The sequence below is a fragment of the Lactuca virosa genome, chromosome 4, assembly GCF_052849685.1.
Source record: "Lactuca virosa cultivar CGN04683 chromosome 4, Lactuca_virosa_CGN04683_v6, whole genome shotgun sequence".
Classification (NCBI taxonomy): Eukaryota; Viridiplantae; Streptophyta; class Magnoliopsida; order Asterales; family Asteraceae; genus Lactuca; species Lactuca virosa.
Window position 1 is genome coordinate 77,227,783 of NC_136429.1, and position 72,089 is coordinate 77,299,871.

Genomic DNA, 72,089 nt, shown 5'->3' on the forward strand with positions numbered 1-72,089 from the left:
CATCTTTCATCTACCCATCTTTAACCATCATAATTATAGGTATAAAATACGTATACAGTTTAAATCAAGTAAAACCTGTATATTTTGTTCAAACAACATAGATATCAAGAACACAGATAATATGCAAACATAGCACGTAATTTATATTAAATACTTCATATCTATGTGTAATATGAAAGTAACTATGCACTCACTTGTTAAAGTGATGACTCCAAACTCGGGCAACGCTTCGCTTCTAACAATCGTCTTTTCCTTCGACGAAACCTAGCATTATTATTGCTAAGTTTTAGTCTAATATTTATTGCGACTAATTAACTCAAGGTCTACGAGAGATATTGTTTTTATAAGTGTTAAACAATACTTTTCAACTACTATGTACTAACAGGGGCCAGACATGAAACACCGGAGGGCATGACCATTTTGGCATTTAAGCTATTCTGAAATCCAACAACCCTATGCGACCCTTCAAACCACATTCCCCGTACCGTGAGCAGTTAAAAGGTATTATAGTAACATGTTAGGAATAAATCCGAGATGACGAATGCGGAATATCAAGAACAATCAAGAATCAATCACCAACATATGCAAGTAATCTGATAAAGGTTTTTCTTGTATTGATTATGAGATGAACGTACAGAGAAAACCCTAATCTAGTAAAAAGCTTACACCAAAAGTAAACCTAATGATTATTTATAGGGAACAATAAATATATGCCATAAATATAAAATCTATGCCTAATATAAAACCAATTCCTTAGAACAGCTCGATTAAGAACTTCTACTATAAAGGCATCGTAGGGAATCATAAAATGATTAACCCTAAAAAGGCTTCCCTAAATAACCAAATATGCCAAATCAGTTTCAATATCTCAAATACTCAACAATCTCCACCTAGATGTTGAAACTGATGAAGATCACGATTTCCGATCTTCTTGGCATTTCTCCCCCTAAATTGTGATACTCATCAGCACATGGGGTCTTCAAAGCGAGAGAAATAAAAATAATCTTCCAAATACAAACTCCCCCTTGAATCTTCAACAAATACCATGGAGAGAATCCAGAAAGTTAAGAAGAATCACCAGCAAACTTCAAAACCCGTCAGATTTGATGAAATAAATCCATTTAGAATAAACTCAATCTTCAAAAATTAAAACCGGAAAATAACAAAAAATAATTTTGTATTTTTCGATTTTCAAAAATATAGACAAAAGAATAGAATAAGAAGCAATTATTTTAGAAGGGTTTAAAAGGAATAAGACCAAAGAAAAAGGGTAAGAAGTGAAAATCTTTTGGAAAGAAGGGATAAAAATGGTAAAAATCCAAAAATATTTAAAAGAAATTGGATATTTGATGATAGGAAGATGACCAGACTGTGGTTCACGACTGCAGTGAGAGACACTGCGGTCTGAGGGCAGAGATGGAAAGTCCATTGAGACTTCGGGACCTTCTATGACAATTTCCTCATCAACAATTGATGAAGTCTGAGAATTGGAATAGATTGTGCCACAGATGGGAATTTGATCACTTGAGTGACCCGAAAATTCAGGCATAATTTCCTCTATGACACAATTGTTACTCAGATTATAGAGTCGACTAAATACCACTTGTTGGGATTGAAACCCTAATTGTGATTTGATGAACAAGATGCGGAAAATAAGAACAAACACAATAAAGAAGATATCTCGAATGATCACTCGATTTATTCAAAACATGAGGAATAAATTACACTTTCAGAATAGACTAAATAATCTGTCACAACTAGCATTCTAGCTAGGAAAATTTTGTACTCTTGTAAACATTATCTACTATAAACTCGTAACCCTAATTCATGTTATGCTTGAAGTTCAACCTATGGAAACAAATTCAAACCTAGATTCATCAAGTAAATTTGAAAACCCTAAAAATCCCGGTTTAAGCTCATTATGGACTAGAATTTTCCTATTGGGCCTTATGGGCCAATAAGCCTCCAACTTGACTTTGTTGGGCTTAGAACCTTCAAATGGGCCATAATTGGACCCACATTCATGAAACCTAACCTGTTGGGCCATCATGGGCCTAAAATGGAATGGTGTACCTCTTTTGGGCCTTATTGGACCATAACTAATCAAATTAGCCCTAATGAGCCATAAATCCATCCCCTTAATTTCACATTGGGCCGTGAACATTCACAAGGACCCAATGGGCCGAGAAATACTCTTTGGGCCTTAGAACTTCGAAATGAGGCAAATAATGGCCCAAACTAAGAAACTCTTTTCTTATAACCCATGTTTTCGGCCCAAGCATAAAAAAAAAAAAGAAAGGATGAAATGAGGGTTGACATTAGTGGTGTCACCTCATAAATGTACATAGGATATCAATGCACCATTCTCATATCTCCATGCAAGTCAACTCACCTCTCTCTCCCCTCTCCTTTCTATCCTCGGCCGAGACCACAAACCCCCACCACCCTCTTCAATCTTCTCCCCAAACTCTCTCAAATCTTACAAGAAAATTTCCTCACTTTCATCACATTTTCGAGATTTACTTAGGTTTCAAGAGGATCTTCACAAGATAATCATCATTCTTGGTAAGCCTTTACACATTCAAGTTTCATAACTCCATCTTCATGATAGATCACTCTTTTAAACAAAGTGTTTGGTGATCATACTCCTAGAAATCTTCTTGAGTTCGAGATCTACTCAAGGGAGTTGCTAGGGCCGAAAATCACTTCATCTTTCCACATCTTCTTCAAAAACCGAATCCACAAACTCAAGGTGAGTTCACACCCCTCTATTTTCGGTTTTCATATGATTTATGGGGGAGAATACAAGTAAAATGTGAAGATATATGTGTATTTGTATGTTATGTGTGATTTCTTGTGTTTATGTGGTAAATATGTGCTAAAAATGAAAGATATTTCGAGATCTATAGTTCAAGAAGGAAAAATATATGATCTAGGATATATTTCACTTAACATGTCAAGATAAACTACCATACAAAGTATATAATAAACATACTACAACATAAAATTTGTTATTGGACTATTTTTGATAAATAAACAAAAGATGGGGAAAAAGATGTCATTCACGGTTTCTACAAGGATCAAAAGGTCAAAACAGCTAAGATAAGAGTTTTTATAAATATTAGGCTTTTTAAAGGACTAAAAATGTAAATTTTAGCCTAATGGGCTAAAATTTGGGCTTTTCGGCTATTTAGGCCCAAAAATGCGAAAAATCAAATTTAAGGGGGCTGAATTGGAAAATTTTCTCAAAACAGGGGCTATAAACGTAAATAAACCTATTTCAGGGGTTAAAATGGCCTTGTTTATCAAAAGGGACTAAAAATGCAAAGATTTTGGATTTTGGGTAAAAATTGTAAAAATTGCGAAAAGTGTGGATTTAAATGCAAATCTTTTAACTAAGGGGTTGAAACTGTCCAAAATAAAATTTTGGGCTTAAAACATTATTTAATTAAGTGTTTAGGCCAAAAATGTCAAGAAAAATAGTTCAAGGACCTAATATGTCATTTTTCATAAAAAGGGCTAAAAATTGTAAACTTTACCAAAATAAGGGGCTGAATAGGTCAAACTAATATTTTTGGTCAATTATGTTAATAATAAAATAATTGGGTCAAAATATACAAAACTTTATAACTTATGGGTTTAAATAGAAAAATATCTATTTTTATAAATCTATGAATTGTTATAAAACAATTTGGTGATTATTACGACATATCGATTAAACAACTTCGCAACACTAATACTATACAAAACAAGTAAACATTCTAACTGTTGGGCTTGAAAGATTCTAATCATGCTTATTGGGCCTTCATGACCCATTAACATGACTTTTGGGCCTAACATAAATAATACATGTTATTGGGCCTCCTGTGACCCGATTACATGCTTAAGGGACCCTCAATGGCTTTTACATGCTATTGGGCCTCGGTGACCCATTAGCATTGCTAGTAAGGTCCAAATAAATCATATGCGAAATGGGCCAACGCGTCTTTCGTATACTCGACAGCCTTAAATAACATACGTAATTAGTAGGGCCTAGTAGTCCTCTTCTCCTCGTCTGTTAGGCTTACCTTCTATTCAAGTAAACAAAATCAGGTCGTTAATCAAGGTTAATCAAATTCATTTGGATTAAGTGAGTAATAACGGGCGACACTAATAAGTGTCGGTCGTAGTCTGTAGTTATAATCAAAGTCTCCTGGAGGGAGAGCGAGAGTTTGTGTATAGATCTGTACGGGGGTGACTCCCCCACACCTAAGTTGTTCGCTATAGTTAGACTCGGCCAGTCTAGGGTGACAAAATCTTAAGATCAATTCGGCGTTCACTAGAATGCCAAGACAGACGAACTAGTCATTATCATGCATGGTTATAACGACTCACATAGAGATCCAATACCATCTAAGTAATCATGGGAAATCATATTCATTCGTTGTGACGATACAATAATACAAAACAATCATACTATTTTATCGAAGAACATCGGGTTTTCCGGGGAAACCAATCTTATTCACTTGTATTTTCAATAACTATAATGCAAAACTTCTCGTTTATACACGTTTTGAAATCATTCACGCATATACTTACAGGATCATCACAACATTTTCGCGAATAGTCTTATTACAGAAAATATCGGATTTTCTGGGTTTTACAAACGACATAAACTATTTTACATCAAACATACTTATGAACTCACCAACATTATATATGTTGACCGTTTTCAAAATAACTTTTATTCTCAGGTAACCGTTAGAACGAGGAAGCATCCAGTGTGTTGAAAGTTTCTTTTGTAGTTGCTAATCATCAAACACTTTATATTTTGGGATCATGCAATGTAAACCATGTACTTGATGTAAACAATGTCAGTTGTACTATGTAATGTTTGGTGATGAATGTGTTATGTTTCATGTATATTCATTGTGATGATATTTCAATTTAAGTCACGCGAGCCCTCGGACGTTTCCGCTGTCTGGTTCGGGGGTGTGACAGGTGGGTATCAGAGCTCTGTTTATAGTGAACTGGCATATCTAACCACACATTGATATGCAACTATAAACCCAGCAAGGGACTAAATAACTCTGAACAAAACAAATAAAATGTGCTAATAAACACTCTTACTTGTGCGACTTAGAAAAATGAACATAATAACAAATCAAATAAGATGATTGGGAGAACCTGACATCCTGGTTAAGTCAGGACTGTTCACAGTTGTATTAGGGATGAATGTAGCCTGATCAACTACATTTCTTCGTAATACAACTATCACATGCCCTGGAACGATCGCAATGGTCAGTAAACCTAAGGCATACCCTATTGTTAAACAAGGAGAACGCATCAACCCAATTTTTTTATATATAAATAACAAATCTTAGGAGTAATAATAGTTTATTTAAATACCCTCTCGCAGACAGTATGGATGGCTTCCATCATCCTGGAGATCCGTATTTCCCTAACCAGGGAAATAACAGATGGATGGAAGAGGAACCTGAAGAAGACCCCGAGGAGGAGTCTGAAGAGGAACTTGAAGCGGAAGTCGAGGGCGGGCCTGCTGAGCCAGTGGTAGACTTGGAGGCCAAAGAAGACCCCGAAGGGGAATCCGAGGAAGAACCCGGTGATGACGGCAATGGCGATTCGGATGCGGAGTCCGAAGTCATCAACCCACCTTACCCGATTAGGGTGCCCGCTCATCGGATGGGCCCAAATGGCCCCACGCCTCCATGGGGCGTGGATATTTGGAGATGGAGCAGGCAGCAGGGGTAGTGACCCCCATATGGGATGGCCAGGGAATTTTATGATCTGAGAGACGGAGGGCCAGCCGACCGGGCACTTCCTGTCATGGTGAGGCGGTTACGGAACACGGGCGACCTAGCCCAGGACACGGCCGAGCAACTGAATCAGATGCGCGCCGCAGTGGCAAGAGCGGAACGAGAAACTCAAGAAGTAATCCATAACTTTCAGGTATGTCAAGCAATTTGGGAGGATCGACTACGAGCCACAGAGCGGCACGTGGCACGTCTTCAGTGCGCATCCACATCATCAGCCCCACTACCCGACGCATCTCAGAGCACTTCGGACCAGTAGACCTCTCTACGAGTGCTAGGTTTCTTTTGTACGCACTATATTATATACTACCGACTCCATGTTTAAGTGATTACACTACTCATAGAGTCGTTAGGCTGTCGAACTTTGTACCTCTATGTATGCTCTTTCGAGCAAATTTTCATGTATCAAAGTGCGGATAATATTAGTGGAAAATATTATGTGTTTATTTGTGATGTTGTTATCTGTTATGTGTTTTATGTTCTTATTGCTTACTGTAAATTATGGAAACACTTATATGCGCAAACCGATTCACGAAATTCCCAACTTAAAAACAATACATACTCAACATCTTTCTGTTCCGTAATAGCAAGATGCCGTAGAGACCAAACCGCGGAAATAACCAACCACCGACACCACCGGAAGTCGACTCAGCTGCGTTTCAAGCAGCTGTATCTGCTGCAGTCACAGCAGCCATGGCTCAAATCCACCAAGGGAACAATGGCGGAGGAAACGGGCAGGGGGCTGGAAGTTCAAACAACGGAATAAATCAAGGACCTACCAAGACATGCTCTTACAAAGACTTTACCAACGCCAAGCCACGAACCTTTAATGGAACGGGAAGTGTCATAGCCCTAAAGAGGTGGATTGAGAAAATTGAATCCGTCTTTGAAATTTGCGGGTGTCCAGATGGGTGCAAGGTCACGTTCGCAGCATGTACCTTTGTTGATCAAGCTCTTTCATGGTGGAACGGTCACATCGAAGCCATGACCCTTCCAGTGGCAAACGCGATGCCCTGGGAAGAACTGAAGGAAATGATGTTGGCAGAGTACTGCCCTAGAGGTGAGATACAAAAGATGGAACAAGAATTGTGGAACTTGACAGTTCAGAACTCCAATATCGACGCATACATATCCAGGTTTAGCGAGCTATCCCTTCTGTGTCCGGGTATGATCACCTCAAAAGGTAAAAAGATTGAGAGGTTCATCTGGGGATTGACTGCACCTATCCAAGGGAATGTCATTTCGGCAAACCCTGAGACGTTTGATAGCGCCAAAAGATTGGCCAAGAAACTGTATGATCATGGCAGCAAGAAGAGTGTAAAGATTATGGAAGCGGATGTTAAGAAGGAAGAAGAGAATAAGAAAGGGAAGAACAACAAGAGAAGAGGAAAACAGAACTCTAAATCATCTAAGAAACAACAGACAGTGACTGTCCATGCAGCAACTCAAGCTACCACAGCACCACATGCTTCAGCCTCATCCACACCGAATGCTCCGAAACAGTACACAGGGAATCTTCCCAAGTGTAACAAATGTAACTACCATCACCACGGAGAATGCAGAGAGATGATGTGCACAAGATGCAACCGGAAGGGCCATACAGCAAAGTATTGTAGGACCCAGCTTCCACAAAACCAGATGCCCAAAAACAACAACAACAACACCACAAAGGATGGAGCCATTTATACCTGTTATGGGTGTGGGAAGACCGGACATTTCAGGCGAAATTGTCCCAATGCAAACAACCAGGCGACAGGAGCAGCAGGAAGAGTGCTGACTATGGGTCAAGGAGAAGCGGTTCAGGATCCCACTGCTGTCACCGGTACGTTTCTCCTTAACCACTCATATGCATGCATCCTGTTTGATACCGGGGCAAAGCGAAGCTTTGTGAGTAATAAATTCAAACACTTGCTAAAACAACAACCCCAAAAGCTTAATGAAACCTTTACGGTGGAAATGGTTAATGGGAAAACAGAATCAGCTGGGGAAATCTATGTAGGATGTACCCTAACTTTAAATCATCAAGCCTTTCAAATAAACTTGATGCCTGTAACTATTAGGAGTTTTGATGTGATTGTCGGCATGGACTGGTTGAGCCCCCATCATGCCGAAATTATGTGTTGCGAGAAGGCCGTTCACCTTCATCTCCCTAACCACGAAACCCTAATTATATACAGGGACAAACCCAGTACGAACCTTCGTCTTATCTCGTGCATTAAGGCACAAAAGTATCTACAAAAGAAGGACTTGGCGTTTCTGGCTCACATAGTGGATAAGTCCAAGGAAGAGGTCAATATTCGAGATATCCCAGTGGCTTGCGACTTCCCGGATGTCTTTCCTGAAGATCTTCCGGGGATACCCCCAGAAAGACAAGTCGATTTTCGAATTGACCTGGTGCCGGGAGCTACGCCCATTGCCAAATCACCCTATAGGTTGGCTCCTACGGAGATGCAAGAACTGTCAAGCCAACTTAGCGAACTCTTGAGCAAAGGATTCATCCGACCTAGCTTCTCACCCTGGGGAGCTCCGGTCCTCTTTGTTAAGAAAAAGGACGGATCCTTTAGGATGTGTATTGATTACAGAGAACTAAATAAGCTCACTATCAAAAATCACTACCCACTTCCGCGAATCGACGATCTATTCGACCAGCTCCAAGGAGCAAGTTACTTCTCTAAGATAGATCTACGATCCGGATACCACCAACTCAAAGTCCGGGAAGAGGATATCCCCAAAACCGCTTTCCGAACTCACTATGGACATTATGAATTTGTTGTAATGCCCTTCGGTCTAACGAATGCCCTGCCGCATTCATGGACCTGATGAATCGAATCTGCCGACCATTCCTCGACAATTTTGTCATTGTTTTCATCGACGATATCCTAGTCTATTCTCGAAGCGAAGAGGAGCATGGCCGACATCTCCGGCAAATATTGGAAACCCTATGAACCGAAAAGTTATACGCAAAACTCTCTAAGTGTGAGTTCTGGCTCCGTAGTCTGAACTTTTTGGGTCACGTTGTCAGTCAAGAAGGGATACATGTGGACCCTTCTAAGGTCAAAGCCATAGAAGGATGGACGGTCCCAACGACACCCACAGAAATTCATCAATTTTTAGGTCTCGCAGGCTATTACAGGAGATTCATTCAGAACTACTCCAAAACAGCCAAGCCACTTACCATGCTTACACAAAAGGGCATGCCATTTGAATGGACAGAAAAGCAGGAGGTTGCTTTCCGAACTCTGAAGCAAGCTCTCTGTAGTGCACCAGTACTATCACTACCAGAGGGAACAAAGGACTTCGTAGTTTACTGCGATGCTTCGAATCAGGGTTTAGGCTGTGTACTCATGCAACGTGGAAAGGTAATAGCTTATGCATCCCGACAACTAAAGACACATGAGGTGAATTATACCACCCATGATCTCGAATTGGGAGCTGTGGTCTTCGCCTTGAAAATTTGGAGGCACTACCTTTATGGTACCAAGTGCAGCATTTTCACCGACCACAAGAGTCTCCAACACATTTTAAATCAAAAGGAGTTAAACATGAGGCAGCGAAGATCGGTTGAGCTGCTAAACGATTATGAGTGCGAAATCAAGTACCACCCAGGCAAGGCTAACGTGGTAGCTGATGCCTTGAGTCGAAAAGAGTACTCGAATCGTCGTGTGAGGACTCTTTCAATAACCATTCAATCGCATCTCTCCTCGCAAATCAAAGCAGCCCAGTTTGATGCCATGAAGATAGAAAATAGAACAAGCGAAGTGTTACGTGGAATGGAAAAGAACTTTGAAGTCAAGGAGGACGGAGCATATTATTTCATGAACCGAATTTGGATCCCTAAACTTGGGGGATTCAGAGAAGTAGTCATGAATGAAGCCCTTAAGACACGATACTCCATCCATCCGGGTTCAGATAAAATGTACTTGGATATCAAGCAGCAGTATTGGTGGCCTAACATGAAGGCAGAAATTGCCACTTACGTTAGCAAGTGCCTCACTTGTGCTAAAGTGAAGGTAGAATATCAGAAACCCTCGGGACTATTACAACAGCCGGTAATACCTGAGTGGAAATGGGAGAGGATTACCATGGATTTCGTGACCAAATTACCAAAGATAGCGGACGGATTGGATGCCATATGGGTAATAGTCGACAGATTGACAAAATCTGCTCATTTACTGCCAATAAAGGAGTCATACAAGATGGAACGATTGACGAGAATATACATCAAGGAAATTGTGAGACTCCATGGAGTACCAATATCTATCATCTCAGATCGAGATAGTAGATTTACTTCACGCTTTTGGCAATCGATTCAGAAAGTTATGGGAACACAACTCGACATGAGCACTGCCTGCCACCCACAAACCGATGGTCAAAGTGAGCGAACCATTCAAACGCTTGAAGATATGCTTCGCGTATGCGTGATAGACTTTGGAAGGTCGTGGGATACCCACTTGCCTTTAATTGAGTTTTCGTACAACAACAGTTATCACTCAAGCATCAAAGTTGCTCCTTTTGAAGCCTTATATGGACGTAAATGTAGATCACCGTTGTGTTGGGCTGAGGTAGGTGACATTCAGCTAGCAAGAGAACAGACACCAAGCAACGCATTAACAGGACCAGAAATCATACGCGAAACGACAGAGAAGATAGTTCAAATCAAAGCTCGACTTCAAGCATCACGAGACCGACAGAAGAGCTACGCTGATAAACGGCGAAGGCCCTTGGAATTCCGAGTCGGGGATCGGGTGTTGTTAAAAGTCTCTCCCTGGAAAGGGGTGATTCGTTTTGGGAAACCGGGAAAACTAAACCCACGATACATTGGACCATTCGAGATTCTTGCCCGAATCGGTCCAGTGGCTTATAGACTGCAGCTACCTACCGAGCTTAGCAGTGTACACCCCGTGTTCCATGTTTCAAATTTGAAAAAGTGCTTATCCGACGAGACTCTCGTCATCCCATTGGAAGAAATCGAAATCAACGAGAATCTCCTGTTCGTGGAAGAACCCGTCGAGATCATGGACAGGGAGGTGAAGCGTACTAAGCAAAGTCGCATTCCAATAGTGAAGGTTCGATGGAACGCAAAGCGTGGACCGGAATTCACTTGGGAACGCGAAGACCAGATGAAACAGAAGTACCCTCACTTATTCTCGCATTCTTAAACTCTAGCTTCAAAAAGAATTTCGGGACAAAATTCCCTCTAACGGGGGAATGATGTCACAACTAGCATTCTAGCTAGGAAAATTTTGTACTCTTGCAAACATTATCTACTGTAAACTCGTAACCCTAATTCTTATTATACTTGAAGTTCAACCTATGGAAACAAATTCAAACCTAGATTCATCAAGTAAAGTTGAAAACCCTAAAAATCCCGGTTTAAGCTCATTATGGACTAGAATTTTCTTATTGGGCCTAATGGACCAATAAGCCTCCAACTTGACTTTGTTGGGCTTAGAACCTTCAAATGGGCCATAATTGGACCCACATTCATGAAACCTAACCTGTTGGGCCATCATGGGCCTAAAATGGAATGGTGTACCTCTTTTGGGCCTTATTGGACCATAACTAATCAAATTAGCCCTAATGAGCCATAAATCCATCCCCTTAATATCACATTGGGCCGTGAACATTCACAAGGACCCAATGGGCCGAGAAATACTCTTTGGGCCTTAGAATTTCGAAATGAGGCAAATAATGGCCCAAACTAAGCAACTCTTTTCTTCTAGCCCATGTTTTCGGCCCAAGCATAAAAAAAAGGATGAAATGAGGGTTGACATTAGTGGTGCCACCTCATAAATGTACATACAATATCAATGCACCATTCTCATATCTCCATGCAAGTCAACTCACATCTCTCTCCCCTCTCCTTTCTATCCTCGGCCGAGACCACAAACCCCCACCACCCTCTTCAATCTTCTCCCAAACTCTCTCAAATCTTACAAGAACATTTCCTCATTTTCATCACATTTTCGAGATTTACTTAGGTTTCAAGAGGATCTTCACAAGATAATCATCATTCTTGGTAAGCCTTTACACATTCAAGTTTCATAACTCCATCTTCATGATAGATCACTCTTTTAAACAAAGTTTTTGGTGATCATACTCCTTGAAATCTTCTTGAGTTCAAGATCTACTCAAGGGAGTTGCTAGGGCCGAAAATCACTTCATCTTTCCACATCTTCTTCAAAAACCGAATCCACAAACTCAAGGTGAGTTCATACCCCTCTATTTTCGGTTTTCATATGATTTATGGGGGAGAATACAAGTAAAATGTGAAGATCTATGTGTATTTGTATGTTATGTGTGATTTCTTGTGTTTATGTGGTAAATATGTGCTAAAAATGAAAGATATTTCGAGATCTATAGTTCAAGAAGGAAAAATATGTGATCTAGGATATATTTCACTTAACATGTCAAGATAAACTACCATACAAAGTATATAATAAACATACTACAACATAAAATTTGTTATTGGACTATTTTTGATAAATAAACAAAAGATGGGGAAAAAGATGTCATTCACGGTTTCTACAAGGATCAAAAGGTCAAAACAGCTAAGATAAGAGTTTTTATAAATATTAGGCTTTTTAAAGGACTAAAAATGTAAATTTTAGCCTAACGGGCTAAAATTTGGGCTTTTCGGCTATTTAGGCCCAAAAATGCGAAAAATCAAATTTAAGGGGGCTGAATTGGAAAATTTTCTCAAAACAGGGGCTATAAACGTAAATAAACCTATTTCAGGGGTTAAAATGGCCTTGTTTATCAAAAGGGACTAAAAATGCAAAGATTTTGGATTTTGGGTAAAAATTGTAAAAATTGCGAAAAGTAATGCAAATCTTTTAACTAAGGGGCTGAAACTGTCCAAAATAAAATTTTGGGCTTAAAACATTATTTAATTAAGTGTTTAGGCCAAAAATGTCAAGAAGAATAGTTCAAGGACCTAATATGTCATTTTTGATAAAAAGGGCTAAAAATTGCCAACTTTACCAAAATAAGGGGCTGAATAGGTCAAAATAATATTTTTGGTCAATTATGTTAATAATAAAATAATTGGGTCAAAATATACAAAACTTTATAACTTATGGGTTTAAATAGAAAAATATCTATTTTTATAAATCTATGAATCGTTATAAAACAATTTGGTGATTATTACGACATATCGATTAAACAACTTCGCAACACTAATACTATACAAAACAAGTAAACATTCTAACTGTTGGGCTTGAAAGATTCTAATCATGCTTATTGGGCCTTCATGACCCATTAACATGACTTTTGGGCCTAACATAAATAATACATGTTATTGGGCCTTCTGTGACCCGATTACATGCTTAAGGGACCCTCAATGGCTTTTACATGCTATTGGGCCTCGGTGACCCATTAGCATTGCTAGTAAGGTCCAAATAAATCATATGCGAAATGGGCCAACGCGTCTTTCGTATACTCGACAACCTTAAATAACATACGTAATTAGTAGGGCCTAGTAGTCCTCTTCTCCTCGTCTGTTAGGCTTACCTTCTATTCAAGTAAACAAAATCAGGTCGTTAATCAAGGTTAATCAAATTCATTTGGATTAAGTGAGTAATAACGGGCGACACTAATAAGTGTCGGTCGTAGTCTGTAGTTATAATCAAAGTCTCCTTGAGGGAGAGCGAGAGTTTGTGTATAGATCTATACGGGGGTGACTCCCCCACACCTAAGTTGTTCGCTATAGTTAGACTCGGCCAGTCTAGGGTGACAAACTCTTAAGATCAATTTCGGCGTTCACTAGAATGCCAAGACAGACGAACTAGTCATTATCATGCATGGTTATAACGCTCACATAGAGATCCAATACCATCTAAGTAATCATGGGAAATCATATTCATTCGCTGTGACGATACAATAATACAAAACAATCATACTATTTTATCGGAGAACATCGGGTTTTCCGGGGAAACCAATCTTATTCACTTGTATTTTCAATAACTATAATGCAAAACTTCTCGTTTATACACATTTTGAAATCATTCACGCATATACTTACAGGATCATCACAACATTTTCGTGAAAAGTTTTATTACAGAAAATATCGGATTTTCTGGGTTTTACAAACGACATAAACTATTTTACATCAAACATACTTATGAACTCACCAACATTATATATGTTGACCGTTTTCAAAATAACTTGTATTCTCAGGTAACCGTTAGAACGAGGAAGCATCCAGTGTGTTGAAAGTTTCTTTTGTAGTTGCTAATCATCAAACACTTTATATTTTGGGATCATGCAGTGTAAACCATGTACTTGATGTAAACAATGCCAGTTGTACTATGTAATGTTTGGTGATGAATGTGTTATGTTTCATGTATATTCATTGTGATGATATTTCAATTTAAGTCACGCGAGCCCTCGGACGTTTCCGCCGTCTGGTTCAGGGGTGTGACATAATCTAACTCTACATAAGAAACCTCAATGTTTGGTGGCTACATTTTGCCTCACTCTTAACCCTAATAATGAATAATACATGACTATTTATAGGGAAAAGACAAGTCGTGGGATTTTAACCTACACTTTATCAAGGGGGCCCATTGCCATCATCCATGGAGTACTTTGAAACCCTACAATCTCCCCTCAAAGTATGGAATGGATGACAATGCTTTAACTTCCAAAACAAGCATCTAGCAAATAAGAAAAGATCTTGCAACGAGGAATATTTGAAGCAATCCACGAATCTTGATTCTTCAATAGTCTTCAACCACGGGTTCTAGGATATATATAAAAACAAGCAGTGGAGTAATGTTTTTAAACTTCATTTTCTGATGTAATCCCAAAGATCTTCAATAAATCCAAACCCACCATAAAAACCCGTTTCAGAACAAAAAAACCAAATCACTTCTTGTCTTTGAAGAGCTCCCCCTCCAAGTCACAATGATCTTCAAATAAGCTAATGATATAAGCCACCAAAAATTATCATGTAACAACCCAAATTTTAAGATTCGTAACACCACTTGATCGAGAAAATACTAGAAGTCATAGATATAACAAGTCCTTAGAAGAGCTCGATGAAGAACTGCTACTGTAAAGGATACTTCTCTGCAAAAGCTTTAGAAGAGCTCGATGAAGAACTGCTACTGTAAAAGCTACATTCATAATTCTACCACAAGCTTTATCAAAAATCTTGAAATTTGAAAAGTCACAAATCCAATTTCGAATGGCCATACCAAATTCTCCCCCGGTTTATAATAAAAAACGTGATTATAAAGCTTTCAAATGGTCATGAGAATGATCTTGAATGGATAAAAAATTACTGTGCTCCCCCGCGACAAAATGATATACACAATGAAGTATAAAATCCTAGAAAGTCGAAAAAGTTTGACTTTATTGCGAAAAATGACTTTCCGAACCGCCAAGACTTGATGGAATCCTTAATTTTCTGTTCACGAAAAAGAATATGTGCGTTAAGAAATCCAAAACTGTTCACCAGCCCTTAAATTTATAAACTTTTCGAAAAATGGGATGAAATTGTCACTTTGCCGAAATTCAGGGGACTAATTAATAATTCAGCATCATACTCCCCTTCATTTGTAACAAATTCTGGAAATGGACCAAAACTGCCAAGTCACGAAAAATAAAGGCACCAGAATTGTCAAAACGCTAAAGTTACAGGGACCAAAAATGTAACTTGAATATCTTCTTCCCCAATTTAATGTCTAATTAAATGAATTGAACGGCGACTGGAATAGCGACTCATACGAGTGTTCACAAACGAAACCATAAATACGATTCCAATCAATTCCTGTTTACTTTCATTCCAAGCGCAAATATGCGAATCCAAGCACAGGTTCTTGAGACGAATTCGAGTCCAGTCCCACCTTTCGTTCCGATTCAGACGATTACACACCCAAAGCGAACGTTCGCAGGTGAACCAATTTTGACTTTTCATTAGTCAACCCATTCGTTCCGAATCAATTTCACAGATGTTCGTTGTGAACCAATTTCAAACACGAATCCAAAGTATCAAACTCCGAACGATCGTGGCTGAAAGCGAGTGCGAACCCAGATTTCTTAACCTTTCGCTCCAAATCAGTCGTTCACAACCCCGATGCGAATCACAGTCAAATTTTGACTTTTCATTTTTGACCATTGTTCAACCCAGTTGAGATTTGATTCATTCGCAGGTAAGGACATTCAAACCTATCTCGTCTGTTCGCAGTGAGATCATTCGTATCATGAGATACATAATTTTAATTTTGACCTTTTGCTTGACTTGACAATGCGAACATATCCTCAACACATACCAATTTGATTTCATTCATTCCGATTGAAGTCACGATTCTGATTTTGACTTTTTCGTTTGACCCATCGAGTTTGAATCGGAAGCCAGCCATCAATTTCACCACAATCAATAAACAACTGAACCATTATTCCAATCGATATTTCAGATTAAACACACCGATTCAACGATGATTTTCCAGTTCTTCATCCGTACATCATAAGTTCTTCAACGTTACCAGATACTCAAGAACATCAAAAATTATCTTCTCCATATTAATCATCAGATCAAACACCCATTGTTCATCGTCTGTTCATCACCGATTCTCAAAAGAAATATTGATTTGTCAAGAATAAGATTCAATAACATCAAAGAACAATTTTGGATCCAAAACACAATCAATGATAACAGGAAACAATCATCAATCGTCAAAGGACAAATCTCAAACGGATTCAATCACCAAATCGATTAGTAAATTAAACTATAAGAAGTGTCGATGGTGTGATACAGAACAAGCGATTTTAAGAACGACATATGGGTGTAATCTAATGAACAGAGATTAATCAAAGTGGGATCAAAACGCAGTAGATGGAAGAAACTGGGCTCAAGAATAGTTCAAGAAACAAATCAATGGACTAAATCAAGGGAACAGAACTGCCGGTAACAAACTAATGACAAGATCTAATAAAAAATATCAACAGAAAAACAAATCGGATTGACAAAAATACCAGATGAACAGTAACATAAAACATAAATCTCCATGAACAGTTGCTTGAACAGAATTTTGATTCCAAGATGCCAAAACACCAATAATCTTCAATAACTTGTGCAGAAAATCATCAAATCAGGAACCGATACTTCAAAAATCAATAGATCTTCAAAGACCTGCTCTGATACCAATTGATGAGATTATTGCGCTATTAGATCGATAGATTCAAAACAGACAAACAAGAATGAAACAATCAAAGAACACAAGAATGGATCAAAATATGTCGAATGATGAGATTATTGCGCTATTAGATCGATAGATTCAAAACAGACAAACAAGAATGAAACAATCAAAGAACACAAGAATGGATCAAAAGATGTCGAATGATTAATATCTCACACCTCAGAAGAGCTCGATGAAGAACTTCGACTGTAGAGGTGTGTTTAGGGTTACAATGCAAAAGCTATTAATTAGAACGTTAACCTGAAAGCTATACATGCATGCATAATATATACGCTAACCCTAATGATAATCCACGGTTGGACAGGCCCAAACCGGGTAAACAAAATGGACTATTAAATGATCCCAAAGACGCAACACTTAAACCCAACAATCTCCCCCTTTGCGTCAATAGAGGCGAGAGATTAATTCGGTTGAGCAAGTGTAGACTTCTTCACTGTCTTGAATACATTCGGTATAATGGCCAAAAGAGTGTGACGAAATGCTATATACCACCGAAGCACGTCAGAGAAGTTCTTCTTATCCGAATCACTGTTATGTTTACACCTGTGAGTTATATCAAGTACGTGCTCCAAACAAGTTGTGGAGAACAAGTGTTTGTCAACAAGAGCGAAAAGAAAATTTTCACCTTCGCTTCTAGTGAACATAACAGTGTGATGACCCGGATCTATCTTGCCCATTTTCATCTTATTTAGATCACTTGCCTTCCCGATAGTCTTCACAATCGGCTTCTTTCTCATAACATTTGCAACCTCCTGATCCATCTTAGCAACTTCATGGATGTAGGAAGCCAACATTCTTTTAATGTGATCGAGGATCGGCTCATACTGTTATTGATTGGTAAGCAGAATGTTGAACAGCAGAATCCAATCGTGTGGGTTCAGGTTTGGAAGATCAGCTAATGAAATCATATGAACCGAGTTATCAGAACCTCGGGTCACCCTGAACTTAACGTTGATAAATTTTCCAGCAACAGTAGGTTTCAATACCTTGACAGAGGTTATTTTCTGAGCACTCCATGTCAAGTATTGGGGTTGGGCAAATTCAAGATAATAATCGATTAGATCTTGATCAACATGTGGGTGAAGAGAAGGGACTTCAACCGTTGAATCAAAACAATGGAACACGAATGCCCTACAGGTGATGGGCATGTCAAATTGAGAATCCCTCGTGTTTTCACGATCAAACGAGGCAACAGGTTCCAGCCAGTGAGTGCTAGGAGACTCAATCGCTTCTTTGATTAATCTTTCCCGGGTCCAAGTGGGAAAGAGAGCCTGTGTAACGCCTAGGTTTCGGGGCTAAGCATTTTAGACGATGTAATAGTCTAGGTCAACTATTGTAACTCTTTTGATGTAATAAAGATGAAATATTTGAGTATTTTGTGAATTATGTGAATTTATATGCTTATTGTTTAATTATAAATGTATAATTCATAAAGAATAAAAATAAGCGTCAAAATTAAAGTATGAGATAAGCCCGATATCTTTACATAAAGTTGTAGTGGTCGAAACAAGGATTCCGGAGATATAAAGAACGCCGAAATCCGAGTTATAACGAAGAAGTTATGACCCGTCGAAGTTTCGTGATGGAACCCGCACGATACCGGGAAGCGTAAATAGTGAATTTACGATAAAGCGAGTTTTAGCCTTAGTGATCTAAACGAAATTCGTAGAGAACGTTAAACCGAGAGCGTCCATAAAAAGAACGCCCAAATCTGACTTCGTATGAGGAAGTTATGATTTTTCGAAGTTTCGGCTTAGCAGTAGTGTCCATCCCGATGATGATCCTTAGGCTAGGTCCCTTATGATAGGTGTTTAGGGACGTAAAGTGAGGATAACGGGAACGGGTAATCGGGTTATTGTTGGTTGATGAAATTAATAAACTTATTTATTGTGGGTTGAAAACCTTATGTGCTGACCAGGCTCCCAAGCCTGACCCACTCAGTTTCATGTATTACAGGTAGTGGCGCTCGAGCATAGATGTGATGTTTTGGATGAGAGATTACGGATATAGGCCTATAGATATGAAATAATGTAGTAAGGCTTATATTGTACTGTTTATGCTTTTGATCTGTATCGAACATGACATCCCGAGTCTTTTAATGAAATACATTTCCTTGGAAATGCTTTTGATAAATCTTTATCATATTTTGTTTTGGGACAAATTCCGCAACACTTTTATTTAACATGTTACTCTGATTTTCAAACAAGCATAAACAAAAATCGGTCTTTTCTGGCCGTGAAAATGGGGATGTCACAGCCTGCTTGCAAATCAGTACGTCTTGAGCTTCTTTCTGCTTTCGCTCTTTCTCTTCTTCCTCTCTGGCTATTCTCAGATTTTCATTGATCTCTTTATCCCTTTTCTTCCTCTTTAAAGCCTCAGCAATCGTTTCTTCTTCTTCGTCATCACTATTTTCCACAACACCCTTCAATTTTTCCTGTCCACCAGAACCCGAAGCTACATTAACCTTCGGTTCGGTTTCGATAATGACTTTGGGTGGAATTGGAGGATTTTGATAAGCTTCTCCCCCTTGTTGCGGAGTGACCACGGGCTCCGTAACACCCTGAATATGACTCAATATCTGAATAGCAGGAAGAAGTCTAGCAGTCAAGTGATTCCAGATAGTAAGGGTGAGAACAGGATCATGAGCATTAACAATATTACTGAGAATCGAGAGAACATCCTCAACACAACTTTTAAGAACTGCCCGCTCAGTCTTGAGTGATGCAATTTCCTTCTGGGCTTGAGCAAGGTGAGCAGACTGGACTTCAACTTGGGTAGTCTTTCGAGCAAGTTCGTCCATATTCTTGTTTTCCATGGCCAGGTCAGCCTGAAGCTTATCAAGGCGAGAATTGACCGAAGCAAGAAGAGAAATGTGATCAGCTTGGAACTCAGTTCGAACATAATCAAATTTTGCTTTCTCTTCTTGAAGTGACTTTGAGAGAGAATCAACAGAAGCATTGACCTTTGCAGCATTGGAATCGGCATGGGCTTTGAGTGATTCAAAAAATATCTTTGAATCACGAACAAGATCTGCGACTTCTGTTGTTGCTTTCTTGCAGGTAGATGTGGAGGCATCCACAGCCTTTGTAGATTCGTCGATTGAGGTTGTATATTGCTGAAGAGCAGTGTCAAGAAAAGCTTTTAAAACAACGTCTGAATAAGTTGCTGAGGTACCAAGCAATTTGTCAAGCTTATCATGAAGATCTTGTAAATGGAGCTTTGTCACCGTAGCATCATCATCATTTTCACTTGGAAGTCGATAAGGACTATAATAAGTGGAGTCAAAATCAAAGTCTGCACCTCCCAGAATAGGCTCAGAGTCTGTTGAAGGTGATAGTGATAGAGTTTTGGTGGGTACAGGGGTGTTAATGCCAACGATATGTGCCCCCGTATCAGATACGTTGACACTCACCAAAGGTCCACTGGTTGTGGTTGTTGTAGCTTGAGAAAATATTGGTGGTGGTAGTGGAGCAGTAGTAGTAGGTTGAGAAGTGACAGGTGGTGGAACGGGAGCAACCGAGATTGGTATTGTAGTTTGTTTTGGAAAAGAAGGAGTAGGAGCGGGAATCTGTACCTCAGGAGTTGGAGATCGGGGATGAGTATTTCCCCTTGGTAAGCCTTCGTGTTGAACTTCCTCTTCTTCATTGTCTGGTTGGTCCTCTTCATTGGAAACAGAAGGCATCGGTGCCTTTGGTCGGTTAGCCATCTTCTTGACCTTTTTCTTTCTGGAAGCCGAGGGTGCAACTTTATCAGCCTTACGCTTTTTAGGAGATGAGGGACCTTCGGTCTCGGCTTTCTTAGACTCCTGTTTCTTCCCCCTCTTGGCAGGTTTGTCAGCTACCTCCAAAGCACACTGCATCTCAGGAGTGAGTTGGCGTGGACCCGAAGGAGGCAATTTCCTGTAATCAGCCATAACTCTACTTTCACTCGAGACACATCGGCTCATTGATTCAGGAATAGAACCGATGTATAGGAACTTTGTAGGGTCAGTCATAATAATTTTGACCGTGTGAAAAGTAGCAATAGAAGACAACAAAGCATCCGCCACGACAGGAATCTGAAAAGTCTCAATGGCTCTGCGAGTGACCAATGTCCAGAAACGACCGCATGAAATCTCAGAATGTTTGGAGGAGGAGTTGAGACTCTGCACCAGTTGTGACCAGATTAGTGAACCATAATCCAAATTGATTCCATTCTAGAGACCATAAAGAATGGTCATGAAACCTTTACTCGCCTCATCTGACCCCGCAACCCTTTCTGCTAACCCCTTGTAGAGAATAGTAAGCAGACCGTTCCATTGAGGAGGTAAACATGACTTCTTGAATTTCGTCACCGTAGTTAGAACGTCCGTGTATCCCATGTCATATAACATCGAAAACAACTGAGTTATTGTTATAAAATCCAGTGAGATGACAGAAGCAGCTGCAGCAAGCCCTAGCAGTGAACAAAAGCGTGCTTTGGATACAGATGTCTTGTGATCAGAGATATCGAAGAAGATCCGTTCCTTGCGTTTGTCGTAGGAAGCAGTGAAGTAGACCTGCGATAGAAGGGACATGGGAACTGATTCGACTTGTGTAAGAGCAATCACAAATGGAGAATACTTGAGACACTCTACAACGTGAAGCATGTACGAATCATAAAGGAAAGGGTCCAGTTGAATGATAAGATTCTGATTGGGTTTTATCGTAAGCAAAGATGATGAATCTGTTTGATCTTGAAGAGTGGATGATTCCACCACGGTTGTAGTGAAGAAGAAGATGAACAGTTGTATATCGCCTGTAGTTTTCAAGAGAGAGGTTGAAGAAGGTAAGGAGGTACAGTAGGTGTGAGAACCCCATTTTATACTGTTGCCAGGAGAGAGAAAATATCCGATGTGATGATGATACGATCTTTGAAACGTCGCCTGAAAAAGCGTGATTTGACAGCTTGGTTTCCCTAGATATATGTCAGCAGGCGTGGGTGTAGGAACCGTTTCAAATTCACGCGCCCAATCCAAATTCTTATCCAATTACCGTCTCTTCAATTTTGAAAATGCTTCAAAGTCAAGTACAAGCAGCTACAAACGAGACTCATTCGTTCGTTTCATGTGAAGTAACCTTCGCTCCTCCATAAGAAAGGGAACCACCATATCTGTTATAACCGAAAGCACAAATCTGAAAAGTGCCATTAGTACGAGAAACAATAGTTTGGAAAATCATAAAGATCTTCGTGCAAGAGTGTGCCAAAGAAAAAGAAATAATGCAAGATGTGTATGGGATATAAGTGATGTCTTTGAAGACATGAAACGAATGATCCTGGGCACGAATCTCTTCCTTCAAAGTCAAGAGAGACTGAGAAGTGTATGTGTGGTTTCCCGTGAAATACGATCAAATCTTTGTTAAGAAACATTGAAAGGCATCTTTTCATGTATAGGCTTTAGTGGGTGGTTTAGCTTCAACCGAACTTCGATACTTAACATAAGACCGAAAGAAGGATGAAGTACTTGTGAGACCGATGTGGTCTGTTGAACAAGTAGGGTGGAGAATTTATTTGGTGACTTGATAATAAGAAGAAATCTCAAAAACAAATCTGAAACTGGATCTTATGGGAAGACACGTCTTGGTGATAGACAATATCATAAAGATCATGCAAAAATTAATAAGGAGATTTTTTGAGGTACAAGTTATAGCTTGAACATTTTAGCGTTCACCGTCAATTCATTCAAGGTGTTGGATTTTGTGTCTCACTTAGCACGTGGGTAACGAAACTAAGATCATCAACACAAAGATTGTGTAACCATAAACCTCAGTGGTAATAGCTGAGAGTCTCAAGGGTTACTTTTGTGGAGCGAAACGTGATGGAGAAAAATGAGGTGGTTAAAGAGTCGAAAGTACCTCTGCGAATTAAGAATGACAAAGCAGAAAACTCGTAACTCACTATGAGAAGAGTAAGGTAGCTCGTGACTTGAGTGATTTTAGCAGCCTGATTGGGAAGAAACAATTGGTGTTTATCGAATCATTAAGGCTTCACTCAAAGTCATGGAGGCTTCGGTCTACATGCAGCAGCAGGCTTCTAGGGACACTTAACTAGTACATAGATAAGAATGTTAAACCTGCCCCAAAGTCATTGTGTTTCGCATCTGTGAACTTGAATCAAGTTTGAGAATTGAGATATAAAACTTTAAAAAAACACATAGAAATATTTTTGTAGTTTTTGAATTTTGCTGAAAAATAATGAAAACAGAAAAGAAAATATTTTTGGATTTTTGGAATTTCTGAAAAATAATAAAAACAGAAAAGAAAATAAATTCTGAATATGAACACGCGAAAAAATAAGAAAGCTTTACAAAAAAAATACAACCGAGACCATACCTTAGAAAAGATGAAGCGAAATGGGCCGAGCGATCGGTTCATTTCGGTTCCCGAAAAATTCTAGAGCGGAAATAGATCGAGCGTTCGGTTCATTTTGGTTCCCGAAAAATTTAAAGCCGAAATAGACCGAGCGTTCGGTTCATTTTGGTTCTCGAAAAATTCTAGAGCCGAAATAGACCGAGCGTTCGGTTCATTTCGGTTCCCGAAAAATTCTGGAGCCGAAATAGACCGAGCGTTCGGTTCATTTCGGTTCCCGAAAAATTCTGGAACCGAAATAGACCGAGCGTTCGCTCTATTTCGCTTGTTCAGTTTTAGTGAGAAGAAAGGGGTTTCGGTACTGACTCAGCTTCCATCATTCCCAAGCCTTGGAGTATTTTATTAAAGCTTGCTTCTGGTAAGGCCTTAGTAAAGATGTCAGCCAGTTGATCTGAGGACCGAATGAAGTGTACTTCAACATTACCATCTTCAACATGGTCCTTGATGAAGTGGTATCTTAGTGCAATATGTTTAGTCTTCGAGTGTTGCACCGGATTGTGACATATTCGAATCGCACTTTATTAGTCACAGTAGAGAGGAATCTTCTTCATGCTTAAGCCATAATCTCTTAGTTGGCTTTGTATCCGTATGACTTGTGATGTACAGGATGCTGCAGCGATGTACTCAGCTTCGGCTGTGGAAAGAGACACGCAAGTTTGTTTCTTTGACTGCCAGCTGACGAGTTTGCCATCAAGGAACTGGCACCCGCCGGTTGTGCTCTTTCGGTCCAATCCACATCCACCAAGATCAGCGTCAGAGAAAACTTGAACAAAGAAGCCGGATTTTGCAGGATACCAACGACCAAGAGACGAGGTTCACTTCAAATACCGGAAGATATTTTTCACTGCAATCATATGAGGTTCTCTTGGATTTGCTTGAAACCTGGCACAATAACAGACAGAAAACATTATGTCCGGTCTACTAGCCGTCAGATACATTAGTGATCCTATCATTTGACGATAGAGAGTCACATCAACAGCCGGTTTCTCAAGAGATGGAGTCAGCTTCGTGCCAAATGCCATTGGAACCTTTACTTTGGAATCTCCCGTCATGCCGAACTTCGCCAACAGAGTCTTCGTGTATGCTTCCTGATTAATGAAGATGCTTTCTGGTCCCTGTCTTATATTCAATCCAAGAAAAAAGTTAATCGGACCCATTGCGCTCATTTCAAACTTAGTCTCCATCAACTTCCTGAATTCAGCTGTTAAGCTAGGATTCGTGGAGCCGAAGATGATGTCATCGACGTAAATTTGAACAATCATTAAGTGTTCGCCTTCTTTCTTGCGAAAGAAGGTTGGGTCGACCGAACCTTGTTTGAATTTTGACATTTTGAGAAAACGTGTTAGAGTTTCATACCAGGCTCTCGGGGCTTGCTTCAAACCATAGAATGCTTTATCCAGTATGTAGCAGTTATCAGGATACTTCTCGTTTACAAATCCGGGTGGTTGTTCAACATATACCGTTTCTTCTAGTTCTCCATTCAAGAAAGCGCATTTTACATCCATTTGGAAAACTTCGAAGTTCTTATGTGCAGCATATGCCAGAAAGATTCTCACTGATTCCAACCTTGCTACTGGAGCGAAGATCACTTCATAGTCTATTCCTTCTTCCTGACAATATCCTTTCACCACCATCCTCGCTTTGTTGCGAATGACGTTACCCTCTTTATCTAACTTATTTCAAAAAACCCATTTTAAACCGACTACAGATGCATCCTTTGGTGTGGGAATCAGCCTCCAAACACGATTTCGTTCAAACTCATGGAGTTCGTCTTGCATAGCTTGCACCCAATCAGAGTGATCAAGAGCAGCATTTACCGTCTTCGGTTCAACTTTAGAGACAAACGAATTAAACATGCAGAATTCTACTTGGGAGAATAAAGCAGTTTGCTTCGCCTTCATTTGAGAGCGTGTGAGAACACCCACGGATGATTCACCAATTATTTGAGTTTTAGGATGATCCTTTGTCCATTTTATTAGAGGAGGGTAATTTGGATCATAGGTAGGATCCAGCTCAGCATTGACTTCTTCTTCCAGTTCTGATAGATCGCCTTCGTCATTTGCATTTTCATTCTCCCCCTCAAATGGCGAACCGAATCCCATGTCAGGTTCAGTATTCTCCCCCTCAAATGGCGAACCGAATCCCATGTCAGGTTCAGTATTCTCCCCCTCAAATGGCGAACCGAATCCCATGTCAGGTTCAGTACTCTCCCCCTCAAATGGACCTTCATGAGTTGGGGTTTTTGATGGATTCTCCCCCTAGAAAAGCATGTCGGTAGTGTTTGGTGTAGACGAACCCTCCCCCTGGATTGTAGAGCTTTTATTTGGAGGGTCATTTGAAACTGGACGTTTGCTAGATTCTGGAGGGTCGCTTGAAGGTTGCTTCTCGGATGGATGTTGAGGCTCGCTACCCATGTCTTTTGCAGATTTGTTGATAATCTTCTTCAAGTTGTCAATTTTGTTATCAGCTGCTTTCGCTTCTGAGTGGATCGCCTTCTCTGGTTCATCAAAGAGCAGCATGTACTCTTCAAACAGATTGGAAATAGGAACCGAGACTTGACCTGATTCTGGAAAGATTTCCTCCGTCGGACTTTCGGTTGTTCGCATTTTCTTCACATAATTGTCATCAAAAGTAACATAGTAGGTTTCTTCAATCTTCTTCGAGTGTTTATTCAGAACCCTATATTCTTTTAAAGTAAGCGAATAACCAAGAAAGATCCCTTCGTCTGCCTTAACATCAAATTTGTTTCGGTTCTCTTTGGAGTTGAAAAGCATCTGGAACCGAACACGTGGAAAAACTTTCCATTGGGCTTACGATTATTGAAAATCTCGTATGGAGTGATGGAAAATCGCTTGTTGAGGAAGGATCGGTTCTGAGTGTAACATGCAGATGCAATTGCATCAGCCCAGAAGTATAGTGGAAGAGAAGCGAAGCTCAGCATGGTTCGGGCGGCTTCACATAAAGAACGGTTTCGCCTTTCAAAGATCCCATTCTGTTGTGGAGTATATGGAGCAGAGAAGTTGTGAGTTACTCCTTTTTCAGCCAGAAACTCTTCAAAGTCTTTGTTTTTGAACTCTAGACCATTGTCGCTTCTTATGTTCCTTACCACCTTTCGCAGCTGCAGTTCCACTTGCTTGATAAATACCTTCAGCTTGGGAGTGGCCTCTGATTTCTGATAAAGAAAGAAAACCCAGGTGAAGCGAGAAAAATCATCTACAATAACAAGTATAAACTTACTACCACTGAAGCTTTTGATAGCCGAAGGACCACATAAGTCGATGTGCAGTAGTTCAAGAGGTTCGATGATTTTTGTATTGATACGAGAAGGGTGACTCTTTCTGCTTTGCTTGCCCATCTCGCATGCTGCACACAGGTGTTCTTCGTCAAATTTGAGAACAGGAAGTCCACGCACGTGATCACCAAGCACCAGCTTATTAATATCTTTGAAGTTCAGATGCGATAGTCTTCGGTGCCACAGCTAACTTTCATCTGAGTTCGCCTTCGACAGCAAGCATATTGTTGGCTTTCCTTTTATCGGGTTGAGATTCAGAGGATACATCTCCCCTTTGCGCTCAGATTTCAACATAACTTTCTTCGTTTGCTTTTCAATTATCTCTGAACCCTCATCATCAAACGAGACTTTCAAACCGGTTCCCACGACTAGTTGAGAAACACTGATGAGGTTGTGCTGCAATCCTTCCATGTAGGCTACTTTTCGTATTGAGAATTCTCCGTTGGTGATCATCCCATACCCTTTGATCGTGTCGTATGAGTTGTTTCCATATTTAACACATCCACCATCCTTAAGGGACCGAAACTCCCTAAGCTCTTCCCTCCTTCCTGTCATGTGACGAGAGCAGCCACTGTCAATATACCATTCGTCGTCAAACTGCTCGTCACTGATAACCTGCAAAATTAAGCAGATTTAGGAACCCAAAGTCTCTTGGGCCCTGGTGAGTCTTTTACAGAATAGGGAATTGCAACAAAAAGATTAACCAAATATGTTCTTTTTATTAATGTGGTTTCATCTTTTCGTTTGATGGTGTAAACTTTGATTTTATTTTTATCTTGCTTCAATGGGGGTGTGTTATTGTTTGTTGATTTTTCAGTTGAGTTTTTCTTTGGAGTCCTAAGGTTATCTGACTTTTTCTTAACTTGTTCTTCATTATCAGAGACGAGCTTTCCCTTTCCTTTGATATCCTTCACAGAGTTGGACTTTGGTTGAGAGTGAAGAGGATGATATTTAGAACCGAAACTTGACTTTTGGTTCTGAGCACTTGTGTTGGGACCGAAACAGGACTTTCGGTTCTTGGCGTAGTAAGAGTTGGGACCGAAACTTGACTTTCGGTTCTTGTGACTACTAGAATTAGGACCGAAACTGGTAGTTCAGTTTACCTGACTGCATGACTGGCAGTGATTGCAAGAAGGAGACTTGGCCTGTGCTTCCTTTTTGAGATTAGAAGCTTTTTCAGAGCGAACATAAGAGGGGTTTTGGGATTGCCAAAACTGTTTTCTCTCATTGAGGTTCTTCATGTATCTTTTGTTCCTCTGGTGTTTCTGTTCAGCAAGTTGCTCTTTAGTCAAGTGAACGTTGGCCTTAGGTTTCGTTTTCTTCTCATAAGCTTCGGTTGTTATTGATGATACGCTGGAAGCTATCAGTGGTTCGTTTGGTATTTCTTTTGTACCACTTGAATTGGGTTTATCAAAGCTTGAGGGCTTGTTGAGGGGTTCGGGAATATATCGTCCCTTAACTCTCCATGAGGTCTGCTCTGACAAACCAATTGTTTCGTCTGCATTATCGATGGGAGCAGACCAGAAGAGGTTATCGCAACCTTCAGCATTATCTTTGTCAATCATGGATGTCAACTCCGACGTTTGTTTCTTAGTTACTCCAGTGACTGCATACACTTGGTTTGGTGTAGTTTGTACCTTCTGATAAACAACGGCCTTTTCTTTGAGTTTCTTGGATTTGTCTTTTGACACCCGAGCATACTCAACCGAATTTTCAAATATGAGTGGTTTTGCTGCATCAGGTTCGCTCTTAAGAAATTCTGAACAATCGACCACGTCTTCTACAGAGATTTCGCTCATCTCACTGTCCTCATCAAATTCAGAAGTGGTTTCTAAATTTATTTTATTTTCTGAACTTAATTTGGCGTTGGATGAGTCAAACTTCTGTATAGTCTCGGTCTTGATTTTTAATTTATCATTTTCGTCCAGTAAATTCTTAAGCATGCATTTATGTTCTTTGGACTCAATTGAAGATTCAATTTTGTCCAGTCCATATTTGTAGGTGACGGAAATCTCATCAGAAGACATTATAGATTCACATTCAGCAATGACTTCGTCTTCCTTAAATTCAAGGAAGGGAAAAATCATTTTATGAATCTTTTTACCTATCTCACAATCTAGATATAACTGGGTGATGTTAGTATATAAGCGTTTAGCAATCAAACAGAAAACATTTCTTTGTTTTAAAAACTTCAGATTGTCTCGTTGCACATAAATAAGTTCATCCCTAGCCCTAACTAACTTTGACTCCTTTAGCTGAATCCACATCCTTCTCTCCTCACTCTTGGAAGATTCCCTGCTGAGTTGGTCAGTTAGGTTAGAATTCGCTAAGCGAGTTTGCATAAGACTGCCACTTAAGTTAGAAAACTTGAATTTTAATTCATTTAGTTCTTTTTCGTAGTTTGTTACTGGTATTTTAAGTGATTCTAGGATAGATTGTACCTTCTTGATCAACTGATCGCAATCGCTGATCTTTTCACTCACAGGCTTGGCAGCGAAACATTTGTCTTCCGTCAGCTTCGCTTCCTCATGCTCACCTTCGGTTGTATATCCCCTCATTTGTGACACCCCTACTGTCACCATTAAGCATCTTCCAGCCGACTCAGTAACTCCTTCTTTCGCCACATAAGCTCTTCCATGCGAGGGTCTGCGTACCTCTTCATCTTCAGAGTCTGTAGACCAGACTTCTACTCCACCAAACTAATCATCAATAATATTTTCCTGCACAATTAAAGCATTCATAGAAACGTTAGTTGCTTTCTTCTTCTTTATCTCCTCCAGCTTTCTCATGTAGTAAGCTTCGTCATCTTCACCATCCTTCTTTTCATCTATCTTCCTTAGCATGTAATCCTTGGCAAAGTGGTTCTTGCCATGACAGTAGTTGCAATCGTACCCAGAGTCTCCCACAAGCTTACTCTCCTTCTTTTCGTCGTCCTTTTGAGTGGTGTTCTTGGATTCTTCTTTCACCTTTTCAGAGCTGTAGCTTCCCTGCCAGTTTCAGTTCTTGTTGATCGGGAACTTTTTGCGAGCAAACTTCTTTGGGTTTGTAACCATCATTGCATATTCTTCACTGGACAAATCACACTCTGACATATCAGATTCCTCCTCTTCGTCTGCTACATTCTTTCTCTTAGAAACGAGGGCCAGTGAACCCACACCCGAAACTACCTTTGCTTCCTTTGTCACCACGCTTTCATGGGATTTGAGTATACCCATCAGTTTCGCCAGTGAATATGATTTAAATTGCTCATGAGCCTTCACGGTCGATACCACTGCCATCCATTCGGGCCTTAATCCATTCATGAATGTAACCTTTTGTTCAATCACCTTCCTTTCAATACCATGCTTCATCATCTTGCTAAGCAAATGGTTGAAACGATCGAATGTCTGAATGAGTTTCTCTTCAGGTTTTTGTTTGAAAGCACTGAATTCAGAGAGCAATAGGGTTTGGATCGAGTGCTCTAGATCCTCATCAGTTGAATATAGTTCTTTCAACCTATCCCATATTTCTTTAGCTGTTGTGCATGAACTTACCAGATGAAAAGTGTCGGATTGCAAAGCGAATCTGATCATCCTCATGGCTTTAACGTTGCATAACACCTTGTCTTTTTCGTCTTGAGGGATCTTATCTACGTATGCCAAGAGTTGGTTATACTCTTTTTGAGTCTTGATCGTTCTGTTCGTTCCAGAGTGAACAAACGGACCCAATGTTATTGCTTCCCAGATAAGATAACCATTATCTTCGGATCCAACGATGTAGTCTTCAAAGTGACGCGCCCATACTTCATAATCTTGAGTATAGAGAATGGGAACTCTCGTAGTGGATCTTATACTGTTGGAGATGTTGATTGGATTGACTTGAGAATCGTCGTGAGACATGATGAAAAACTTCTTCTTTTAATCTGCTTGAATGAGACTTGTGATGTTGAAACTAGGGTTTTATCGAACACCAGATACACCGTCGACAAGAAGAAGACGGCTTCTATATATTCGAAAAAAGCGGAAACCCTAATGGATTCTTCAAACAGAAGAGATGCGTATATATTACACAGTCTCCTGCTCTGATAACAATTGATGAGAATAAATCCGAGATGAAGAATGCGGAATATCAATAACAATCAAGAATCAATCACCAACATATGCAAGTAATCTGATAAAGGTTTTTCTTGTATTGATTATGAGATGAACGTACAGAGAAAACCCTAATCTAGTAAAAAGCTTACACCAAAAGTAAACCTAATGATTATTTATAGGGAACAATAAATATATGCCATAAATATAAAATCTATGCCTAATATAAAACCAATTCCTTAAAAGAGCTCGATTAAAAACTTCTACTATAAAGGCATCGTAGGGAATCATAAAATGATTAACCCTAAAAAGGCTTCCCTAAATAACCAAATATGTCAAATCAGTTTCAATATCTCAAATAATCAACATAACACTTTGTATATTTTATAATACTTACATATATTGTTTATAGGTTCATAATGTCACACCCCCGAACCAGAACGGCGGAAACGTCCGGGGGTTGGGTGATTTCATCTTGTAATATCATCACAGTGTATATAAATGAATCAAAGACAACATCATCATCGTACATAAAATATAACAACCATCATAGTTTACATCAGTGTGTTGGTTTACATTCCAAATGTCAGTGCATGATGATAACAAAATACACAAAAATCCACGTGTTCTTGATGTCTAACCTGCTTAACGATTCCCTGAGAATACAAGTTATTTTGAAAACGGTCAACATATATAATGTTGGTGAGTTCATAAGCATGTTTGTAAGAAAAGTTTTGTATCATTTGTAAACTCCAGAAAATCCGATATTTTCCGCAAAGATTGTTTGAGCGTTTTGTTTCAAATCTTGTATTATAGCATGTGTGTTCATATTTTGAAAATGTATAAAGAGAGAGTTCCAAAAATTTCTATATTTTATGTTATAAGTAAAATGTAAGGTATCGTGTTTGTTTCCCAGAAAATCCGACATTTTATGTCTGTAAATGAGTTCTAGTATTTAAACCATAAGACCCGAGTATTATAGAAATGAATAGTTCGTACGTGTATCAAAAGTATAGTATAGGTATTCCGTAAATTTATCGTGTTGTTAAACTCTATGTGAGTCGTTATAACCATGCTTGATGTGACTGATATGTCTGTCGTGACGTTTTTCAGGTGTCGCTTGTTTAAGGTAAGACATTTGTCACCCTAGACTGGCCTAGTCTAGCTGTAGCGAACAGCTCAGGTGCGGGGCTGTCAACCCCGTATAGATCTATACACAAACTCTCGCTCTCCCTCCAGGAGACTCTGGTTATAACTACAGGACTTAAGGTTGCACACTAGGTAGGTACGAATGAAAGAAAACGTCTCACAAGAACCTTAACTAAATTTACGCGAGCAGTGTATCACATTGTTTACCGTTTTAACATAAAGTTTCGAGTATGCATTTGATTACAAAACATTGGTGATGAAAATACCATTTGTTTTTATCAAAGTGTCGAGTATTGTTTATTATTGGCCCAAATTAACATAAAATGTGTCGTGGGGGTCCAATAAGAAAATCAATGGGCCTATAAGGCCCAAATAACATGTAATGAGAACACAAGGCCCAATAAGCATGTAAATAGGTATTTAAGGCCCAATAAACATGAAATGTATATACGAGGCCCATCAAACGTGTAAATGGGTCAATAAGGCCCAATAAACATGTAGTAAGTATGCAAGGCCCAATTAAAGTGAAAATGACGTAATTAGCCCATTGGTTATTATAATGCATTGTTTTAGCCCAATTAATATAAAAATGGCATAAAAGATCCACTTTTATTGAAATTGACATTCTTGGCCCAATAAACCGAGAATTTACATTATAAGTGTCATTTTTGATAAAAATGACACTTTAGGCCCATTAAGACTGAAAGCTTACATTTATGGGCAAATTTTGAATAAAATGACATTTTTAGCCCACTTTTGTTAGAAATAACATTTTCGGCCCAAATATATTGGAAATGACATTTTCGGCCCAAATTTAATAAAAATGACATTTTAGCCCATAAAGGCCAAAATTATGTTTTAGGCCCATGAAACCGTAAATTTCTAAATAAGGCCTATTTTTATGAAATTTGATCATCTTAGCCCATTAAAACCGTGAAGGTCCAAATAGAAGCCCATTTTGTGAAAATTAACACTTTTGGCCCCTTTAAAACCATGAATATCATAAAGATCCATTTTTATCTAAAAATGACTCTTTTGGTCCTCTCAGAGCCGTGAGTTAACGTAAAGACTTCACTTTTTGTTTATTTGTCAAATTTGGCCCCTTTTACAGTTTTATTTAGTTTCCTAGTATTCCTTAACATGTTTAATCCTTTCAACTTCATAGTAAGTTTCATAAAGTGACTTAGTTTCAAAACATCACCAAGTTTTAGTAGATACTTCGAGTTTGGTGAAGGTTTAACATGTTTTCATAGCATAATCACAACATATAACATGAAAACACACACATACATGCATAAGTACTTAGATCTAACACAAAAGCAACTTGTATTCTCCCCCAAAAACATATTAAAACCGAAAACAAGGGGGTATGAACTCACTTTGATGATGGATTCGGTTGTGATGAAGAGAAGGAGGTGTTTTCGGTCTAGAGTATTCCTTTGAGAAGATCTTCGAAGACAAGATGATCCTATGAGCATAAACACGAGGATGGTGTTGTTTTGATGAAATATCTTAGCATAAAGATGAAGTTTAACATATTGAATATGAATTAACTTACCAAGAAGGATGAACTTTGAGGACAACTTGTTGGAAACCCACACTACTGCACGGTTTCTTGATGGAGAATGGAGGAATTCTTTGAAGATTTAGAGGAGGTAAGAGATGTAAGTGAGAGTTAAGATGAAAAGTGAGTGAGGTGGAGAGAGGCTCGGCCGGGAATAAGAAGAGAGGAAGAGAGAGGTGATTAGGTTTGGTTAATACATGGTGGTTTAGTGATCTTCATCCTAGATGTATGGGGGACTTTACATGGATTACCATTAAATAATGTAACGCCCGGGTTTCGGGGCTAAGCATTTTAGACAATGTAATAGTCTAGGTCAACTATTTTAACTCTTTTTATGTAATAAAGATGAAATATTTGAGTATTTTGTGAATTATGTGAATTTATATGCTTATGTTTAATTATAATTGTATAATTCATAAAGAATAAAAATAAGCGTCAAAATTAAAGTATGAGATAAGCCCGATATCTTTACATAAAGTTGTAGTGGTCGAAACAAGGATTCCGGAGACATAAAGAACGCCGAAATCCGAGTTATAACGAAGAAGTTATGACCCGTCGAAGTTTCGCAATGGAACCGACACGATACCGGGAAGCGTAAATAGTGAATTTACGATAAAGCGATTTTTAGCCTTAGCGATCTAAATGAAATTCGTAGAAAACGTTAAACCGAGAGCGTCCATAAAAAGAACGCCCAAATCTGACTTCGTATGAGGAAGTTATGATTTTTCGAAGTTTCGGCTTAGCAGTGTACAACCCGAAGTTTGAATATTAGATCGAGCGGTTTTTAGCCGACACAACCTAAACGAGAATCGAAGATCTCTTTAATAGTAGCGTAACGATAAAAAGACAGACAAAAACGGACGTCGGATGAAGAAGTTATGAATTTTTAACGGACCAATCCTGTCCCGGCCTGTTAAAAATATAACTTTTAAAATAAATTCAAAACTAGCCGACGGAGTCCAAACGAAAGTTATAGAGTACGTTCCCGCCTACGCGTGGATATAAAGAACGTCGAAAACGGAACTCGTATGCGAAAGTTATGATTTTTAGAAGTCCGGAAGGAAAATTACGAAATCTGCGAGAAAAGTGATGACGTGGTCGCATCTGAGCCGTTGCTTGCTCCCCACGGTCTCGCTTCGGATGGAGGACACGTCGCCTCGCCTTCGCTCTACGCCCCGCGTCCAAGGCTGGTACGCCCAGCGTACCTTGGGACCTGATCCTCTTGCGAGTGCGAGCCAGCTGGTGCGAGCTGGCACCCTTATCCGAAGTTACGCCCCACGTAACTTGCTGAACGCCCCGCGTAGATCCAAAGTTCGGCCCCTATAAATACCCTGCGAGGGCTGCCGAGGAAATCACACCAAAACTCATTCTTTCTCTCACTACTTTCTCTCTCTAACCCATTTTAACCCCTAAACCCTAGGAAAAATCCCTAGCACCCAAAGGAAGCCCCGAGGCTCCCGGAGTCCCGAGAAAAATGGTCTTTCGGTTCGGAAACGCTGCTCCGAGCAAAGCCCGGTTTTCTTTAAAATCCGCTGTAAGTGAGCTACGCCTACGCAATTTTTAATATAACTTTTAAATAATTATAGTAATGTTATTAGGTCCTTAAAATAATTATTTGGGCTATTATTATGAGTTATATTGGGTGTTATTTAACGCTTATATAATAATAATAATAGCTAGACTATTAATTAGTCGCGGTTAACGTTAAAACTAAACTCTAGTGGTATTAATACTAGGTTTTGGTCAAGGAAAAATTGTTTTGAGATAACGAAGCGTTGTTCAAGTACCGAGTCACCACCTAATCAGGTGAGTGCATAGTTACTTTCATCTTACACATAGATATGAAGTATTTTATATAAATTACGTGCTATGTGTGCATATTATCTGAATACTTGCTGTCTATGTTGGATGAATGATCTTATACCCATTTTTCATGATTTAAACTGTATATGTATTTTATATCTACAAAAATGTTGGGGTAAAACATGGGTAGATGTAATAAGACGATGTGTGATAAAATGATGAGAGGCCTCGATGTTGTTGGTGATCCAGTCATCTAGCGGAGTATAGATGACGACCACGGACTCTTCTAGACAGTCCAGTGGAACGCTAGCAGGCTCGCAACCTGTAGGTGTTTGTGAACGATGTGTTCACCGGTGTACTCCATCCCCCTCATGGTTGCCTTTAGGACATTTATTGCTGAGGAACCCCCTTAGCAGTAGTGTCCATCCCGATGATGATCCTTAGGCTAGGTCCCTTATGATAGGTGTTTAGGTACGTAAAGTGAGGATAACGGGAACGGGTAATCGGGTTATTGTTGGTTGATGAAATTAATAAACTTATTTATTGTGGGTTGAAACCCCTATGTGCTCACCAGGCTCCCAAGCCTGACCTACTCAGTTTCATGTACTACATGTAGTGGCGCTCGAGCATAGATGTGATGTTTTGGATGAGGGATTACGGATATAGGCCTATAGATATGAAATAATGTAGTAAGGCTTATATTGTACTGTTTATGCTTTTGATCTGTATCGAACATGACATCCCGAGTCTTTTAATGAAATACATTTCCTTGGAAATGCTTTTGATAAATCTTTATCATATTTTGTTTTGGGACAAATTCCGCAACACTTTTATTTAAAATGTTACTCTGATTTTCAAACAAGCATAAACAAAAATCGGTCTTTTCTGGCCGTGAAAATGGGGATGTCACAGTTGGTATCAGAGCTTTAGTTTAATCGAACTAGGAATTTGTAGGATTTCTAGACTTAAACTTAGAATGCTAAGCGATGATTGTGAAGTGTGAGCACTAGCTTATTTTAGGAATTATGCCTAAAATGCTTTTATGTTCTAAATGCTTTGTGCCTGATATGTTGTTATTTGTTCGGATCTATGGTATGTTGCCGACCGGATCTGGAAACCTTATGTGTTTAGGATTCTAAACGTACGACTACGACATTAGAACTAGCATGTAAACGTTTCGGAGAGATAAGGATGATTTAAACGTCTATCCTGAATAAAGATCTAAATTCACCTTATTCGGTGTATAGATCAAAATGGCAAGAACCCGCAGTGGAGCTGGGAATGCAAATGGGAATAGGAATCAACCCCCAGTGATTCAGCAAATACCTGTTGTAGTAGATGTTCCTGAGCCAATCACGATGGCTGGAGTGCAAGCGATGATCCAAATGATGTTGGATCGTCAAATGGAGGAAACCAGGCATTTGCTCCAACAAAATCGCGAGGAAGCTACCGTACCAATCGTAGAGCCCGAGCTGAATGATGGGCCGTCTGAAGGAGGAAACTACAGTGGGACTGTTGGTCAAGCCAACCCACCGATAGTTAGGCAAAACCACCAGGATGGAGGAAACGACGGACGTGGATGCAAATACAAGGATTTCATGGCATCTAAACCACCGTGTCTATCTGGAAGCCCGACGCCGGTGGAAGTCATGAACTGGATCTCCGAGATGGAAACGATGTTTGAGAGTTGCGAGTGTAGCAACAGGCAGAAGACCGCTCTCGCGGTTCCTCTGTTGAAATCTGAAGTATTAAGCTGGTGGAAGCTACTAGCTGATTCAATGCCCAAAGGGGAAGCGAGCAAGATGTCGTGGGAGGATTTTCTGGTGCAATTAAAGATGCAATACTGCTCTGAGCAGGATCTTCTAGAGATCAACAACGAATTCCAGAATCTGAAGAAGGGAAGAATGAGCGTTACTGCAAGCTTTACAGAGAAAATGAAGCTTGTTCCTCACCTCCTCCCAACTGAACTCTCCAAGGTTAACAAGTTTGCCCTCGGATTACCAGCGGACTTCGGTCCAATGGTCAAGCAAACAACCACTCTGAAATCCGCCATCTGGGCTGCTAAGAATGTGGAGACCCAGATACGAGAGAAGGGTCTGGAGAGAGCGGAGGTGGGAGAGAAAAGGAAATTTGATGGGTCGTCGAAATTCAGCAAGAAAAGCTAGTTCTCAAGGTCTGGTACGCAGAAGTCTGGAGGAGGTGAAGCCAAATGGTGCGACAAGTGCAAGAAGAAGCACCAGGGGAAATGTGACGGAGGAGTCACTTGTTTCAAATGTGGAAAACCTGGGCACTATGCCAACGAGTGCATGTTCACTAAGAAGGTCTGTTATGAGTGCAACGAGGAAGGGCACATTTCGAGGGACTGTCCGAAGAAGAAGGAGGCAGGAAGACCCAACATTCCACCGAAGCCAAACGCAAGAGCCTTCCAGATGACGCTCGAGGCTGCAAAGGAGGCAACAGACTTCGCTTCAGGTACCTTTCTTGTAAATGGATTTCCTGCCAATATACTATTTGATTTGGGAGCAAACTATTCCTTTGTATCGCATAGATTTGGAGGAAAATTAGCATTGCCTGTAGAAAAACTTGATAATGCCCTAATTGTGGAAGTTGCCAGTGGCAAGTTCGTACCTGTTAGTAATCGTATTAAGAACATCGTCATCGACCTAAACGGAAACGAATTCCAAGAGAAGCTGTTACCTATAGAATTGAACGGTTTCGACATCGTTCTGGGAATGGATTGGCTTAGCGCCAACGATGCTGAGATTCAATGCCGAAAGAAGATAGTAAGGGTAAACCCACCCGGAAAAGAGTCATTTATGGTGTACGGGGACAAACGCCGAGTAAATTCTGGGATCATCTCCCTGATGAAAGCCAAAAAATGTTTGTCCAAGGGATGTGCATCATACTTGGCATTCGTAATCGATGCTAAGAAGGAAAAGAAAGAGGTGCAGAATATACCGGTTATGTGTGATTATCCGGAAGTCTTTCCCGAAGATCTTCCCGGATTACCACCTGATAGACAAGTGGAATTTCGGATAGACTTGTTACTAGGAACAACATCGATAGCGAAAGCACCGTACCGATTAGCACCGACGGAGATGAAGGAGCTTATGACGCAACTTCAGGAGTTGTTGGACAACGGTTTCATTCGACCTAGTTCATCACCCTGGGGAGCTCCGGTGCTATTCGTGAAGAAGAAAGATGGAAGCATGAGAATGTGTATAGACTACCGAGAGCTGAACAAGGCAACGGTGAAGAACAAGTATCCATTGCCGAGGATTGATGACCTATTCGATCAGCTGCAAGGTTCGAGCTACTTCTCAAAGATCGATCTTAGGTCAGGATATCATCAGTTGAAGGTGAGAGAGCAGGATATTGAGAAGACTGCGTTCAGAACGAGATATGGACACTACGAGTTCTTGGTTATGTCGTTTGGACTAACCAATGCTCCAGCAGCATTCATGGATTTGATGAACAGGGTTTGTAAACCATTCCTCGATAAGTCCGTGATAGTGTTCATAGATGACATTCTCATCTACTCGAAAATCCAGGAGGAGCGTGGCCAGCATCTACGAGAAGTGTTGGAAGTCTTGAAGAAGGAGAATCTGTATGCAAAGTTCTCCAAGTGTGATTTTTGGATCTGAGAAGTCCAATTCTTGGGTCATGTGGTTAACCAGGAGGGAATAATGGTTGACCCAGCAAAAATCGAAGCTGTGATGAAATGGGAACGTCTGAAGAGTCCCACAGAGATTCGAAGCTTTTTAGGATTAGCCGGATATTACCGACGATTTATCCAAGGCTTTTCTTCGATAGCTGCTCCATTGACTGCTTTGACCCATAAAGGAGCTACTTATACGTGGGATGAGAAACACGAAGAAGCATTCGAGAAGCTAAAGAATAAGTTATGTGAAGCACCGATTCTTTCTCTACCTGATGGAGTTGAAGACTTCGCGGTCTATAGTGACGCATCTGGAGTCGGGTTGGGTTGTGTTCTGACCCAAAGAGAAAAGGTGATAGCATACGCGTCTCGACAACTGAAGGAGCATGAAAAGAACTACCCCACTCACGATTTAGAGTTGGCAGCGGTAGTTTTTGCTCTAAAGATATGGAGGCATTACCTCTATGGCACGAAGTGCAAACTTTTCACTGATCATAAGAGTCTCCAGTATCTCTTTAATCAGAAGGAATTGAACATGAGGCAACGACGCTGGTTAGAGTTACTCAAGGACTACGACTGCGAGATACTTTACCACCCTGGTAAAGCAAATGTTGTCGCCGATGCTCTAAGTCGAAAAGTCAATCTTGAAAGGAAAAGGCCAAGAGCGTTGAGAATTGAAGTTGTCTCGACCATTGTGGAAAGCATCAAAAAAGCTCAAGAAGAAGCTTCAGAGAATAATGACCGAAAAGAAGAACGTTTGGGTAAAACGTTGGAGTTCGGTACAAACAGTCAAGGACTGAAGGTATTCCAAGATCGGATTTGGGTACCTAAGACGGGAGGAATGAGAGATCTTCTGATGGAAGAAGCACACAAGACCGTGTACTCAATTCATCCCGGTAGCACTAAAATGTATAGGGACCTAAAACCCTACTACTAGTGGCCAACGATGAAGCTCGATGTTGTGAAGTATGTGGCAGAGTGTATGACATGTGCGAGAGTTAAGGCACAACATCAGAAACCGTATGGGAGTTTAGAACCTTTACCTGTACCCATGGGTAAATGGGAAGACATCACCATGGATTTTGTGACTAAACTTCCCAGGACGAAGAACGGTCACGACATGATTTGGGTGGTCGTGGATCGTTTCACAAAGAGTGCACACTTCATAGCTGCCAACGAAAGGTGGTCTATGGATAAGCTTGCAAATGCTTACGTGAAGGAAACTGTGAGACTTCACGGTGTTCCTCTAACGATTGTATCGGATCGTGATAGTCGTTTCACGTCAAGGTTTTGGAGAAGTCTACAAGAGGAATTGGGTACGAAGTTGTGTTTGAGTACGCCTTACCATCCGCAGACTGATGGACAGAGCGAAAGAACGATTCAAACGCTTGAAGATATGATGAGAGCATGTACCCTTGAGTTCCAAGGTAACTGGGATGAGCACTTACCTTTGGTAGAATTTTCCTACAACAACAGTTTCCACTCGAGCATCAAGATGGCACCCTATCAAGCTTTGTACGGGCAAAAGTGTCGTACGCCGTCTTGTTGGCTTGAGGCTGGAGAAAAGCAGTTTATGGGCCCCGAGACAGTCCATGAGACTGCTGAGAAGTTAAAGGTGATTAGGGAAAGAATGTTAGCAGCTCAGGATCATCAGAAGAGCTATGCTGATAAGAAGAGATGACCGATAACCTTAGAAGTTGGGGATTCGGTTTTGCTTAAAGTCTCACCGTGGAAGGGACTTATAAGATTCGGAAAACGAGGAAAGTTGAGTCCAAGGTTTATTGGACCGTTCAAAGTTCTTCAGAAGATTGGGAACCAAGCTTACAAGCTGTAATTGCCCGAAGAACTCGATGGTATTCATAACACCTTCCATGTGTGTTATCTGAGAAAATTCACGGGTGAAGTTCCCGACATAATTCCGATCTCAGAGCTAAGAATGGATGAAAACAAGAAGCTGATTGAAGAGCCCGAGGCAATTGTTGACCATAAGACTAAGAAGTTACGACGCAAGATGGTCGACTTAGTGCTAGTCTAGTGGAAACATTCGAATGGGCCGAATCTCACTTGGGAAACAGAGGATGACATGATGAGTCGCTATCCGCATCTGTTTGCTGACGCATGATTCCGGGATGGAATCATCCTAAGGGGGAGAGAATTGTAACGCCCGGGTTTCGGGGCTAAGCATTTTAGACGATGTAATAGTCTAGGTCAACTATTTTAACTCTTTTTATGTAATAAAGATGAAATATTTGAGTATTTTGTGAATTATGTGAATTTATATGCTTATGTTTAATTATAATTGTATAATTCATAAAGAATAAAAATAAGCGTCAAAATTAAAGTATGAGATAAGCCCGATATCTTTACATAAAGTTGTAGTGGTCGAAACAAGGATTCCGGAGACATAAAGAACGCCGAAATCCGAGTTATAACGAAGAAGTTATGACCCGTCGAAGTTTCGCAATGGAACCGACACGATACCGGGAAGCGTAAATAGTGAATTTACGATAAAGCGATTTTTAGCCTTAGCGATCTAAATGAAATTCGTAGAAAACGTTAAACCGAGAGCGTCCATAAAAAGAACGCCCAAATCTGACTTCGTATGAGGAAGTTATGATTTTTCGAAGTTTCGGCTTAGCAGTGTACAACCCGAAGTTTGAATATTAGATCGAGCGGTTTTTAGCCGACACAACCTAAACGAGAATCGAAGATCTCTTTAATAGTAGCGTAACGATAAAAAGACAGACAAAAACGGACGTCGGATGAAGAAGTTATGAATTTTTAACGGACCAATCCTGTCCCGGCCTGTTAAAAATATAACTTTTAAAATAAATTCAAAACTAGCCGACGGAGTCCAAACGAAAGTTATAGAGTACGTTCCCGCCTACGCGTGGATATAAAGAACGTCGAAAACGGAACTCGTATGCGAAAGTTATGATTTTTAGAAGTCCGGAAGGAAAATTACGAAATCTGCGAGAAAAGTGATGACGTGGTCGCATCTGAGCCGTTGCTTGCTCCCCACGGTCTCGCTTCGGATGGAGGACACGTCGCCTCGCCTTCGCTCTACGCCCCGCGTCCAAGGCTGGTACGCCCAGCGTACCTTGGGACCTGATCCTCTTGCGAGTGCGAGCCAGCTGGTGCGAGCTGGCACCCTTATCCGAAGTTACGCCCCACGTAACTTGCTGAACGCCCCGCGTAGATCCAAAGTTCGGCCCCTATAAATACCCTGCGAGGGCTGCCGAGGAAATCACACCAAAACTCATTCTTTCTCTCACTACTTTCTCTCTCTAACCCATTTTAACCCCTAAACCCTAGGAAAAATCCCTAGCACCCAAAGGAAGCCCCGAGGCTCCCGGAGTCCCGAGAAAAATGGTCTTTCGGTTCGGAAACGCTGCTCCGAGCAAAGCCCGGTTTTCTTTAAAATCCGCTGTAAGTGAGCTACGCCTACGCAATTTTTAATATAACTTTTAAATAATTATAGTAATGTTATTAGGTCCTTAAAATAATTATTTGGGCTATTATTATGAGTTATATTGGGTGTTATTTAACGCTTATATAATAATAATAATAGCTAGACTATTAATTAGTCGCGGTTAACGTTAAAACTAAACTCTAGTGGTATTAATACTAGGTTTTGGTCAAGGAAAAATTGTTTTGAGATAACGAAGCGTTGTTCAAGTACCGAGTCACCACCTAATCAGGTGAGTGCATAGTTACTTTCATCTTACACATAGATATGAAGTATTTTATATAAATTACGTGCTATGTGTGCATATTATCTGAATACTTGCTGTCTATGTTGGATGAATGATCTTATACCCATTTTTCATGATTTAAACTGTATATGTATTTTATATCTACAAAAATGTTGGGGTAAAACATGGGTAGATGTAATAAGACGATGTGTGATAAAATGATGAGAGGCCTCGATGTTGTTGGTGATCCAGTCATCTAGCGGAGTATAGATGACGACCACGGACTCTTCTAGACAGTCCAGTGGAACGCTAGCAGGCTCGCAACCTGTAGGTGTTTGTGAACGATGTGTTCACCGGTGTACTCCATCCCCCTCATGGTTGCCTTTAGGACATTTATTGCTGAGGAACCCCCTTAGCAGTAGTGTCCATCCCGATGATGATCCTTAGGCTAGGTCCCTTATGATAGGTGTTTAGGTACGTAAAGTGAGGATAACGGGAACGGGTAATCGGGTTATTGTTGGTTGATGAAATTAATAAACTTATTTATTGTGGGTTGAAACCCCTATGTGCTCACCAGGCTCCCAAGCCTGACCTACTCAGTTTCATGTACTACATGTAGTGGCGCTCGAGCATAGATGTGATGTTTTGGATGAGGGATTACGGATATAGGCCTATAGATATGAAATAATGTAGTAAGGCTTATATTGTACTGTTTATGCTTTTGATCTGTATCGAACATGACATCCCGAGTCTTTTAATGAAATACATTTCCTTGGAAATGCTTTTGATAAATCTTTATCATATTTTGTTTTGGGACAAATTCCGCAACACTTTTATTTAAAATGTTACTCTGATTTTCAAACAAGCATAAACAAAAATCGGTCTTTTCTGGCCGTGAAAATGGGGATGTCACAAATAATAGTGATGTGTCAAGCCTTAAGTTAATCACATAATTTCTCTTTTTTTTTATTAAAAACCGAGAATGAAGAGGGAATGGAAAGAAATTTGGATGTTGGGCTCATTTTGATTATCAACCGAATTTGTGTAGCCCAAAATAGTTTTTTCGGCCCATTGGGTCCTCGTTAGGGGTTTACGGCCCAAAAGAGGTGTGAGAGATGGGTTTTCGGCCCACTATAATTAAATACATGGTTTTCGGCCCAATAAGGCCTATGACGAGTCTTATGGCCAAAAATCTATTACTTAGTGAATGTGGGTCCAACTAGCGCCCAAATGAGGTTTCTTAGCCCAAAAGAATCAAGTCGTGGGTTTATTGGTCCATTAGGCCCAATAAGAGGATCCTGGTCAAATAAGAGTTTAAACCAGGAAATTAGGGTTACAACCCAAAGTTGAGTGAATATAGTGCATTGAATTAGGTTTAGGGCTTCACGGGTGAGTTTTGATTCGAATAGTTGTTTTTGAATGAGTAATATGTATAATATCAAACTTGGAGTTACGAGATACATCAAAAGTTGATTACATCTGGACAGAATTTCCTAGCCCAATATGCCAGTTGTGACACATAATAACAAGAATGAACTTAAACATAAGCTATACTTATAGTATGGTAAGCATAACTCACTTACAATGAAGTTTAGCGAAGAACCGGGCTCTGCGCGAGCAGAACTTCTGAGCCGAAAGCTCTTCTTCTCGGAGCCTTTTGGTGCTCCGGGACTCGCCTCTAACACTTGGGAAGTGCTAGGGAATGGGAGGTATTAAGAAGAGTAATTGAGAGAGAAAGAATTGGAGAGGTGTGAAGAAAATGGAGAAGCCTCGCATCTATTTATAGGCTGCAGAATGTGAGTGCGTGGGGCGTACCTTCGGAGTACGCTGGGCGTCCGAAGTGCTATGATGCGCGTACGAGGGGGCAGGTGTCAGCATCCGAAGCGAAGCCGTGGGGAGCAAGGGAGGGTCCGGATTTGGCCACGTGTCACCCTCACATCCTCTTATAAATTAATAAACTTCTAAATTCCGTAACTTTCGCATACGAGCTCCGTTTTCGACGTTCTTTATATCCACGCATAGGTAGCAACGTGATCTACAACTTTCGTTTAGACTCCGCCGGCTAATTTTGACTTTATTTTTGAAGTTATATTTTAACAGGCTTAGATAGATAAAGTCCGTTAAAATTTCATAACTTTGTCATCCGGCGTCCGTTTTCATCTATCTTTGTATCATTGAGCTTCTATTAATGAAATATTTGATTCTCGTTTAGATTGTATCGGCTAAAAATCGATCGATGTAAAATTTGATTTCCGGGTTGTGCACTATTATGCTAAATCTTAGAAAAATCATAACTTCCTCATACGAAGTCAGATTTTGACTTTCTCTATATGCACGATTTCGGTTTAACGTATACTATGACTTTTGTTTAGATCGCTAAGGTTAAAAAGTAGTTTGTCAAAAATTCACTTTTTACGTTACGCGGCGCCTTGTCGGTTTAGCCGTAAAACTTCGACGGGTCATAACTTCTTCGTTATAAGTCGGATTTTAGCGTTCTTTATATGTACGGAATCTTTGTGACATATACTATAACTTGGTTAAGATTATTTATTTTAAATAATCTTCGATCAAAAATTCATTTTTAGTGTTTATTGTCTCCAAATTGACTATCCCGAATCTGCGGGCGTTACAATTATGTCCCACTTAGGATGATTACGTCCTGGAATCATCAACGAGACAGGGCTTGTATAATGACTCCATACGTTATCTTTTCATCCTAGGTAATAACTGTAACTCCTATGTTCCATCGAATGAGTATCTAACTCTTGGACTTCTTGACTGCAGGCGGTGCTCGATCTTGCAACCGCTCTTCATACTATGTTGGACTTTCAATCATAACCTTTGAGTTACAAATTAAATCCTTTTTGGAGACTCCTGCTCCTTCTTAAACAAACTTAATTTAAGATAAGTTCTTTACTTCGATTATCGTAACAGACCGATGGGTCATGTTCTAATGACTTCTCATTGTATGATGCAATGCTTAGACTCAGGTCTTTTTGAGTCAGATTCCATAATGGAAGTTTCCTTCCTTCATGTTCTAATGTGATATAATCACATTCTAGCATGTAGAACTTCTAGCTACAAGCTCTTACTTTAACAACGATCGCGATACTTCTATTGATCGCTTCTATTATCTTTCACTTCAATCGTCTGGCTTAAGTCAGATGCTACATCAAACTTGGTTCTCTGAACCACGTAACATACTATTAACACGTTGTCGCGCGCGTATTAAACAAGTAATTATCACTGCTGGTTGCACTAAAATATAGCACAGGGAAGCAGGGTCGAATCCTCAGGGACACAGCCTAATGGTCAATGCCTTTTTGCATCAGGCACATCTAGTCAAGAAACAGAATATAAAAGGGGGATTTGAGTTAAACTAAAAACTAAAATTGCAGTGATATTAAACTAAACAAAAATCAATATAAAAAAACGATTTCAGTTCTGCTGCGACTTTCCTAATCATGTAACTGATCCAGATCTGATTATTAGAGATGCGTTCTATCTAAGCTGGTACTGATAAAAACTAACAAGCTCTAGTAATTTCTCTTTTACCTAAATTAGTTAATCAAAACAAGCTCTTCAATTAACCCTAACTTTTTACTGTTCAATTAAACAAGCTCTTAATTAAATCAGAAAAATTGCTTTAAGTTCTTTGTAAAATTCCCAGCAATACCCAATACTTCTCACAAGCTCGGAAGCGTAAAGATATGATTTTTACAGTTTATAATAAAGTCAAATCCCAAACACGGAACCGATTTATTACTTGTTACTTATTACCAATTAATTAGAACAATTACGGATTCTATTAACTGATTAACTGGAATGATAAAACCCTAGCTAGGTGAACAGACTAACAAGAATTCAAAGCAAACATTCATTAAGCTCAAAACTGAAGAATCTAGATAGAAACACAAATCAAAAACCAGATCTAATGATCAATCACATGAAAAGTACTTGTCTTTGCAGAACTGAAAACTAGGGTTTAGCCAGACATGGCTAAAATCTGATCTAAAACAATAAAAAGAAACATTAAACTACTAAATCTTACTAAACTAAACGTAGGAGATGATCCACAGGCTTCAGATCTTCAGAAATCGTTGAAATCGGAGAAGAAACGCCTCCAAAATCGTATTTTCGTCGTCTGGTACCTCTGGAATCTCCAACTTAGGTTACAGGAATGCTATCAGGGTCAATTTATACGTCCAACAGCAAAAACGACACAACCTGCGATCGCAGGTTTTGAAATAAACGCGTCTGGTGCCTTTTTAATGAAGTAGGATGCTATTTTGACACTTTTTGGCCAACCTGCGATCGCAGGTATTGAGTTTTCACTCCCGGATGAATTTTGGGCACAAAAGAACCTCGAAGGCAACCTGCGACCAAACCTGCGATCGCAAAAGGGTCACCTGCGATCGCAAGGAGACAACCTGCGATTGCATGTTGTGCCTATGACGTCCGAAATTTTGTCTACTTTTCAGATCATTTTGAATCGCATCAATCGGAGTTACGGTTCTCGAGATATGGTCAAAATACTGACATGGGGTCAAAGCTGCCAGCAACATCCTTTAACTTTAGATTGCATATTCTATCTTCGTGTGATCAATTCAATCCAATGTTTCTTGACCAAAGCATCTTCCAAACATTCCTCAACATACTCCATAAGTCCCAAGCTCCATTTTAAGCTCCAAACACGCATCCAACTGCTCCCAAAGCACTGCTCCACTCGAACTATCTAAAATTGACATAAAAAATGAGCAGTACGGGAATTCTAACGAAAGACATGAGCTGAACATTATTTATCTAAATGACATGCAAATGTACAAAATATGATGCTAAAATGATGATAAAAACTACCCTATAAGATGCATAAAATGGCATCTAACACATACTTATCTTAGTCGGACTCGATTTGATATGACCATTAGGGCCGGAATAACAATCATCTTCTTAGTCCTTACCGAAACGATGGTAATGACATACATGAATAAAACAGAATCAATTACTAGCGCCTTAGTAACCTTGTGACTTTCCCTGATCCAAGTGCGAGTCCTGTGCTTCCGGTAGTATATGCATCTACTACCTTTCACACCTACTCATACCTGTCCCAAGAATTGCTTCGCAGTCCCCAAGTTCTTATTTCCTAAAATCACAAAACAATTTAACACATACAAATGTGTCCAAATAATCATAAAAATTTCCCTAGACTCTATTAGGACTTCTTCCATGCGTATCTTCAATCATCAATTATGCTTCAACTCGGTTGGTGGTGGAAATGCCAGACGATGGGATAACTTCATGGATTATACCAAAAGTTCTTTCTTTCTGCTAATCGTAAGTGTACTTATCGCATACTAGACATATTATTTATTAGACGCATTCTAAAGGCAAGATAGCTCTCTTATGATATCTTCTGATAAGTGTCATTCACTATCGTAAGCCTCCTCGTTTCCTCCATTTACTTAATTCGCTACGAGTCTTCACCACGACGTTATGTTCATAGAAGCACGCGTTCAGCGTATCGGGACGAGAATATAGATAGAGAAGGTTTAGACGTGTAATCCTCTTTATTACCTCGAAAAGTTATATGACAGTTCTAATATCGTAATTAAACGTTTAGAAATCTGAACACATAAAATTTCCAGATCCGATCGGCAATAGGCCATACCTCCGATCAAACAATAGCATCATAAAGCATATAAGGCTATAACATAAATCATTTAGCACATAAAAGCAATTTAGGCATCTAATCCTAAAGTAAGCTAGTGTTTGTGTCAATTCAGGTGTACTACCTAAAATATAATAGACACACTCATCACGATCATCGCTTAGCATTCTAAGTTTAAGTCTAGAAATAAATCCTTACTCCTAGTTCGCTTAAACTAAATTAGTTTATACTTGAATTATTAGCAAAGTCATTTTGAGTTGCCCTCAAACCTAATTGAATAAGATGACTTTTAGAGATAGAGATAGAGAGAGAGAGAGAGAGAGAGAGAGAGATTGATTTATTGATTTATTATATGAATAAATAGCAATAAATGAATTTATTAATATGTTATGAAAATAATATATTAATTAGAAATAGTAATATTTAATTAAAAACTAATCATAAATTAATTAGAGTTAATTTTGGGATTAATTGGATTAATTAAAGGTGCAGGGACTGATTAGTTATTTATTGAAAGTTGAAGCAGGAAGACTCTAGAACCCCATGGGATGGAGTGGACGAAAATTAGCTAGGGTAAGCCTAGAATTTTCGTCCAAGGGGCTTGGATAAGAAGATAAGGCAGCTTGATTATTATATTAATTAATCTAAGCCTTATCCCAAAGACCGTAGCTTTGGCCCCAAGTTTCCTTCAGCTATATAAACACCTCCATGGCCTCCTTATTTCATACACTTCATTCTTAGAAGCATGGGCCGAAATTTTGATCTTCCCTCTCCTCTCTCGTCAAGTCTTCTAGTTGCTAGGGTTGGGTGTGAACCATCATAGACACGAGATTTCTGGTGCTCGTTTTCAATAGCTTTGAAGAAAGGTTTAGATTTTTTTACTATAACAAATCAAGAGGTATGTAAACTTTCTTTATGAATTCTGAGTTCATTAAGGTTGTGTGGTTTGATAGTTCATAGTATGTTGCATTTATGTGAAAGACATAGATCCTCTTTAGGTTGCATGTGCCCTAATCATTTAATTGTTAAATGTTTTCCGCTTAGAGCATTGTTTTGTAATCTACGTTTTCCATCAAACACCTCATTAGATTTTTTTAATTTTAATTTAAATATAATTAATTTTGTTAATATCCAAATTAAAGTAATACAAAAATTACCCAAAAATAATGACTTATAAAGAAGTACAAGTTATTAAAAGATGAAATAATAAACACACGTCACCATCTACTATCCTACATCTTTTTCCATTTTCTATAGGAGGGTCTTTGTGCCAAAAGAAATAAAAATAACGATATCGTAGATCGACATATCGTCATCACGACGTAGGTTTCATTTTTTTTGTTGACTAAGGTTTCATAGAAGTTGATTACGATTTCTGAATATTTGACTACTATTTCGTACATAAATAAAGAGAATATATATTTAGAAAATGAAATTACACTGTTATTTTTTTTTCTCAACTATCAAAGTATGAGTTTCACTGAATATTTCGTTTTGGTTTTCACTGACAAAAGATGACGTTAGTTGGTTCTCAACTATCATACGTATGGCCAGCGAACGAGTTATATCCCAAGAATGTTCATTTACGGTGTGACATTTTATGAGACCATCAAATTTAGTGAATTTTTGTATTTGGTGAAAAGTAAGACTGGTTTTGAAGTTAAATCAAGTATTAGTCTTTCTTATTAACCTTTTGAGTTGCAGTATTAGTGTGTCATAATTGATGATGGTGATATTAGACAATTGATCAAGGTAATTAATATGGTTGGAGGTAAACCTATGTATGCGTATGTAGTGGTTAATGAAGATGGTGGTGCTAACAAAGGTGGCGGTAGAGGAAATGTAAGAACCCGAAATTTAGAAAAGAATTGGCTTTGAGAGAGTTTCCAAAAGGGCAATTTGGTCATGTAGATGAATTTCATGAACTGTGAAGACGTAACTTCATGAAATTAACCGAGATAAGTGTAAGTCATTTTTATGAGATGAAATAAGTAGGTTTAAGAGAAGAAAGGCAAGAGACTGTGCACTTAAGCCATAAAAGGTAAAATGAGAATTTTATGCCTTTAGTGGAAAGTTTATGACTTAATACATTAAGATATTAAAATTATCAACACTAAATGATTTGGATTTATCAATTAACCATGAGGTTTTGGTCACACTGAGCTTGCAGGGCCGGGATTTAGTTGGAACCCTTCTTCAACCCGCTCTGATACTATGAAAGCTTTCTAAACTTCGGATTTTCATTCAAAGAAAACAGATCCATAGATATAGAACATGCTGCAAACTCCCATAGTCACAGGGGAGAATAAAGAGGAAACACATGAAGGAAATCCGAAAGTAGTAGAAGATTAGAGGCAGTCAAAAAAGGAACACATGGTTTCCTGGAATTTTTTAACGAGTCAAAAATTTTAACATTTTCATACAATGTCATTGGAAATGAGGATTCAAAAACAGACGATAGCACCCACCAAAATAAAGAGTCGCACACAAATGACAACTGAAATACTATTATAACAACTTGTACCTTCTACATAAAAACTTATACATTGCTCAAGACTCGATAAGTTCAGCCATAGAAGAAAGAATAAGGCTAAAAGAACCAAACCCCATCATGACCTTATCAATACAACAGTTTATAATTATAACTTTGCTCAAATTGCCAAACATCATACAAAGTCTGCAAAATCTTGTATAACATAAGACAAAAATACTGTTACCATCTTTCCCCATACTTTAGAATCTGCATAAATCTTCAACTAACAGCAAATTATCTCACTAAAACCAGATTACAATCGATCCTTAAATGGTAGCCTGCAATTCATTTAGAAGCATATCAACAGCTCCATCATCATCACCCTCAATTTCTTTAGCTATTTCCAGTTCATTTCCAGGGTTTACCCCTTTGTAAAAGGGTAAATACGACATATAAACAGGATCTTCAAGAACACCTGATTTTCTCATCACCTCAAACAAAGCCTCCTTGCTTTTTTCATCATTTTGCTCTTCACAAATGTTATACACTGCCAAAAGATTCACAGGTTTTGGTCTCCAGAAGCTCGATCCTTCATTAGAAATCGCTTTTTCTAAGCAATCAAGAGCATCAGAAACCCTATTTTCTTTGATATGACTTTCAGCAACAATCTCCCATGTACTCGAATTCAATTTCCCAACATCCAACATTTCTTTAAAAAGAGATTCGGTTTTTTCTGTAAAACCTTTTCTAACATACCACCCCAGTAAAAGATTTCCAATTCTGGGGTCATAAGATGACTTCACTGAAACCCATTCTTCATAAAGAATCTCAGCTTCTTCTATATCATTCATACGGATGAATGAAGAGATCACAGCATGATAACCCAAATTAGGTATGTAAGGAAAGACCGATTTGTAAGTCTCCCAAATTCTTTGAATTTCTTCTTTCTTGCCAATACTTCCATAATGAGATAAAAGATAATGATAAGGAATTCGATCACGTCCAGTAATTAAACTTTCTATCTTTCTTAGACAATCTTCAGCTTTTTCAAATTTGTCATTCTTGATGTAAAACGTCGCCATTGTGCTATAAGTAGTCCAATTTGGATTAAGAGAAGGATCAAGATTCAATTTTTCAAATGATTCTTCCATCTTTTCAATAGATCCTTGAGACCCACGAGAAGATATCCAGATATTATATGAATATAAATCTAAACCGATGTTGTTTTCCACCATCTCTGAAACTATGGCTTCCACTTTTTCTTGATCTTTAAGGTTCATGTAGAGTGTCATCATGACGTTAAATGGAAGTGCATGGCTTGCATAGTCTTTCTTTTTCATTTCGACTAATAAAGACTCAGCCTTTTCCACCATTTTTGCACGTACGTAAGCATTCAAGAGTGCCCCATAGATGCGCTTGTCCATTAAATTATTGGGCATGTTTTTGAAGTAATCTTCAGCGCCTGAAATGCCGTGGACTTTTGAAACTAGATCCAGTTGAATTGCAGCATCACTTGAGGATATTCTAAATCTCTCGGGCCTATTATTCATCCAATTGTAAATCTGCAGTATAGAAAATATCATAAAAACCCTAGATGATGCTCAATTATCGACAACTAAAACCAGAAACAATATATCACTAACTACAAGCAAATTTAAGAAAGCAAATGATGAAAGTAACAAAGAAACACAAATTTAACACACAGTGAATCTATTTTAATCCAGAAATACCTCAAGAGCAAGCTTGTGACGACCATACTTTCTCATTTCTTTCACAATTCTACAAAGCTCCCACTTCGTAACTTTTTTCCCTTCGTTCTCCCACTGATTCAACACCTCAGTGGCCCCCTTTTCAGGGTCGCCCATTAGTGAGATCCTCTTGTAAATGACTTTCCAGGTGACCGCCGTTCCAGACTTTTTCTCATGGTCCACTGTGCCATAGTTGTACACTTTTGAAACTGGTGATGACGACGAAGAATAACGGTTTTTGACGATAAACGAAGTAAATTGGGGTTTTTTGTGGGGTGAACTTCGAAACCCATATGGGAAACTGAGAGAATGAGAGAGGGAAGATGAAGATGAAGATGATGAGAGAGAAATAGATTGTGGGTGTGGTGGAGATTGGGAAACTGTTGGATGGAGCAACATTTTTTCGAGATTTTATTGGATCAATTAGGGTTTTAGGAGGTGCTTTCAAAATATTGAAGAACACAGTAGCAACCAAGATAAGAATGGGTTTGTGCAATTGTGTGTGAGTGTGCTTGTCACTATGAATAGTTCGTTAAATTTAGTCCTTTAAGTTTATGTAAAGTTTTTTATTACCCACTTTAAGTTTATAAGTACTAATGATAGTCCCTATGTTTTTTTTCTTTTTTGAAAATGATCGAACATAATACCATATTTTTATAACAAAATATAATATTTGATACAAACAGTTATTTATCTGTAATCTTTTATATCATTTTCAATACCAAGAATTTATGTCGTTTTTTTTAAATATAGCGATGGTTCTTACTTTCTCTTTGGTTCAGTAACTAAACAAAACAGATAATTCATTTTTGTTTGACTATAGCTATCGGGGTAGAGATAAGGCAGAAACACTTGTCGGACGTGATAATGTCACATACATTTAAAAAAGCATATTATATTTGTTAGCTTTTTACAAATTTGATTTACATATTTTTATTACAATAACTCTATAATAAATTACTAGTATTATGATAAATGACAATTATTGGTTTTTTTGAATATGTATTATATTTTAAATTATTAAAAATTATTAAATGTTTAAATAAGAGAAAATTACAAATTTAGCCTTTTTTTGCTAATTATTTTGCAGATAATAGCCAAAAAAACCCAAAGTTACAAAAATAGACACTAAAATCGCAGGTGAATTAAGCTCATCTGCGATTTGATCTTCCTATCTGCGAAGGTACAAGCTGCTAAAACATGGTTGTGCATCAGGGACTTGTACGTTCATAGATTGATTAGTCCATCTGCTACCACCTACGATTTTGTCTTTTTCAATGTATAAATACCTAAATTTTTTTGGAACACTCATTTTTCTTGATTTTTGTTGGGGAAATCTCTCTATAAGGGAGCTATGAACGATTTTAACTTTTGAAGTTATTATTATTATTATTATGTATGAAGATAAATTGTATCACCCTATATTTAAAATTAATTTTTCTACTCAAACGCTTGAATTTATAAATCAAACATTTAGTTAGATACATATCAAATGCAACTACATAGGACCAACACACGGTCCTCATGTTTCGGGAGAGTACATAGAATCGTCTATAGCTCCCCGAGAGAGTTTTCTCCAACAAAAATCAAGAAAAATGAGTGTTCCAAAAAATTTTTAGGTATTTATACCCTGAAAAAGGCAAAATCACGGGGTGGTAGCGGATAGACTAATCTATATGCGAACGTACAAGTCCTTGATGCACAACCATGCTTTAGCAGCTTGTACCTTCGTAGATAGGAAGGTCAAATCGCAGATGAACTTAATTCATCTGCGATTTTAGAGGCTATTTTTGTAACTTTAGTTTTTTTTTTGTTATTATCTACAAAGTAATTAGCAAAAAATGCTAAATTTATAATTTTCTCTTTAAATAACATAAAATTTTAAATTTTAATATTGATATCATGTAAATATTGCGTGTAGTCTTATACAAATAACAAACTAACAAGGTAGAAATTAGTAAATTATATAAATAAAACTCTAACATCAAATTTAATATTAATAAATAGGAAAACACCACAACATCAATTTGATGTAAAAGATGATATTAGCTTGGAATAACTTAGCACCAAAATTGATGATAAACATGGGACTCATGGTGTGTTTGTCAACAAGGTTTTAATTTTTTTTTGGTTTTAGATTTTAAGAAGAAAAAATAGTCAAATTAAAGAAAAAAACTTCGTTTCAAGAGTACAAACATAAAACTTTTATTTTAAATAAAAAAAAAGACTACTTCAAGTATCGTTTGAGAGTTATTAACTTTTAGTTTTTATGTAATTTTACATTTTTTAAAAGCTTTCTGTCATTTGGTTACCAACAATTTCTGGCTATCGGTTAGAATGACAGAACATGCCCTTGGTGTTGGTTTGATGCCCTGGGGAGATGTTAATACTTCTAACACAAAAAAAAAACTGAACAAATCTAGTGCATTAGAAGTTATTGTAAGAGATTTTATAACATATGTAATTAAATTTGTTAAAATCATCTTTTTATTTATCTTCTTGCAGTTTTTTGATCGTTCCAATTTCAATTTGAAGTGTAAAATCTTCCATGTTTTAGAATTTGTAGGACTATTCAAACAACCGTAAAATACTGAAATGTCGCACTTTTGTAGTGCATAGAGACTAGAGTTTAACATAAAACAGTTCTAGCACTTTCACAACCAACTACTTTTTATATAAATTCAAAACTACACCAAAACTTGAATACATTTCATATAAACAAATTATAAACTATGTTTAAGAGTTAGTATGAAACAATGTGTATTAAATACATGTTACGCTTAAAAATATTAAATGCTATTCATAAATTGAAAACCTTTGGTGTTTATTTTTATAGATTAGCAATCCGGAAATAGAAAAGCCAAAATGTAGAAAAGAAACAGAACACTGAACATTAGGGTTGATAAATTTGTTTCAAAAAAGGAATCACAGTATACCAAGTGATTTCTTATAAACTTAAAAGTATACGAAAACTTAAATACATGTCATGTAAAGAAAACACCTTAAAATATTACAACTTATGTTCATGATCTAGCACCAAACACTATGGATTAAATACACGTAACATACAAAAATTACGAATCACTATCCATTGATCCAATAAAACTCACAATCCAAAAAAAAAAAAAAAAAAAAAAAAAAAATCACATTTCTAAGGTAGAGGAAATCATGAACAACCTGGCCAACTTCTATCCATGATATCTGTGTTTTCTATATTTCCATGTATGTAGACTTTTGGCTCTTTAACCTGTGAAAAATAAGAACATTAACACAAACATGTCTCATAAATGCATTCTGTAAAAATACATCAAAAAAAAAATTATGTATCAAGTATAAATACCATTGATATTGGCGGGAAGCCAACATGAAGACGCATCCTAGAAAACCCATCTACCTTAAACAAGCACTCAAATCCCTTGATGCTCGAATGTTCACTATGAAAAAAGATTAGTTACATTCCATTTATATAATAGTAAATTTGAAATTTTTATAAGTTGAAAATTAATAATATCAGTAACTCACTTCAAAAGATAGGTAAAGTTCCGCTGATAAAACTCTTCCAAAGGTATTCCTTCTTCTTTAGAATACCTGAATCAGTAACATAATAATAGAGTTAATAAACAAGAATTTATGATGTTTATCTTTTTAAAGATAATAAATAAATTTATTTTTCAGTAAAAAATAAACATACACCCATTGGTTATCATTCTCACAAAACCGAGAAATTCCATTCATTGCTGCAAAGGTATCAACATGAACCCTCAACTCATTGGTAGTGTTTTTCGTATGACCTATCAGAAGATTTCAAGTAATGATTATTATAGAGAATTATTATTAATATTATAATTAAATAATGATCATTTATGAGAGAAAAAAAAAAGAGGAGAGAGATTACCTATACCTACTTTGTGCAAAGATCTTAGAGCATAGCCACTAGGGTAGTTCTCATAAGAGGCCATGAAAGTGATGACACTGCACCCTAAACTACAGAAATTATCATATCAATAATGAGATGTGAAACAATTTTTTATTTTAAATAACAAAAGAAAAATAATTTATCTTTCAACCTGATCACAAGCAAACCAAGCAGAACTATGTAAAGCAGATTCCAAAAACTCTTCTTTCTATTGTTGTAACTGTGGTAAAAAAAAAAACAACAACAATGTTATGATTTCAAGAATATGATGTGATAAAAAGTAAGAAAAAATAAAAATAAAAAAAGAAACTAGAAAGAAGCCACATACATTCGACTAGCTGCAACTGCTGCTGACAAATTGAAGATTGGAACAGAACTGATAATGAACCGAAGCTCCTGAAAAAAATTGTAAATTTTGGACATTTATGCCCTTACACATCAAGTTAATCTAAGAAATTTATGGTATATGTAAGATACCTTGTGTGGAAGCTTGGAGTAAAGTATGATGAATGAAAGAACAGGAAGAATGTAGAATGAAAGTCTTCTATCAAGTATAACACCAAACTGCAACAATCACAAAACTTTAAAGTCAAATCATCTTTTGATATCAGATAAATGGAGTATAATTTAAACATATTATAAAATTAGTTTTTTTTTTTTTTCCTAATTGATTACCAAAAAGAGAGGATATGCAACCAGTAGTGAGCGAGGTAAAGCAGAAGTGAAGTACCAATAAAATGGATGTGTCTAGGGGACATATGTTATGGAAGAAGTATAATTAATAATTTAATATATATAAAAAGATAAATGAAAATATTTAAATAAGAAAAGAAAACCCTAGTTTAGGATACACCCCATTCTGAACTCCTGTTTAAGACAGAGTTAAACCAAAAGACTTCAAATTCAGGCCACAACCACCTCTGCCACATTATTGAATCAATAAAGATAGTAAGACCTGATAAAATATGAGATTTTTATCAATATAATTGTCATTTTTGGCCTTATAGGTGAAATTAGATAGAACAGTAATACAGACCTATGCTGAAAATTGCAGCTCCAGCACAGCATTTTATGGCTTTCCACAAGGATATTGATTTTGTCTGTAATTTTACAGAGGCATTTCGTTGTAATTACTTGAAATAAGAATTTTAATAATGATATAAAGGAGGGAAAAATGATTATTTGATAAGAATGAAACAGCAAGAAGATATACCAGTAAAAGTTCAAGGCCAAGAGGACAAAGAAGTAGCAGCATATCACATCTAAAGACAATGGTAGCAAAAATCTGAACTTTTCATTAGAAATAATGACTTTTTTTATTTACAAGTTATTTACATTTCTGAAAAATAAAAGCATACCAGACATCTTAATGTGGCATAAAAGCTCCCTTTGAACCAGTATCCATATGATAAATTTACTACAGAATCAAGAAAATAGAATCATCAGCACATTTGAAAAAGAAAAGGAAAGAATGGTCTTTTTGTAAATCAATGAAGGGTCAAGTTTAATCACCTAAGCCTAAAGCCAGTATATTAGGAAGAGGACGTGTGCAATAGAACAGCATATGGAACTGAATTGCTACTAGTATCACAAAGAAAGCTTCAACTTGAAGCCCAAATTTATTTCTGATCTGCTCAGAGAAATTAATAAAATTTACATTAACTAATGTCAAACAACTCAAACATAAAAAAGTAAAACTTTAATACCTGAACACGTAAAAATCGAAGTGTGGCTAATATGAAGAATCCTAGAGCCAAACGTACTATAAAACAATACAAATGAGTAAGAGAACTAAGGTTTTGTGTATATAAGTTTGACAGATGATATATATAAATTAACCTGCTAAAAGACTATAAATCTTTGGCAAATGCAGCAAATTGATAGCTAGAACGACTGGAGATGCTAAAATGGATACTAGTAATGCACCTGTGAGCATTTACATGGGACAAAAGGAGTTTTAAGTTGTAGATGATGTTTCATATCATGATTTTATGAATTATAAGATAAAAGAGCTTACCAATAAACGTGCGAGGAACAACCCCAGGAAACTCCAGATGATCATACTGTTGTGTAAGTGGCATCAGATAGAACCATTAGAGAGAAATGATGAATCTTTAAATCCAGAAAAGAAAGTCACGTATGACTCTAAGACTTATACATAGTCTATTCTTCTCTGATAGAATAAAATAGAAAAAAGGCTAGTACTTACATTTTCTATGTGATGCCAGTGATACAAGATATCGTGCATGGCCTGAGTAAACAAAATGCCATAAACATTATCAGTTCAATTACAAATCACACCTTTGGATGCAGAATGGGGTGGAAAGAATTCCACGCTTATGAACATGGTAGGAGAAAAATCATCACAACAAAGGAAGCTTATGAGTTCAGGGGAAGTGAATAACAAGAGGAAGATAGTCAATGTTTGAATCCAATCCAAATAACAGAATTGTCATCCAAAATCAAAGGCTTTAGACTGAGGAGGTATTTATTTTATTATTTTTTTTCTTTTGGATTTGTAACAGATTTGATCAGTTAAAAGTTCAAATTGTCAAAATTATTGCCTTTGAGCAAAATCAAAAGAACAAGAAGAAATCTAATACCTACCTGAACATTGAAGCTTTCTTCAACTTTCGTAAATGGCACCATAAGTACGTAAAATGCAGCAATTGATCCGAGAAGCACATCATAACCTAAATCACTCAAAACTTCAACTATGACTTGATTGACCACTAAAAACAAATAAACGACGATGAATGTATTATATGCGCAAATCAAGGAAAATTAAATAATTATTAACCGTAAATCGACATGAAATTCGAAGATCGGGGAGGAGGAGCCATTGTAGGGAGAGGGTGATACAGGGAGTGGAGGTGGGTTACCGAGCGTTTAGGGAGGTGTTTCGACGTGCCTTTTGACTTTTTGACGGTCGCATCTAAGTGAATTATTTTAAAATAAAAAATTAACTAGATTAACACACGTTAAAGTTAAACGTAAAAAACATACAAATTTGTAAAAGGTACATTGAAATTATGTCTTGTATAATAATTATTAAAAAAAATTATGGTTATTGATATTATTGAAATTTGTAAATTTGATATTATTGAAATTTGTAAAAGATACATTGAATCGATAAATATCTATAATCGTTGAAATACCTCTTTATAAAAAATATTTTTTGTTTTATTAGTTAAACGACATTCATCGTCACATATGAGTACCTTCAAAATCATAGATAATTACATTATTGCAATTTGACAAAAGATTGATGGGTAAACATTATGTACAAGACTTTTAACTTTTTTTTTCTTGAAGAAGATGAATCGTCACTTGAATCCATCAATTTGTTTTAGTGTTAATGTTGCTTATAAAAGTTAAATATGAATATATATATATATATATATATATATATATATATATATATATATATATATATTGGTAAGTTTTATTATTTTATATGATGAAAATAATAATTATAATTGGGCAACATTATCTAAGACACAAATGCTTGAAATATTTTTGAAGGGAAAAATTTAGGATCATCAAAAAAGTTTATATAAAGAAAATACAAATTTAGATTGGGTGAAATTATGGATGAAATTACTGACGAATATTATTTTGGAGAGAATTGTATTTTGTAAGGTATAATACTATGACAAAATTCGAAATATGTATATTTGTTGTGTAAATTTATAAATGTTGTTGTTACACATTTTTCTTATGATGTACAAAACCCTCAGGCGGTGTCATGAACACATCCTCGATAAAACCTTCATTTGAAGAAAGTAGTTTTATATCTATTTTTCGGTCAATACCAAGATTTTGAGTGAGATCATTTGCCACCAGCTGACTTTTATGTGGCTTCCATCCATATTGGTCTTCTTTTTAAAGACCTATTTGTAACTAATTGTTTTATAGTTATGTTTGTTGGAGATATTTCTGTTGGATTAGGTGTCTAAGCCCATAACTATTTTGGTATGTACTTGACCCGATTGTGAGCATGGTCCTTTTGGGTTGCCTTCACCATAGCAACTGATAGGATGAATTAAGGAGAAAGAGGATTAATTATGATTTATTAATATATTATATGAATAATATATTAAAAGAGAAATCATATTGTTTAATTAATATTAGTCAATAATTAATAAGAATTAATTATGTGGCTAAAAGAGATTAATTAAATAAAGGGGACTGATTGTGTAATTATAAGATAGTTGCATAAATGGGCTAATGGACTCCATATAAGTTGGAGTGGATGAAATCTATGGGGAAACCCATTAGAATTCGTCCAAGGCTTCTAAGGAGGGAGTCCATGGGCTGCTTAGGGCCTAAGCAGACAGATTAGGGTTTCCTAGTTGAAAACCCTAATAGCCTAACTATATAAGGAACCCCTAAGGCCCCAAAAACGTGGTGAAGTAATCCCTAAGGGTTCTTGGACGTTTTTGGTGCTCCTCCTCCTTCTCTTAGGTCATCTTGTTGCTCATGGTGTTTGTGACTTCATTAGAGGTGCAACATTTGAGGCACTAAGTTTTCAGAAGTCAACTACAAGAAGGATTCAGATTGTTATTGCAACATAACAATCAAGGTAAGATCTAAACTCTATTCTTTTGTCAATTTCGATTATTGTATGTTAGAATTAGGGTTTATGAGCTTTGGATGATTATTGCATGTTCATTAGACAAACTAGATCCAAAGCTTTAGGGTTTGCATGTACACCATAGGATTGATGTAGTGCTCAAAACCCATCAATTTCCACCGACAAAACAAGTTTGTGACATAATTATTAAATGCATGGTACTATTAGGTTACATACCTGGTTGAAACTGAAAAGCAAAGATAAATAAATAGGACTAATAAATAAATAGAAGGACTAATTTGTTATTTATTAGTATATAATGAAATAATTAGAAAGTATGAAGAATGGCCTTTTATGCAATAAGGGCTAGAAGTTTGAACTATGGTATTGTTATCGTAAGTGATTAGAAAGTATGAAGAATGGCCTTTCTTGAGTTATCCGTTAAAATGACATAAAATGGAAGTGTAGCTCACAGAACCATATTTTGTCATAATGTAACAATATAACCACAAACCACAATAAATAGTATTCGTGAACTTGCAATAAAATAGGTAGGTTCCTTTTTTTATGCATAAAACCCTTGCCACATTCGCAAGAACGATTTATTCTTCACATGACTAATTTAAGTTAGTTTCAACTGTCAGCAACTACTAATCGCTAACCATACACGTGAATTAATTTTGTATGTTTTCGAAGTTTCATATATATATATATATATATATATATATATATATATATATATATATATTAGCGTTATATAGATTATATCTTCAAGTATTTATTTGATCATCACAATGTTTTTATTGGTCTCCTACTCTCCTTCCACTTGTTGGTGATTCATTATGTCGTTCGATTGTGTTTGTATACAACAACACATTTTGAGTATATAGTTCCCATGGCGATACCCATTCTCATGGGTGTATTTGTTTAAGATGAAGACTAACGTAAGAGAAAGAAAACATGAAAAAGTAATGCACACCCTACTTTCCACGTCTCGATATTATCGCTAGAATCGGCCCTGTAGCTTACAAACTCAAACTACCTCGCGAACTAAGTAACGTACACCCTACTTTCCACGTCTCGAACTTGAAAAAGTGTCTGTCCGACGAGACTCTTGTAATCTCACTCGACAAGATCGAGATCAATGAGAGCCTCAACTTCGTGGAAGAACCAGTAGAGATCATGGACCGGGAGGTCAAGCAAACGAAGCAAAAGTGTATCCCGATAGTGAAGGTTCGTTGGAATGCCAAGCGAGAACCTGAATTCACTTGGGAGTGCGAGGATCAAATGAAACTGAAATATCCTCATTTTTTCGCTTAGTTATCTGTAATTGCTTAAACTCTAATTTCGGGACGAAATTCTCTCTAACGGGGGGGGGGGGGGGGGGATGATGTGACAACCCGGAATTTCTATCTTGTACAGTCATTCAATTCAATCAAAGCCAGACTTGTTTCTGCTATCTTTTAGCATTGTTTAGGGTTTGTTTGAGTGTCCCAAGCCAAGTACATTCAAGGATTGGGTGTTAGGAAGTATCTTATAGAGTTCAGTGTGCAGCATTCAAGCCGGAAAACTCCAACATTTGGAGTTTACGGCCGTAATCTCTTGGCAGGCCGTGAACTCCTCCCTTATGAAGGATATTCCTTCATTATTCTTCATTTCTTACACTTTCAACTCAAGAACTCTCAGCTCTCTCTCAAGTATCATCAAAATCACTTCGATTTCCCGACAAATTTGTAAGTGATTCTTCCATTTATTAGTTAATACCTTTCATAATCTAGTAAAATCCCTTGATTTCATCCGTGAAATCACCTCTTTTGGGTTAGATCTTCAAGAACACCAAGAACACCAAGAACATCACTAGCTCTTTGGACCGTGAACACCCCTTCAAGCTTCAAAACGTAAGTATCCTTTCCATATACTAGTTTCCCATTAGAAGCTCTTGAATCACACCCTTGAAATCAACCACTTTAGCTTGTTAATCAAGAGTTTACGGCCATAGCATCTCCTTTGGCCGTAAACCCTTCTCAAGAACACCAATGGCCGTGAACATCTAGGGCCGTAAACCCTAGCTTCTTCTTGTGTTGGCCGTAAACTCTCATGGTCGTAAACTCCAATGGCCGTGAACACATGTGGCCGTAAACTCATTGGCCGTAAACACCCTAGGCCGTAAACTGTTGGGTTTTGAGCATTCTAACACTCCTATGGTGTACATGCAACCCTATAAACCTTGGATCTATGTTTTCTCTATTATACATGCAAATATTAAATATTCCAAGGTTTCATCCTAACTAGCATATTATGAAGCACCTATACTACAAAGTTCTAGTTAGATGACATACCTTTTGATGTAGCTTGATGTCTTCAAGCTTTAAGAGCTTAGCCCCAATAGTTTGGAAGCCTCAAATGGAATCACAAATCACCAAAACACCTTGGAAGAACTTGAGAGAATATGTATGCACACTAAAATCGGCCCACTCTTATTTTCACACACTTGTGCCAATTTTGTGAGCCAAGGACCCCTTTATATATTATGGAGGATTAGGGTTACATCCATGTAAACCCTAATACCCATGACCTTTCATTTACATAGGATTCATGGGTTAAAAGCTCCATAGACCATCCATGAAAGCTTAGCCCAACCTAAATGAACTTGGCCCATTCCATATATATAAGAGTCCATATTTAATTAGTTCTTTTTGATCACTTAATTAATTCAAAATTAATTCTTGATCAATACTAATTAAATAATATGATTCCATATTAATATATTAGAACTTATAATATATTAATATAAATCATAAATATACTATTCTCAAAAGACTATCCATATAAATTATGCCGGTGAAGTGCAACCCAAATGGACCATGCCGGGTCGGGTCAAGTACATACCAAATATAGTTATGGACTTAGACATTAATCCAACAGTCTCCCACTTGGATAAGTCTAAAACTATTATTGAGTATGACTTCAAAACCTAACTGGCAATCGTAGCTCTTAAAGCCGCTGTCGAACTCTGACCTTGTCAATGACTTGTCCATTAGATAAGGGATCATATATTCCTCCATTCTAGATATCATATGGACTGAGACATGGATTATAATCATTCTCTCTATCCATTTGTTGTTTCCCGATTTTCGATTTATGATGACTGACTGATTGAACAAATCAAATCAGTCCTGGCTTGGCCAAGCACTCACATGTGTCATCGCTAAATCATCGAGGGGCACACAGATATCGTTTTTATCCCGAAGGTAAAAGGAATGGATAAACTTCGACTCATATGGCTTGTTCTACTACTTGTTGAATCATACACAAAGGCACGTTTTATAACATCGAGTTACCAATGCGTTTTCGTGCAATCAATGTATAACCAACTCATAGTAACAACTCATATCTCTAGGTTTAAAGAATATAAGATATTATCGTCTCATGATCACTCGTGATAAAATCCATGAAGTGATTCAAATGAGCGCGGGTTGAATCCAATACTCAGAACTTATGAGCACTCATGAGTGTTGTAGCACCACTTTGTCCACCAACTTGGACCTCTACAAACCAACCCATGACAGTCTTGATTCATATCTACTTCCAACATATGACCGACTGTAGATGGTTTGAATAACTTAATCATTCAGGAAGAGCGACTTAGTTATTCTAGAAGTCAAAACATGCAAAGTGAAACACAAGAATAAATGAATCAAATATTGTATCAAACCCTATGAATATAAATAGACCACTTTTATTTATCACCATACTGATTACTCATTATTTCATTGTTTCGGTTTTATCAACTTTATACCTGAATTAAAAACACTAGTTGTCCCATGCTACAAGCATGTACACTATGTTTTTCTAAACAATAGCTTTGCCATACACCAAGTATGCACTCTATGTTTGTCTATGATCCTTACTTTGTGAAATAAACCAATTGAACATAATTTCAATGATTCTAATTTCACACTCCCAAATCCTTATCGAAAAATGTGAGAATTTCAAATTCCTATCATTTATCGAAATGTGTTTAGATTTTAAACTTATATGCACTGACCCTCCTGTAATGAATATGTACAAAGTCACAAAGACTTGTCAACAGTTATTATAAGGTATTCCAATGGAGATCAACTCCATGGAAACTAAGTCTCATATTCAAAGTACATTGCTTTGGACATGCTTCTTGCATTAAGTTTTCTAATCTTACACAAATAACTTCCACCTATGGAGACAACTCCATATTCTCATTTTGACTATCACTTCTGAATAAGAGATGCCTCTTTTTAGAATATGTCAATATGGTCCTTCCAAAATTAGCACTATACTTCCAACTGTCCCTGAGCAACCAATCTTTGGTAAACCTCAGATTGTCCTCGACAATTGCTTAATCATTTTAGTCATATCCAATTCTAGACCTTTTCCCTTCTTAATGCCTCTGGGCATTTGGAAAAATTTAGAAATGACAAATATTATAGCACATGCAATCGATCCTGTACCCAAAGCAAATGGTACACGATTCATGATGTCTCACATAAAGACATGATTCTAGACCAGTCTTTTGCTACAATATTTTTATTTGCCATGTTTTCAAAATTTGACTATGAAGAGGGATGCCGTAATCATAATCGAATTTTGAGAACGCAATATATAGAATTTCCTTAAGTTGAACCAATCCAACATGAAATTCATATATGTATTCTTGACTAAAGATGATTAAGGTCTCAATCTAAGCCTTTAGAACTGAAATGAAGTATATCCTCTCCCTTAATTATAGCAAAACAACTTTTTCAATCCCTGTAGCCTCACGAATTGAAACTTTTGTTTTCTATAATTAACATTGCTAACTTGCAACACTAACAATAATTATCATGCTCCCACTAACATGATGATTATTAGCATAACACTTATGCTCCCACTAGCTTTGACATGTACTCAGAAATCAGTTGGACTTCTAGAAATCAATATTTTATTGACTTTCTTACCAAAGTTCAGATTTCTGATATGAGATGCTTTGATAAAACTTTATCAAAATCATACACCTTTCCTTAGATAGCATGCATGTGTGTCTAAACAATTTCAGAACTATGAAAAGGGATGTCGTAATCATAGTCTCAATTGTTTAGACCTTTTGCCATCTGCTTCAAATCTACTTGGTGGAAGTGTTTCCTCACCATCATTTTTATGAATCGGAGAGAAACCTTATGACCCTTAGATTTTATGGTGTATGTGTTCTTATCCATGTGAATCGTCAAAACCATAGTCACAAGACAAGGATAATGACAAATCCAAACTCATATGGACTGAACTTATGCAATCTTAACTTCTTGCCACCTGGCAGTACAGGGCCTGCCATTGCTTCCAAGTTGTTATGCAACCAATTGAGAACTTTCAGAACTCCTATGCAAAGCCAACTTTAACTGGAATGGGCAGAGAATATGTCAACACGATAGATTATAAACCTCAAGTCGTGTACTAGTGAAGAACCTCAGGTTTTATTCTTGATTAGTTCTTGAAATTCTTTTTAGGATCTTTAAGACTCCCACTATCCTCTTGACATATAAGACTATCTTGCCAAATATTCAAGAGATAGTGCGGATTCTTTATCAAGACAAACACTTCACACAATTGGCCTTAGTTGGTCTTTGTTTTATCCAAAACATCACAACTTACCAATTTCAAATGTACAAGAGTAGGACACTTTTACTCTTACATTTGACAAGTGTTTTAAACCTTTCTTTAAGATATGTCACTCAAGTTACAATCTTGGAGTATGACTCTAAGAATTGTTTTGGAACGAAGTATGACTCATCTTCCTGATCTAACCATTTCAACAATTCATGACTCCTCTTCTTAGTCATAAGAATGCACTAAGATGACCTTTAGAGGACTAATTGTGATATGATTTCTAAATCATTAAGATGATCACAAACATGATACTAAAGTACTCTCCCATCTTTTCATATTTGAGAAACTTTTATCTTTCTGCCTAATTTGATTCTTCCCATTCGTTCTGCCATACATTGAGACTTTTCCAATGTTTCAGAATTATACTTAAACTTGTAAGTATAACCATATTTACTAAACTTTAGTAAATCAAATAGTCTTAACGAGCTTTGTGGTGGACATGACCAGTGCACAAGAATGTGTACTCGATCCCTTTAGTCCTTCACTTGACTCACACATCCATGTGAACAAGTAATTAGTCTTGATTTTCCAATGCTTGAAAGTTCTCATTCATCATACTATTCAACTTGCATGATTCCAAGTTTCGGTCCAATTGAAACTTGGGTGATGAGGAACTTTCCTGATTTGGTAAATTTAGACACTACCACAAATGAAAGAATCAAATCCATTTTCCAATATTGCTGTCAGTGGAATCATATAAACAACAATTTTCCACAAATGCCATTGTAAGGATACTTCAAATAAATAAAATTAAACAATTTCTTTTATTTTAAAACTTTGCGGAAAAACTTATCCTTACAATCCACATGGAAAATTGTTGTTATATATTCCTTAGCAATATATCATAACTTCTTAAGCAACTGCTCAAAATTCTGATGCGATCGAAATCCACCTTCGCGATCAGAATCAGCATATACTTCCTTTAAGATTTCTCTCTATTCTTTGATTCTTAAAACATCAACATGTGACCCAGTCACATCATGTAATGAGGATCTCAGAATAGAACTTAACAGAGTTAGATAATGGGCTCTACCTGATGTAGAGTCAAACTTATTGACTTTAACATCCTTAGGTAAATTTGGCAGCTTTGCAATCAACGCCCCTTCCTTTGGCAAAATAAACATATAGACCCTTTGGTAATGGGACTATCTCAGACTTAGCCTTTCTCTTTCCCATTTGGTCAACCGGGTTGACTATGGCCAATCCCTTTCCATTGGGAAGAGAATGTTTTTTCTGGATTTCCAGTGTCACCATTGTCACTGTCCATAAAGTTTTTGGGAAGTTGATCTTCTAATCAAATTTGCTTTACTATCGTTCCAAATCATTGCTGATTCAGCAGCACCAAGCAAATAGATATGATCATTAAGGTTCATGTCATAGTCTGTTTCATAGTAGTCCCAAAGGAACTCACTATGTGACTTAGAAAGTGATTGAACATCCAACTTTCTCAAGACTTTGACACCCAACTCTCCCGGCTTGTCAATATGTGACTTCATCTCTAAGATGTGATCATACATAGACCTTGCTTGCCATTAGGGCTTGAGTGACCTTGAACTTGTGGGTTAGGGAGAATAATTGGAGGAGGTGGAGGAAGAGAAGTATGACTTCCATGAGCCAAACTCGGGAAGTCATATTCATTAGGAAAGCTTGGTTTGGGAAGATCATTTTTGTCTAAACCAGACATCAACAATGGGAGAAATTCACGTAAAGTTGATTTAAGTCCTTAATATAACACCCAATATGATATATTAAGGCTAGGACCCAACAAACTATTTTATAACTTGGAAGAGGGATGCCGTAATCCAAGCTATAAAATATTTGAAGGTAGGTGAATGACGATTCACCAATTTCCACCAAGATAAACGAAATGTATTATTAGGTTTTCATTGGTTTTGAAACTCCTAGATTCTTTTGAGATTCATTGAACTTTTCAATGGCATGTTTCAATCTCGAGTGTGCCCTTCAGGTTTTGTGACTGGGATGCCGAGGATCACAAAACAAGGTGTGAAGTAACCATGCAAATATACTTGGTACCCTTAATATTTACCCCTCAATCGATGTGCCGGTTAACCACACACGCTCCAACGATACTATGATAAACATTAAGTTACCCTTTGCCTACCTTGTTAAGTCCAGGTTAGTGTGCCGGTTAACCACACACGCTCCACTAACAGCTTAAACAAAGTGCAAAGTGTAATTTCATGGATTAGCACCTTATTCACATTTTCCTAAGTAACTAAGATTGGGAATTTATAAGTGTTTAGTTACTTAGTATTTATCATTATACTTATAATGAAGGGAGAATTATAGTCCTTGTCCTACCTGTTCGGCTAACGACCCTCCACCGGTCAAGGAAGCGGTGGGTGAGAGTGGACACCCATTAAACTGCCATTTTATAAGCAGTAACCTTATACCCCCCCTTATAGACCGACTTCGTGAATGAGGCCTACTAACAGTAATATTGACTTTATCTTATACATATCTATATAATTAAAATTATAATAATAGTATAAGGGTGTATTTTAAACATTTAAAATACTTGGTGGTTTAATCTATTAATTAAACTATACTCTTAATTTAATTAAACTTAAACCATGTCTTTATTGAATTATTAACTCTTTTAATTAAACACTTTAACTAATTTAATGAAGTCCATAAAGTTTGAATTTTAACTTTTAAAATTGTAGAGTTTGGAATTAAAGCATTAATGTGTGTGAGACTTTACAAATTCCAAAACTTGAGGGCAAGTTTTGAAACTATTCAAAACCTTTCATTTCATAACTTATGAGTTTAATGGTTCATTAAAATGAAGACTCTTCATTTTTATGTAACCTCTTATTCTTTAATAACACTTTTAAAGAAGTGACTCTTAAACATCCATAACTTGAGGACAAGTTATGGAGTCATAAAATAGTTTAATGAAAAAAAAAAACTCTTCATTTTTGTGTAACCTATGGCACTTTTATGAGTTTTAAGATTCATAAATATGACATTTTATGTGACTTGAAGAAAAGTTACAAAAACACCTTTTATGAACTTCTTTTAGATTAATATGGATTGAAAGCAACTTAACAAATAATATTTTTCATCAATCTAAATTAACTCATAAAACAAGGTAACACAAAAAAACTTTTCATGTTCCATAACTTAAGAACAAGTTATGGAATTTTAAAACATTAAGACCAAATTTTGTAACTCCATAAAAAACTTTGAATCAATTTTTTTTAAAACCTTTTCATATCCATAACTTATGGAGGTTTCAAAAAACTCTTTAGATCAAACTTTTAAAACTAATAAAATAATCATATCATTTTATCTTTTACTAAATTTGACCTAATTCAACTCATATAGTAAAGTGACTCAAATTTTAAAAATAATTAGTTTTTCATAAAATCAAGTAATTATCTTAAAATATGACAAACTTCATGTTTTTTTCCTTTTTTTTTCCTTCAACTTGAAAAAAAAATACATTTGCATCAAATATAATAGAAAACAACCCATGACTCTGACACCACTGTTGGGCTTTGAGCATTCTAACACTCCTATGGTGTACATGCAACCCTATAAACCTTGGATCTATGTTTTCTCTATTATACATGCAAATATTAAATATTCCAAGGTTTCATCCTAACTAGCATATTATGAAGCACCTATACTACAAAGTTCTAGTTAGATGACATACCTTTTGATGTAGCTTGATGTCTTCAAGCTTTAAGAGCTTAGCCCCAATAGTGTGGAAGCCTCAAATGGAATCACAAATCACCAAAACACCTTGGAAGAACTTGAGAGAATATGTATGCGCACTAAAATCGGCTCACTCTTATTTTCACACATTTGTGCCAATTTTGTGAGCCAAGGACCCCTTTATATATTATGGAGGATTAGGGTTACATCCATGTAAACCCTAATACCCATGACCTTTCATTTACATAGGATCCATGGGTTAAAAGCTCCATGGACCATCCATGAAAGTTTAGCCCAACCTAAATGAATTTGGCCCATTCCATATATATAAGAGTCCATATTTAATTAGTTCTTTTTGATCACTTAATTAATTCAAAATTAATTCTTGATCAATACTAATTAAATAATATGATTCTATATTAATATATTAGAACTTATAATATATTAATATAAATCATAAATATACTATTCTCAAAAGACTATCCATATAAATTATGCCGGTGAAGTGCAACCCAAATGGACAATGCCGGGTCGGGTCAAGTACATATCAAATATAGTTATGGACTTAGACATTAATCCAACATAAACACACCATTAAGTGCAATCATATGTGATTGATACACTTCAATCTAAGTGTTTCCTAGTCCCTAGGGTGGTTTCCTTGCATGATTAGTTGTATATACACTAATTATATACATATATGTGTCATTATATGCTTAATAGGATCCGTTTGTGCTCGAGGCTTCACTTGACACTTAGCATCCTATATCGATCTTACATTCGTATCACTCACTACAGGTGAGTTCATACCCCTAACTTATCTTTTAAATGATTTTAAATGCTTTTATGGGGGGGGGGGGGAATACAAGTAGAAAACATTATAGTTATTATATCAATCACATGTGATTAATAACTACCAATCAAGTAGATTTCTTATTCTTCAAAACTGTGTTATCAAACTGTTTCAAAAACCTTTTTATAAACTGACATCAAGTCATCTATAGCCATTCAAATGGTTAAAACTCTTTATATGTTAAATTATTTATTAAACTCTTTTAAACTTATATATTGTCAAAATCATGTCTATATGGATATAGTTATATAAATAAGGTTGAAAGGACTTAGGACTGATAACTCGCCTTATTTCCTGTTCCTTGTTTGGTTGTGGACTTAGGGTATTCGGTTGTTTGTCCGAATGTCGTTTGAATCTTAGTTATATATTATGTATATGTATATAGATATAAAAGTTCTTTCTTTCAGTTTAATACCTTTGGGTAGCAAAGGTGTTCAAACATATTCAGTCATTCTAACAACTTTACTAGTAAACTATAATTGGTATAGTTTAGGAAGTCACTACTTACTATTTCTAGAACAATGAAACATACAAGAGTCAGTTCATACATGAGTCAGTTCAAACATACTATAATGAGAAACAGAGAGAACCTACTATACACTAGAACAGAGAGAACATACTATATACTAGAAACAGAGAAAACATACTACACTAATACAATAACAAGATAACATTTATGTGAGTCACTACTTCATGGCGCGGCAATATATTGTCGTGTCACGTTTTGTAACCAGAGTCTCCTAGAGGGAGAGCGTGAATTTGTGTATAGATCTATACGAGATTGACCATCCTGCACCTTGCTGCTAGCTACAGTGGGACCTGCAGGTCTACGGGTGACGAATGTCATACCATTTCGGCATC

The 72,089-nt window shown here is 37.5% G+C and overlaps 2 protein-coding genes across 3 annotated transcripts; both read right to left on the bottom strand.

Annotated features, from left to right (window-relative positions):
• Positions 1–50,791: 50,791 nt before the first annotated feature.
• On the bottom strand, positions 50,792–53,030 carry LOC145105616 (pentatricopeptide repeat-containing protein At1g02150-like). Its single transcript, XM_079042709.1, has 2 exons — positions 52,506–53,030; positions 50,792–52,337 (listed from the first exon to the last, which is right to left on the bottom strand). Exons 1-2 carry the CDS (start codon positions 52,920–52,922, stop codon positions 51,102–51,104), a joined length of 1,653 nt encoding a protein of 550 aa, XP_078898835.1. The 5' UTR covers positions 52,923–53,030; the 3' UTR covers positions 50,792–51,101.
• Positions 53,031–55,512: 2,482 nt separating this feature from the next.
• ALG12 (homolog of asparagine-linked glycosylation 12) lies at positions 55,513–59,345 on the bottom strand. Of its 2 annotated transcripts, none has more exons than XM_079046969.1 (20): positions 59,240–59,345; positions 59,047–59,132; positions 58,649–58,690; positions 58,457–58,502; positions 58,279–58,365; positions 58,146–58,201; positions 57,952–58,069; positions 57,798–57,856; positions 57,653–57,724; positions 57,476–57,539; positions 57,291–57,394; positions 57,115–57,186; positions 56,917–57,003; positions 56,768–56,835; positions 56,591–56,659; positions 56,425–56,507; positions 56,215–56,314; positions 56,046–56,111; positions 55,864–55,957; positions 55,513–55,770 (listed from the first exon to the last, which is right to left on the bottom strand). In XM_079046969.1, the coding sequence occupies exons 1-20, from the start codon at positions 59,280–59,282 to the stop codon at positions 55,690–55,692; spliced, it is 1,497 nt and encodes a 498-aa protein (XP_078903095.1). In that variant the 5' UTR covers positions 59,283–59,345; the 3' UTR covers positions 55,513–55,689. The 2 variants fall into 2 exon arrangements, with proteins under 2 accessions (XP_078903095.1, XP_078903094.1); XM_079046968.1 differs by having other exon boundaries at positions 56,419–56,507.
• Between the last annotated feature and the right edge of the window lie 12,744 nt (positions 59,346–72,089).

What these genes read in the sequence shown, in the direction of transcription:
- LOC145105616 (XM_079042709.1), bottom strand. Translation starts at nt 52,922, where the DNA reads ATGTTGCTCCATCCAACAGTTTCCCAATCTCCACCACACCCACAATCT. An exon ending in GTCACAAGCTTGCTCTTGAG is followed by an intron (nt 52,338 to 52,505) that starts GTATTTCTGGAT and finishes TCTATACTGCAG; the next exon opens with ATTTACAATTGGATGAATAA.
- ALG12 (XM_079046968.1), bottom strand. Translation starts at nt 59,282, where the DNA reads ATGGCTCCTCCTCCCCGATCTTCGAATTTCATGTCGATTTACG. An exon ending in TTCGATTTTTACGTGTTCAG is followed by an intron (nt 58,070 to 58,145) that starts GTATTAAAGTTT and finishes TTCTCTGAGCAG; the next exon opens with ATCAGAAATAAATTTGGGCT. An exon ending in TTGCATATCCTCTCTTTTTG is followed by an intron (nt 57,004 to 57,114) that starts GTAATCAATTAG and finishes TGATTGTTGCAG; the next exon opens with TTTGGTGTTATACTTGATAG.